The 72,089-nt window shown below is 33.8% G+C and overlaps 3 protein-coding genes across 4 annotated transcripts; 2 read left to right on the forward strand and 1 right to left on the reverse strand.

Annotated features, from left to right (window-relative positions):
* Positions 1–13,908: 13,908 nt before the first annotated feature.
* LOC130964308 (WEB family protein At5g55860-like) lies at positions 13,909–19,183 on the forward strand. The gene is made up of 4 exons (XM_057889869.1): positions 13,909–14,152; positions 14,428–14,490; positions 15,009–15,222; positions 16,913–19,183. The coding sequence occupies exons 3-4, from the start codon at positions 15,043–15,045 to the stop codon at positions 18,695–18,697; spliced, it is 1,965 nt and encodes a 654-aa protein (XP_057745852.1). The 5' UTR covers positions 13,909–14,152; positions 14,428–14,490; positions 15,009–15,042; the 3' UTR covers positions 18,698–19,183.
* A 6,556-nt stretch (positions 19,184–25,739) lies between these two features.
* LOC130937708 (altered inheritance of mitochondria protein 32-like) lies at positions 25,740–29,665 on the forward strand. The gene is made up of 5 exons (XM_057867100.1): positions 25,740–26,241; positions 27,678–27,763; positions 27,839–28,144; positions 28,247–28,330; positions 28,997–29,665. The coding sequence occupies exons 1-5, from the start codon at positions 25,873–25,875 to the stop codon at positions 29,448–29,450; spliced, it is 1,299 nt and encodes a 432-aa protein (XP_057723083.1). The 5' UTR covers positions 25,740–25,872; the 3' UTR covers positions 29,451–29,665.
* Positions 29,666–36,613: 6,948 nt separating this feature from the next.
* On the reverse strand, positions 36,614–40,639 carry LOC130944254 (SEC14 cytosolic factor). 2 transcript variants are annotated; one of them, XM_057872496.1, is made up of 11 exons: positions 40,305–40,639; positions 40,142–40,170; positions 39,543–39,614; positions 39,368–39,421; positions 38,982–39,056; positions 38,723–38,776; positions 38,315–38,374; positions 38,142–38,237; positions 37,939–38,040; positions 37,759–37,839; positions 36,614–37,301 (listed from the first exon to the last, which is right to left on the reverse strand). In XM_057872496.1, exons 1-11 carry the CDS (start codon positions 40,357–40,359, stop codon positions 36,990–36,992), a joined length of 990 nt encoding a protein of 329 aa, XP_057728479.1. In that variant the 5' UTR covers positions 40,360–40,639; the 3' UTR covers positions 36,614–36,989. The 2 variants fall into 2 exon arrangements, with proteins under 2 accessions (XP_057728479.1, XP_057728471.1); XM_057872488.1 differs by having other exon boundaries at positions 39,543–39,626; positions 40,305–40,638.
* Between the last annotated feature and the right edge of the window lie 31,450 nt (positions 40,640–72,089).

Consider the following 72,089-nt stretch of genomic DNA (forward strand, 5'->3'; position numbering starts at 1 on the left):
CTCTTATTAAAATTGAGAGAAATTATTTTTTTCAAAATTAATAAACTCCCTTCTTAAATTCTCTCATCTACTTTTCTCCATTTTTCTATTTCTCTCTACCATTTTTAATCTATATATAATTTATATTTTATATTAATAATTTGACAAATCAAAATATGTCATCCGGTATTTTTTTACAATTAAAATAAAATTTTTTCTTCTAAAATTAACAAACTCTCACTCCCACTCTCATTCTTCATCTTTATTTTTCCCTCTCTTTTCTCTCATTCTCTATTTTTTTCTATTTTTCTGTTCTACAAAAAATAAAATTAACAAAATAATATAATTTATATAAAAAATATTATTATTATTATATACATTTTTTTAGTTCTTTATTTAGTTTTAAATTTTCACCACTTATCTTTCTAATATATATTTTCATTTCTTTTCTTTCAAATATTTATTATATATAATTTAGAGAGAATATTAATTTTATAATTAAAAGTTAAAATCAAGATTCAATTATTTAAAAAAAAATTATAGATGAGTTAATTTTATAACTATCAGTATATTTTTTTATACTAATATCTAATTATATTTTTATATACATAGAAAGAAAAAATATTATTTTTAAATAGCAAGTATAAAAATTAATTATTTTTATTTGTACACCAGACTTAACACCTAATTAAATGTAAAAATATACACGTTAAATTATTTTAAATTTTAGATAACAAATGTTAAAATTAATTATTAATAAAAATTAGACTTTTTTATATAAAAATAATAACTAAAAATTTTATTATTTAATTTTTTATCTACAGATACCGTGGTCTTCTTAGTCAAAGATTGTTGTCAACTTATGACTTTTTTTTTATAAAAGTAACTTAATTTTATAAATCTTTTGTGTCATATATAATTTATATTATCAGAACAAAATAAACCATAATTTTAAAAAATTTATATTTTTATAATATTATTACGAACAAAAATATTAATTAAAAACTAAATCAATACAATTCTTTCAACCATTAAAATAGGAGTTAACTCCCGCTAATAGTAACACATCCACCACGCCCTCACATTCTCACTCCGCCGCAAAGTACACACTACATAGCCTTGTGCAATGATCATGGATTGCGCTGAATTGGTATCCGTTTGTCTTTAAAAAAATAATAATAATTATAACATGCTAAATTACATTTGTTATTTAGAATAATTTTAAATTATAAATTATTAAATTTTACAAAAATGTTATTTTTTTATTTAGAATATTTTTTATTACTAAAGTTCAATATGCGGAACATTGAATTGTAGAGTTGTAGGCATTTTCATCTTATTTTTATTATTTATTTATTTTTTTTTAGACTCAGGTTAAGCAGAAAATTTTGATTTTAAGTTAAAAAAGAAAACTTTGTTCTAGTCGAATTTCAGTTTATAAAATTTCAATGTGTGTTACGTTGGTACCACATTTTTAGGCGAGATGGGCATGCCCGTTTGCCGCCACCAGAAGATTGTAATGTCTTTAAGAACGTATAGGGTTTTTACGTTTTACCAATCTTTTTTTGGGTTTACCAAATTTATTATGGGCTAATGTATGTTGAAGCCCATTTAGAAAGGAGGTTATCCTGTTTTATTTTTTTTCATTTTTTGCTTTATGGAGCTTTTCTTTGTCTGGGAAAAGAGGTATAAATTTGGAGACCTTTCAAAAAAGGAAAAAAAAAAAAAAACAAACAAACAAAGAGTAACCCTTATATTATTAAAAGAAACCAGTTATCCGGGGAAAAAAAAGAAACCAATATATTTATATGAAATTATAAACAAAAACCTATTTTTTAATAAGAAAAATAAGTATATAACCATATATTTAATTTTTCTTCTTGTTCTGTTTGTATCTATTAGGGTATATTGTTACTGCAACAGTTACATTAATATCCCCACTTATAGTCTCATTGTATTTAATGGATTTTAATTTATCAAGTAATTAACTCGCTTATACAATTAAATAAGTAGTAAAGATTAAATTTTTTTTTTGTACATACAACAATTTATCAATCAATAATGAACTCTTACTACAATATCTAAAGGGTTAAGTATTGTTTTCGTCCCTAACGTTTTGGGTTAAAATTAAAATCGCCCCCGACCTTTTTTTGTTATTAAAATTATCCTCAATGTTCAAAAACGTTTTAAAATCATCATTCCCCGAATTTTTGGACCAAAATACCCTCATCATCATCATTCTTCTCTTCACCTTTCTTACCCTACCACCTCTACTGTCACCAACATTACCACCACAACCACCATCAACACCACCACCAACACCAACACCAACACAAACATCACCACCAACACCAACCAACACCAATACCAAGAAAATCAAATAACAGCAACAACACCATACCACCACAACCACCATCAACACCAACACCAGCACCACCACCAACACAAACACCACAACCAACACCAAGAACCCCAAACAACAGCAACAACACAAAACAACACCAAACCAAAAAGCAGAAACAGAAAGCAAAAAAGCAGGAAAGTAAGAAAGCAAATGCAGATGGCGGTGGCGGAGGCAGTGAGGCGGCGAGGAACGGTGACGAAGGTGCGGCGGTCTCCCTCCCCTGTGCGCACTCTGTTCCTGACGGCAATGTGGCGTGGTGCGGCACAATGGACGGTGGCTGTGACAAGGCGACGATCCTGAGTAACATGGCGGTGACTGGCGCGATGGAGGCGACAGGACGCGGCTCCTCCAACAGCGGCGATCCCCTCCCCCCTTTCCCCTTCCCCTTTCCCCCTTCGCCGGCGCCCTCCCCCCTCCCCCCTTCCCCTTCCCCTCTCCCTTTTTCCTTCTCCCTTGCCCCCTCGCCTTTCCCCTTTTTCCTTCTCCCCTCTCCCCTGCCCCTCCCCTGTTTTCTTCTTTTATGATGATGAGGGTATTTTGGTTCAAAAATTTGGAAAATGATGATTTTAAAGTGTTTTTGAACGTTGATGATTATTTTAATAACGAAAAAGGTCGGGGACAAATGAGTTTGGAAAACTCAAATTTATTTTGATGATAAACAAACATTATTGAAATAATTAATTACAAAATTATTGATTTGATTTTCATTTAACATATGTTAATTAATAATTTTGTGATGCAGGTTTTCTTATTGGGCCGAACAGAAAAGCAAAATTATTGCAAGCCCAATATGCTTAAAACCAATCAGCCTTGGTTAATGTTTCCAATATTATATGGCTGAAGTAATTTGTGATTATTTGGGCCAAAATAAAAAAGAAGAGATCTCAAGGCCAATAAAATCAAAATTCAGCCTTATGCATTTTTTAGTCATATGAATGTTGGCTGAAATATTTTATCAGTTGGGCCAGCTTTACTCATTATTGATACAAGCCCAAATTGTTCCTCATGCATGATCCAAAACCAATGGAAAAAGAAAGCAAAAATGCTTCCAACGGATCTCATCTTTTGCCATGTGATGGATTCTAAATTCACTCAATTTTCATTAATTACATGGGAACTATGAGAGAGAAAAAGACACTTGATTTGATTGTAGCACTTAATGCTACACGCTACGAATCATTTCATTTAATCTCATTCTCTTTTCTAATTTATTGCTGTTCAAATTTCTCTCTTCTCTCTCTACCTGCTTCTTTTCTTTTTCGGTTATATCACTTAGCAACCATGGAAGTTACTGCAAGCTACCATAGAAAAGAAGAAGCACGCCTAAAGACCATCGAGCTGATGGCAAGAAAATATAAAAAATATAGTGGTTGAGATTCTTATCACTTATGGTAAGATATGGTGATGAGATCTTAGCTTCTTCATACCAAAAATGGTTGAAGGAGATTCAGCCAGCAAGGAGAAGATCCTTGGAGGGATGGCTCGTCTCTAATTCTGCTCAACCACCACAGGAAGTAGCTAGGGTGGCTACGTGATGGAAGAGGCGGAGATTGGAGCAGATGAAGCTATCATCATCATGAAGCATCAAGGGCTAGAAATTCATCTTGGAGAGCAAGCCAAGGATGGAGCGCTCAGATTGATGAAGAGTGATGACTAAGGAATGACTAGAGGTAATTGCATGTTGGGTTTTGCATGGGTTATCTCTTCTCTCTCTGGCCGAACCGGTTTTGTTCTTGGAGAAGAAGAAGTTGGCTTGGTTTTTGGTTTCAAATGTGGAGGCTTTCCTCTTCTATAAAAAGAGAGAACAGCCACGGTTTGGAGCAAGGAGAAAGTGTGAGAGTGCAAGGCACAGAATTCTCAGAGCTACCTGAGCTAACAGATTTTCTTCTCCTTCAATGTATTTTGTTTTGTAATTTTTCTGTATAATTTTGTCATGTCTTGAGTCTCATGAAAAAAGGCAAACAGTGAGATTTGTATGAAAAAGTCATAGAGAGAAAAAAGACAGAGAGTGCAAAATTAAAAGAAAAAGCCATAGATGTCCTTAGAGTTCCTTTGTACATCTGTGTTGTGTTTTATGATTCTGTGAGAATCCCCTTGTAAGTTGGGTTAGCACTTTACAGTCTGTAATCAAGATAATTATAGTGAAATTCCATCATTGTTGTGATGGAGACTGGATGTAGGCTGCACTGCACTTAGCAGCTGAACCAGAATATATCTAGGCGTAATTTTCTCTCTCTTCTACTCCATTTCTGTTTCTACTACACATGAGCTAAAACTGAAAAATATCTCGTGGCTAGGGACAAGACAAAAATAAAAAAGTCTCCTTATAGACCAGCAAGTGTAACCAAGCAAAAAGGGGGCTAAGATTCAACCCCCCATTCTCTTAGCCACTGAAAACCATCAGGATCGATTTTGATTTTGACCCAAGACGTTAGGAACGAAAACAATACTTAACCCATATCTAAACTACTATAATCACTATTTTTGGATATTGTCTAAAGTACCCCTTATCATATTGATTTATTTTTATCCTTCTTTTTGTCACTATTCAATTTTAAATATAGAAGATTTTATGGTGTCTATTAATTATTGTTTAATTTTTGCCTAACTTATTTTTTTGTGATAAATTTTAAATTTTTAAAAATAATTTATTTTTATATTTTTTAAATTAAATATTAATTTTTAATTTTTTTAAATAAATAGATACTACTTTTTAGACACTATAGCATTTACCTTTAAATATCTTGATGCTCATGAACTCATCTATGAATCCATAACTTAAACCAATTAGTTGGACAGAAAAGTGATTGTACTCATCCCTTTGGATCACTACTTTTACCTATCATAATGACCCGAAAGAACGCCACCACTAACACTACTATATTATCATGACCTCATCACCATAATTGCTTGAATGCTTGCTACCAATTTGACTATTCATGGTGCAACCATTTCCCCTGATTTTAGGTTTCTTGACGTACGGTTTTTGAAATTCACATGTCGGTCTTAAATTAAATCCTTTTGGTGATAGTTATACCAACTCATTTAAAATTTTATGTACCGTACAAATAAGAATATTTGTTAAGAATATAGTAAATTGTATTTACTCGAGGGCTTTTTAGAAATTATATTGTGCTCACTAGCTAATTTGTAACTTTTAAGTCTTGTTAGGTATAGGTTTGCTAATAGTCCTTCAACAAGCTAGGAAAAATTACATCTTTAAACTTTTGAAATATATAATGCTTAAATTTTTTCTCTTTTTTTTTTATATAAAGTTGTATGTTGTAATTTTCAATGAATACCTTAAGGGTATCAATTAAATGAAACTATTTATATTATATTTATAGCCCTATTAAACAATTTACGGCATAGCAAATTAGCGATGCCAATTCTACTCTTACCGCGTTGCGACTTCATGAAAAAAAATTATACCGTCTAACGTCATAATATTAATTGATTATTGGCTAAAAATATATTAATTATTATTTTTTTCATTAAATTTTGAATTAGGTCGTGATCTTAAAGTTGTACTTGAGTTTTAAAGTAGTTTTTGAAATTAATAGTTATTTAATTTTAGGAAAAATATGAGAAGACAATAGTTTTATTGTACAATGCATACAATTGAAGTTTAATTGAAATTAAAATTAAATTATAGATACAAGTATTAATTATAAAGATTTGATAAATTTGAATTTTTTGAAAAATTAGGATTCAGTTATATAAAACCCAAAACCACAAACATCTCTCTGAAGGGCAAGGACAGACCAAAAACGCAGCCTCTCTTGCCGACGGTGATAACGCATCTTCTCCCTAGCTTGTGTCTTGTCACCGGAAGTCCGCACCGGTGAACTCCCAGCAGCGCATTCTAGTCGTCCGGCGCGTTTTGATGGCACCGCATCAAGTCCACCTGCGAGAAACCCCAGTGCAACCCAGCAGCGGCTAAGCTCTGTGCCGCTGCAACATCGCCTCTGCTAGTCCTCTCTTTTTATTCTTTCCCTTTCACCAACGCAGGTTTCATGCTTCCTCCTTCTCGTGTTCTTTCGTTTATTTATGTTAACTAATTTTTAATTTTGCTTTTAGTGTTTAGATTGGGCTTAGATTAATAGATTGATACTTTTTGGATTCCAAAATGTTTGATGGCTGATTTTTCTGGATTGATTGCTGCTTAAATTGAGTGGAAAATTCCTGTTTACATATTGTGCATACCATATGCTTGATGAAATGCCTGAGTGAAACTTTTTATTTAATTCCTATGTTTGGCCAGCATTTATCTTAAATTTTGTTATCTTTAGGCATTTTGTCGCAGTCGGCTTGCGTCTTTCTTGCGACGTCGGCATTCGCAAGTTAGAGGGATTACAAGTGGAGTCAGGCTTGAGACGTCTATCACGCCTCGAAAGAGCATAAATGGAGTTGAATTTCATTCAACCGCTATGGGGTGTTCTATTGGCCGTCAGTAACGAAAATTCATCAAATTCACATAATAATGATCCCAACCATTGCGTAGAAGAGGGTGAAAAATCCAACAAGGTAAGCAATTTATGTGGAGGCATGCATAGCGAATGGTTATTTGTTTATTATTTTTATTCATTCCACTTAGTGAAAGTATGGGGCTCTTTTTTATGTTAAATGCTTCAGTAGATGCAACAGAAGCACTCCACATGCAACCACTTCTATGGTTTTATTAAATTCTTTTTATGATTATATAGATGAAGAATTCGCATGTGATAATTCAATGTCATGTATATTTGATATGTGCAGAATTTGCGTGTGATAATGATTCTAAAGCTCCACTAGAACCGTATTAGTGAAGTATATAATATAAAATATAGCTAATGGAGATGTGGTTATTTAGACTCTTTGAAAATAATTATTAAATATTTAGGAGATATGAATTTATGGTTGACTAAATATTTGTCCTGCATATTTAGATTAACTATATTTATATGATGAATAAACTAGATAGAGAATAAATTAAATGTCGCTCCGGTACATGGTTAAATTAATCCGACCTTGCACGATTATTTAGTACATTATTATGCAAATAATTAATTATTGTCATCTTTTTGTGTTGTTAGCAGGTTGTTCCTCTGGAGGCCTCTCAAAATATGGAATTTGGTGCTCCGGTTTGCCGGCATGAGTGCCAATAAGCTGGTAGCTGCATGTCTTTGTTAAGCTCATTCGGCAGCAGTTAAAATCTGTTGGAAATGGTTTCGAGTACCTTTAATATTTTTCTTCATGGTTATAGGATTTCAATAGTTATTCATTTGTCAGCAATTGTAGATGAAGATGATATTTTCAAAGACGCAATGCCAAGTGTGATGTTTTGTTGTTAGCAACGGGTGGCTTTATTCTCTAAATATAGGTATTCGGTGTGTTCGTAATTGTTACAAGAAACTAGACTGATTAATTTCAATGAACCAATTTAATCTAGATAAGTTCCGATGCTTTGTTGTATAAGGAGCTTGATTAATTTCATTTGGTGTGCAGCTAGTCGCTTAGATAGTAGTTACATGTTTATCTTTACTTAGATGTGTTGGATGTTCATTTATCTATGAAATCAGATGTTTATTGTAACTGTATACGTGAATGGTTGTTTTCGGGTATTCAACCCTTGTAAACTGTAGCAGGTACTCAAAACAAATTATAGTATATTGATTCAAGAACAGTGATAATAAAGTCAACACTTATCAGATTCAAGTAATATCAGCTTGAAATACAAAAGAGATATCCCTGTACTAAGAAATAGTATACTGGATGTTCGGTTCACCATGTATCTAAATGATTACTTTCATAAAAAAATAGATGGTCATTTTCGACTCACTCGTCAGTGTCATGCTTGAATTCTTTTACACCAACAGATTCACATAAGTTCTAAAAAAAGGGATCCACCACAAAAATGTCATCCCAATGTGTCATAAATAACTTCCAAAGACTCTAACTAGTAAATAAGGTAAATATTCAATTCTTATCAAGTACGTTATCTTAAGTATGCTAAGTTTTTCTACCTTTGAATTTTCTCCTTTACGTTATTTCAACGTCCTCGTGTTCGGAGCTGTAAATGGTGATCTCACTTCCTTTTTACCCATTTGATTTATAGGTTGGACTGTATGAGAATGTATGATTGGATCGCCGTGAATAAATACTCACTCAATAGGTTCTCTGCAATCCAAGTGAATATTCTTTTCAATTTATAATCAAGTAAGAAAAATTAAAATAACATGAGACATAAAATTGTATTCATTCCATCTGCTAATAAAAAAAAATAGCAGCCCATGTAGAGAAAGGAAATATTCGACAAGAATTTAACTAGATTTAGAGACCAAATCAACCAATTATAAACACAACAATGAGCAAGATAAATAAGAATCACACAGCACAACATGTTATCACCAAACAACAATGGCTACAGCAAAAAATAACCACCACAAAATGAATTAAAGTAACCATCCATTTCAGTAAACGTCAGGACTGAATATCTAAGACTAGAACCTGCTTTTCAACACCATATATACATACGTAGAAAACAGAGACTCTTTAGCATTACCTTTTAAAAAGGTGCTGTCACTATAATCAAATCAAAATAGCGATCCCCATTATAAAAAATGACCATCCAATTGCCTGGAAAACTAACCATCCGACATGTAATTGATCTCATCATGTGTACATCGAGTTAGTAACAAATACAAAAAAAAAAGCATACATCTAATACCAATGCAACAACTATATATGAAAGTACTAATTAATTAAGGGAAAAGAAATAAAATAAAATTCCCTCGTTTCTAACACTCGACTCTCGTTCTACCCTCAATTCCAGCAACAATCCAAGATGTTCTCAAAATCAATTCCAGGAGCATTTAACAATAAAAAATGATCTCATAATATATATAGTAACATAAAAAATTCAAAGACGATCACTCATGAAGATCAAATCTCACAATTTTTCTTTGTAACATCTATAAATGAGATAAAAAACTAACTCATGAATAGCAGCAAACAAACCAACATCCAAATCCATGTCAAAGTGACCATCCAGTTCTACAAATGAAATTATTAACAACCCATGAGGAAGAGCACAACCATCAATTACAAACACACCAAACACCACATATGCATGATCTATCAAAACAAAGTATCTCAATTAATAAGTATTTAATACCTATTTGGTAGTAGTTAGTATAATAAATAATTTGTTATTTTCAATAAAAAAATAAGAGATGAAACTAGCTAGACAATAGACAGAGCAAGTAAACAGAGATAAGGCAGTGAAAAATCATAGTTTTGCAACCTAACAATTAAAACACCATAAGCAAGTATGGAAGTTGGTGGAATGAGTTAATCCGACTTCTCTTTCAAAGTCTGAAAAAAATTTACTTTATGTAAAGCTGCAGGTAAAATAAGCTACCATAAATTATGGATACATACATATATGTAATTTTTTCTTAGTTACTCAAAACTCATGCATTTAACGAGGCATATTGCAAAGAATGACTTAAATAGCATATTAATAGTAACCTCTGCTATGATATCCTGATGCCATTTGGTCCACATATATATAATAAAAATAAAGAATTTAATCACTATAAGTTGCTTTTGTTCTCTCTCAATTATGGCGTTTGAAAGAGTAAAATGATATCAATAGCAATGATAACAAGAGCTAACAAGCCAAGAAATTTGATTGACAATATATATGTCATTCCACTTGAATTCAATTAAGATCTTGAATGCCGTTACTGTTTACTATCTAATGAACACTAAACCACAGGGTTTGGATGCCTGTCTTGTTGAAGCCTTGAACATGGGATATTTAGATTGTTTTATTGCTTCCTGGGACAAAAATTATTTAAATTTAATTGCTATATAAACTCGATTCCAAACATTTTTGACCTTTTCCGCGCCAAAGTTAAAGCGCCATGAATTTCAACAATCTAAACTAACTACATATTCCATAGGCTATGCGATAATAAAATAGCAACCACGGTTTGTTCACCATGGGTAATCAAGGATTTAATCAATAAAATCTATCTACATTCAAATATGCAAGAGCGATTACCAATTGAAACATGAACAACTAAACCCACTTACATTGGATGGTTAGGATTCTTTTAGAGATGATGTTCATTGTGTTTCCGGTGAACTGTTGACCATCAGGTGGCTGTTTTCCCGGGTCGGCTGCACCACTGCTATGGAGAGGAAAGCGCCCGCGCGAGGAAAACTCTGCTGTTGCTCGGTTCGTCGGTGAAGGCTCCTTGGTTGCGTTCCTGGTCGGCGGCGTCGCGCCTGGCAGCTCGGTTGCAGAGACGGCCGGATGTTCAGTAGAGAGAGGCCGCCGTTCTTGATGCCAACGATGAGGAGTATTGCGTTTAGGGGTGACCTTCCTCGGTTGCAACTTGAGAGGTTCTCGCCATAACGGGTGTGTGCAAAGATTGGGAGGGTTTGGGTGTTGGGGGAAAAAAGGGCGAAAAATAAGGGTTGGGTGATTTGGGAAAAAAGTGAAAATATGAAAAATTGGGTGGTGTGTTAATTTAAACAGCCATAATAAGATTATGGTTAATTCTCTCTATTAATATTAATTGGGCCTAATAAACGGCCCATTGTATACATTGTATACATATTTCATTGTCTCCCTAGCGGTGCTCCTAATTTTATCATCGAACCTGCATTTCAAGACTCATACTAGTCTAAGGCGCTTTTCATTTATCGGAATACTGAAAACGACATCATTTTATATTTATTAAAAAAATAAAAGAAAAACACGCTCTCTTTCTCCTTTCCCAACCCGAAGTCTTTTCCTTTCTCCTTTTTTCTTCGCCTTTCTCCAACTTAAGGCCTTTTCACTTCCCCTTTTCCTCTCCCTTCCCTTCCTCTTCCTTATCCTGAGCCCTCCTCCTTTCCTTTCCCCTCCTTCCTTCCCAACTGAGACTTCTGCTACCACCTTTCATTGACTTCCATCACAGCTTCATGCTGCTCGCCCCCTTTCCAACCTAGTCTTTCTTCTTTGTCTTTTTTTTATGGGTTTTTTTTTAATTTTCTTACTACAGCGAAGTTTGTTCTAGATATCTGGATGCATTGATTCTGACATTTGTGTTTAATCCTATTTTTGCCGTCTCTTTCTTGTTTGATTGAAATCTTTATTTTAATAATTTACTGTATAAAATTCACATACTTTAAAAGTATATATACAGTCTCTATGCATTTGTTGTTCTGCACTAAGTGTATCAAGAAAAATAAAATAAGGTAATAGAGGAATTAATTTTGAGACCAGGGAGGTAGAGGAAGATAAAAAAGAGACAAGAGAAGAATGAGAAATAGAGAAATAGAGAAGAGACAAAAATGTAACAGACTAGATTGGAGAAGGAGGCGTGCAGCACAACGATGCCATGACGAAAGCCGACGAGAAGTGGCAATAGAGATAAATAGAAAGGAAAGTAAAGGAGAAGGAGCTCAGGTTAGAAATGGGAATGAGAGACTTAGGTTTTTTTTTAACAAGTATAAAACGACTTCGTTTTAGTATTCTGATGAATGAAAAGCGTATTAAGTACTAGTATGAATTTTGGAGTGCAAATTCGATGATAAAATTAAGTAACTATTAATATTACTATGAGACTCGAGTGTAATTTTAAAAATTACTGACATATATTTTATAAAAAAATAATATTTAAATTATTAAATAATTCTAATTAAATATATTCAATTAAATATATTAAATGATTTAACCGTTTATAATATTATTTTTCCCTAAAGATATTATTTCAAAAGTATTTATTTTATTATTATCATGCACCACTCTACAGGTCTGCGAGATGAGAAAGTCCAATAATAATAAATGGAATTTGAAATATATATAGGGGACAATTCATACAATATCCGGTAATGGAATAAATATAATATACAATCCAATTGCAGGTCAAGCTGACTATATCTATCTCTGTATCTATCTCTATATCTACATGTTAGATTAGAAAGCGATGTACAACTAAATAATATTTCTATTTTCTACATACGCGCTTTCCTATTGTGCTTTCCGCCCCCTGAAGAACTCTCAATTTAAACGATAAAATAAATAATAACAATTAGAAAGAATAGAAAGCAATCTAAAGACTCAAACCATAAAGAAACCCTTGGGAATTGTTCACCTACTAGACAATGCTTACTTTGTCTATTTTTGCAAAAGAATTGAAATATCAATATATTACATGACTAAATTTATTATTTTTAATTAATATTTGATTATTATTATTACAATTTTTTAATTTTAACTTTAGTAGTATAAAATAAAATATTAATTAAATATTGATTAATATTAATAAAAATATTATTTTTTTATATTTTTTGATATATTCCTTGTAGGATGACTCACTCCATGGTTGGATAATTCATGTTTTGTTTTGTACATTCGTTTTAGGATTTGATTGGATGACTTTTTATAAAAATATTTTAAATAAATTTTAAACAAATTTAAAATATAAAAATAATTTTATATTTAGATATTTTATATAAAAATATATTTTTTAACAATTATTTTTAAATACAATAATATAAAAATATTTATTTATTTATTATGTTAAAAATATTTTTAAGTAAAAAATATTTTAAAAAATATATCAATTATAACTTATAAAAAAATATTTTTTATTTTTTAATACTTTTATTTTTATTATTATTTTTTTTAAATATATTAAAAAAATATTAATAAAAATATTTTTTTAAGAATTTAATAATATCCAAACAAACTCTTAGTCCATTAAATTATGATATAATATAAAAAGGAATGTCAATATATTGTTGTTGTCGCACATATTTGCTTGTGGAATGCAATAGTATAAAAGATCAAAATTTTAAGCATGCAATTTTATACGGGGATGTTTAAGCCTCCACCTTTCATTGCAGTGATTGAACCTTTTATGAGCAGTTGTAAATTGGTAATATATAATTGCCATTTAAAAGAAAAGAAAAATAATAACTTCATATCAACAAGGGAAAAAGACGTTAGATTTCTTTTTGAAGAAAAAATATATTTAAATTAAGGGTTTAATTATTATATGTATTAAAAATATATGATAAAATTACTAATAATTAAAAATTTTAAATGTGTTTATTTAATAAATAAAAAATAAATGAATTAAAAACCTAAATTTTTGTATTTTTAATATTTTTTATTTATAATCTTAACCTATGAAAAAATAAATCTAAATTAAAATAAATTTTCAGAAGACTTATTTATTTATGAAAAATGTTATAATTTTCCTATAGACTCTTAAGTTCAATCTTTTCTGAATTATTGGAAGACAAAGTTAGAAAAACAAGGCTGAAATGCCTTTTTGCTGTCCTAACAATTTAACATACTTTTCTTTCTCCGTCACTCTCTTTCTCTTTGTTTTCTTTTGCTCAGTCATTTCTAACCTTCTGGGACTTGTTTATTTGGACAGTGTGAAACCCGTGACGCGGTGCTTAATGCGTGGTACTCCAAGGACAGAAAAGTCATTTCACTCAAACTCAATGCCCTCAAAGCAAGGAACTTGTACTTTCAAATAGAAACGCCCACACCTGATTCCACACACTCACACCTCGCTGAACCCGACTTGAGCTGATACAGAAATTTTTGTCTTCAACAGCTTTCGGATTTTCATTTTCAAACCCACTCCATCACTTTTCTCTCTCTTCTCTATCTTTCTCTCTCTATATAGTAGATACTCAATAATACTAGCGATTGATTCTGATTCTTCTAGTATCTCGAGATTTTCAGTTATTTTCAGTAATCATCCCTGAAAGGTGAGTGTTTCTTTTTTTTTTTTTTTTGAATGAATTTTGTTTGGGAGGGTTTAAGGTGAAAGTTGAAAACTTTTGTTTGGTTTTGGAATTCTGGGTTTTGGAAGTATTTTAAGGGTTTTATTTTGTGTGTTTTTGTTTGAACTTGTCGGAACAAGCTACTACTACTACTACTACTTAATTACTTTGTCATTGTTCTCTGCGTTCTTCTTTGTCGGTTGTCGTTTCAATTTAAAGCTCTGTTTTCCGTGTTTTGATGATTTTTATGTCGTTTTCAGGTCGTTTTGACCGCCGTGGAGGACTTCGAATTTGAAGTGTTCTTTACGCTCCCGTGTGTGTTGGTGAGTATCGAGAAAATCCATTCAAGATTTAAAATTTTAATTGTTTGGTTTTGCTATTATTTTGGAAGATTGTGCTTAGAAGTTTGAACCGGAATGTCCTTAGAATCAAATTAGAGAGTAAATTTGAGCTGTTGGTGTTTGTGATAGTGAAGGCACTATAGTTAACTCTGCAACTTTTGGATATGCGTTTGGGCTCTGAATTTTTTGAAGAATGGGTTTTTGTATAGATATAAATAACTTGCATTATTAGAGTGCAATATAATTTGTTATTTGTTGTTGGGGTTTATTATCTGATGGTGTTATTTTTCGTGGGGGAATGGTTCATTGGTTCTGTGTCTTTCATAATGTCAATGTGAATGGTTATTTGGTATCTTGGGCAATGATCTTTGTGTAGGTTTGTAAATAAATTTCTGTCACATGGCATTGTTTTGAGTTTCATATTTTATATATGCTACCCGTTCATGATGATCTATATTTCATTTTGTCTTCTTTCTTGTAACATGTGTTTTGTTCAACAGGTTTTACAGTCATAATATTTAGATATAGCGGACAATGGTAGCTAAAATCCGGCAAAGTGCTACCGACTCACCCAACGCAACAAAGCCAGAGGTTGGAGAGATTGACACCAGTCCTCCTTTTCAATCTGTTAAAGATGCTGTCTCTTTATTTGGTGAAGGTGCTTTCTCTGGTGAAAAACCTTTCATTAAGAAGGCAAAACCCTATTCTGCTGAGGTAATTGTCAATTTTTGTAACTTTTTGCCTTGTAAGGGTACAAACTTCAAACCCCTTGTGGTAGGTAGAACTAAATCTAAAAGTTGCATATCTCCTAAGTGTATCCTGTAAAGTTAATGAAGTAGTAACTGCAGTATAAACCTGTTATGGTTTTTAACATAAGTACTCGCTTTAATTCTTAAGCCAAAAAGGGAAATAAATAGTATTAGTAATTCTTTGCTAATACATATTTAGAACAGATTTGCCCAAAAAAATAGCCATATTTAGAACAGAAAAATACATTTTATCCCCAGAACTCTGGTTTATATGAACTTTAGTCCCAAAACTAGAAAATAATTGTTAACCTCGTGGGTCTGGCCTGGTGGCTCATCACTTGGTCCCTTAATCAAGATATTGGGAGTTCAAATCCCACCTTGGGTATGGAAAGCATCCTGTGGTCAGCCTTTGCCATTGGGAAGGGTCAAAGGGATTAGTCACTACGTTCAGTGTTAGATACCCTTGGGAAACCAAAAAAGAAAGAAGAAAATATTTGCCATATTTGGAACAGAAAAATGCATTTTATCACATGTTGTTCACATGTCTACCTTTTAGGAGATTCCTCCTTCCGCCCCAAATCCACCCGCTTTGAAATCTCAAATTTGAATATAAACTGCCACCATTTTCAAAGAAGTTAAGAGGCTAGGACAAGAGGTAAGATGACTGGTTGCGTGACCAAATTCACATACCAAATCCACCTAGAAGTTTGAGTGTTGAATAGATCTAAATGTGGGTAGAGGAGGTGCCAAGAAAGGAGAGAGACATGAAGACACTAGAGGAGAACAGCATGTTCTTGCAACTAACTGAGGATACAACTACTTGGCCAAGACAATCTCCTCCGCTGATCAACCCTTGGAGAACAAGGAAGTTGTATAACCGGTGATGATGGTAAATTCTCACACTTCAAGCACTTTTCAACTATGATAGCGGCCTATGTGGGTTCATCTCATGCCTATTCCTTAAAAACATTGCAAATGTTGTTGGAAGTGGTGGTGGTACCTATGTTGCACTGTGTTCAGTGCAGTGCAATGTTGGCTGTGCATCTGTGAAGAGGCTGATGAAGGAGTCAGAACAGCTTGGAGGAATCGAGTCCAATTGCAATCTCTTATGCATTTCTTGATTGTGGAGCCTAGAGGAGGAAGGCGTGGAATCAGAAGTCCCAAAATCATTCACATTTAAGAAAGTTCAGGAATTAGGTTACATTTTCTTTTAGTTCAGGAAACAGTGCACAAGCTTCTTTGACTCCACGGCAGTGCCATCTTTTTTGTGCTTATGTTGAAATCATGAACATAATCAATCATATCAAACTCACCTTTCTAAGAATGGTTTATATGCACACGACCTTGGACTTCTTTTAACATGTTGAATTCTTTCCTCCTTTTGTTTGTACATGAGCCTTTTTCTGGAGCCTTTTTCTGGTTTTATATATCTCTGGATATTAGTTAATCAAATTCAATTCAAGTTAATCAAATTCAATTCAGGAAGGAATCTTTGTTTAACTGGGCACCACAAATCTCAAGTTTTCTAATTACTTAGGCTGTTCTAACCACAAACTAGGTTATCTGGTTATGATTTATTTCCCTTCCTTTCAAGTTTAGTTGAATTTATTCTGTCCTCTACTTTTTGCTATTTACAAACCTTGTTCTTTCATCAGCGTGTTTTGGCAAAGGAGACACAACTTCATATAGCCCAGAAAGAGTTGAACAAACTAAAGGAACAAGTAAATAATGCTGAAACTACTAAGGCTCAAGCTCTTGTTGAGCTTGAAAGGGCTAAAAGGACAGTCGAGGAACTGACACAAAAGCTAAAAGTTGTCGATGAATCCAGGGAACTAGCGATCATGGCAACAGACACTGCAAAGGATCATGCGAAACAGCTTAAAGAAGTAAAGTATGGTAACTCTGATGGAACAAATGGTGCTTGGAAAGAAGAGCTTGAAGCTGCAGTTAAGAGGCATGCATCCATCATTACAGAACTCAATGCTGCAAAGCTAGAACTCAGCAAGATTCGTCAAGAATATGATTCTTCCTCGGATGCAAGAGAGTCTGCTTTCAAGCAAGTAGCAGAAGCAGAAAATATGATGAAGGAAAACTCAGAAAGAGCATCTGAGCTGTCTAAAGAAATTACTGCTGTAAAGGAATCAATTGAACAAACCAAGCATGCATCTGTTGAAGCACATCAGCAGCAAGCAATGGTGCTAGCTGAGAAAGATGTTCTAAGACGATCATATAAAGCCACCCTTGAACAATCCGAAAAAAAATTGCTTGATTTAAAGAAAGAGTTCAATCCTGAGCTTGCCAAAAATCTTGAAGCACAGCTGGCGGAGACATTGAGTGAAATTGGTGCTCTGCAAAAGGAAATGGAAAATAAAAGGATGCAGGATTTGGACTCCGTGAAAAGTGTCACTCTGGAACTTGATGATGCCAAGGAGTCACTGCATAAGGTAGCAGATGAGGAAAGCTCTCTTAGGAGCTTGGTGGAAGCTCTTAAGGTGGAACTTGAGAATGTAAAGAAGGAACATTTGGAATTGAAGGAGAAAGAGTCTGAAACTGAATCTGTTGTCGGGAATCTGCATGTCAAGCTTCGTAAAAGTAAGTCTGAGCTTGAAGCCTGCTTGGCAGAAGAATCTAAAGTTAGAGGTGCATCTGAGGAAATGATCTCAACACTGAACCAGCTGCAATCTGAAGCTGAAAATGCACGGCAGGAAGCAGAAGACATGAAGAACAAAGCCACAGAATTGATGAAGGAGGCTGAAGTTACCAAGCTTGCATTAGAAGATGCAGAGGAAAAGCTCAAAGTTGCACTGGAAGATGCAGAAGCAGCAAAAGCAGCAGAGGCTAGTGCCCTTGACCAGATTACGGTGTTAACTGAAAGGACAAGTGCTGCGCGCGCCTCAACATCCGAATCTGGTGCTAAAATTACAATCTCAAGAGAGGAATTCGAGTCGCTAAGTCGTAAAGTTGAGGAGTCTGATAAATTAGCAGACATGAAAGTAGCTGCTGCCAAGGCACAGGTTGAGGCTGTGAAGGCAAGTGAAAATGAAGCTATCAAAAGATTAGAGACAGCTCAAAAGGAGATCGAGGATATGAAGACGGCAACACAGGAGGCCTTGAAAAAGGCCGAGATGGCTGAAGCGGCAAAGAAGGCAGTGGAGAGCGAGCTTCGGAGGTGGAGTGAGCGGGAGCAGAAGAAGGCAGCAGAAGCTGCTTCTCGAATATTGGCCGAAACTCAGGTGTCATCGGAATCATCTCCTCAGCACTACAGGATTCAAAAGCAGAACCCTCCTCCTCACAAAATGGAGGCGAAGAAGCTCGAGAAAGAGAAGGTCTCAGTTTCAAAGAAAGTCCTTGTGCCTACCATTAGCGGTATCTTCCACAGGAAGAAAAACCAGGTTGAAGGTGGATCTCCTTCTTTTTTGCCTGGTGAGAATCTTGCATGAAATTTGAGATTTGTTGTGTAGTTTGTGCAGCTCTTGAATGTGAGGGAAACAAAAAATGATCTGTGTGTAGTAGTTGAAAAATGAATGGATTATGGGAAGTGTTAATAGTGTAAATTGAACCAAGTAGATTATGTAATCTATTGTATTATTATGTTGCTTATGTTGAGGTTTCATGTTTGGTGGTAGCAACCCTTCCACGGGAAGCAATATCATTTAAATATGCATGCATACTTTGGAAACTTGTAAAGCACAGTGTGACTTAACACCACATTTGGCTTAGTATATAATCTTTGTTAGATAAATCCATAAATGCTTGGAAAATATCTGTTACAGCCACATTTCCCGTTTGACAGAGATGGTAGAACCATAATGTATGTTTGTGGTTTGTAGATATCAAATGGTGAGTGTATCTGTATATCGTTAGCATTGCTTCTGTTGTAATATTGTATTATGTTGAAAAATGGAAATAGTGAATCTTTTCATTCTTCTTTTATTTTTATTTATTAAGAGTATTAATTTAACACATTGTGCAAAGTCATTTCATACAGTCATTTGCTTATGCATTGATTAAAACTGGCGCAGCATGTTAGAATACTATTCTTAATCGTGTAGAAAAGAATCTGAGTGTTTAAAATAACTAATAAACAAGTTATAATAAGAAAATGCTTATAAAAGTCTTTCTAAGATTATTAAGCAATGCTGTTTTTTAAAGTGGAAACACAATATTATAGATTCTGATAGATTAATGAAATAATTTAGAAATAAAAATCCTATCTAAATTAAAATATTAACTTAAATATCTTCGATATGTATTAACATAAATATATTAAATATGTCGCGATTCATTTCCAAATATTAACCTCAAATTAGAGGCAATTTCTTTAAGTGCATTAAAAAGTATATTTTCCAAGATTTGAGACACAATTCCTCAATTCCAATAAAAATAATTAAAAACATGAGAAAACAATTATCTAAATTCCTAATCCGTCTTGTTGAAGAAAATCTAACAATGAATCTCATTAGTTGTGCAGTGTCTATATCCATGTGAGAGATATTCTTAATCATTCTACCTGATACCTGATATATTTTTGTTTTCCATTAGTAGCAATGAATATAAATAAATAAATACAAACATTAATATCGTATTTATCAAGTAATTTTACCTGTAGCATACTGTTACAATAAAAGATCATGTTTATTACACATTATAAACAAAAACAAGAAGAGAATTACACAAGTAGCAAAATTTTCCTGCCTTCTTTAACACAAGACCTCTTCGACACAAGACCAACTTAGTTACTGTTTGAACAACGGACTTTAACACAGACAGTTGATATTAGACGCATAGTAACCGGTAATTGAATCAGTCAAATTATTGGTTTATTGATTTATTAGTTCAACCGATAAATTATTAGTTAAACTGATAGAACTAGTTTTACGTAAATAAAAAATTTAAAATAATCAAAAGTCTAAAATTATAATTTAAAATACATATTTTTATTAATATTTTAAAAACAATCAAATTTCAACAAATTGTAATCAACAAATTATACTCTAGTTATCATTAAATAAGTATATAAAATACTAGTATTTGTTCATAATAAAAATCTTTTAATTTTATTTTTATACTAAAGTAACTAATTTTTATTTCAGTAACTAACTAATTAGTTTATATTTATTATATTGTTATATACTATATATATTTATTGAAAAATAATATTTAATAAATATCATATAATCATAAAAAGAATAATGATATTATAATTAATAACTCAAATGGCATAGTCTTCCCATACTCATCTAAGAGGTTGCGAGTTCGAGTCTCTCTATCTTAATACAAATAAAATAAAATAAAAATATTTGATATTTTTATTTATACATATTTAATAATATTTATATTAATAATTATAAATAATAAAAAATATAATTAATTTAAATATAAATAAGTATAAAATTAAAATAATATTAACAAAAATACTGTATATTTTTATTATATAATTGATAATTAACATATAAAATAATAAAAAATAACATAACTTAGTAGCAAGTGTAAATCTTTTGCTCAATGAGTAAAGTAGTTGAGCGTCTCTTGGCAAAATCCCGTCTAAGTTTGTTTTTTGTAGGTTCCTTTCATTTTGTCTTTACTTTTTTTGTGTTTATGTAATATTTTTTTCTGTAAGTTAGTTTATGTAATCTTTCTTTTTGCAAGTTTAATTTCATTTTTTTTCTTGTCAATTTATGTTATTGTCAAACCTAAGTTCTTTGAATTTCTTTAAAAACTAAACAGTTGTATTAAATACTTTGGTATTTTGAGAAGTGTTAGATTTATATATTCATATTATTTACGAATTGCATTTGCAGATTATTTGTTTGATGTTTATAATTATGCCAAATATTATGCTCTTTTATTATTTTCGTCTTTGTTGTCAAATAAGATATTTTAATACACTTTAAAATTGGTACCAAAGAGGATTGATTCTGCTTCTAGATAATAGATTTTGAACTAAAAATTTATGTTGATATTGTCAAACTACCATAGTTTTTCCTTTAATCATATAAAATAATTGTTTTTGACGTCAAAATATAAATTCCTGCATAACGCATACTACATTACCACTACAATATTAGTAGCAAAACATTTGTTAAATACTTATAAAAAATTACTATTAGCCACTTAAAAAAAACACATGAATATGTAAGATATTCTACAATATGTTCTTTATTATTGGGAACCAATGGCTTAAGCGTACAATGCGTACAATGGAGGTTTAGGAAGTATTAGAGATATAATCATTAGTGTTACATTGTCGTATCAGGTTACGCTTTTGGGATGAATAGTTTCGTGATATGATATTAAAGTTCTTTATCGCACAAACTATTTTCTACACTTCTTTCTTATGAAAGAAATAAATGTTTTGTTTCCTATACGAAACCACATTACACAATACAACTACTCTTCTTCTCGTATATATTATTAAAATTATTCAACTACTTCTTTTAATATAATTTGAAAATGCACCGTATTTTGGAGGCATTAACTTTCAACAAATTCGTAAAAAAATACAAACAATTCTAAATAAAATTTTGACGTGGTAAACTACACCCCTACACCCGATGGAGCTACAACAATTCGCCCATCAAGTTAGATGGGCGAAAATACAGATGATAACGGGACAGTATAAAATAGGATAGGAACAAAGATGTCTCTTTACTTCTCACAAAACATTATTAATTTATTACAAATATTATTATAACATACAAATAGAGTATTATCCAAAATTATGAATTCAAAAATATAAAATAATATACCATATAATTATGGAGAGAAAGAATTAGAGAGTAGAATGACACATTATTAATGTTATGCAAAGAAAAAAAAGACGTTTTTTAAATTAGGGTTAGATTTTTCAATATGTTTGTAAAATGACTAAAAAATCTATATAAGAAATAAATTATTAAGGATATTTAAAAAAATTTAATAATTCAGGAATTAGTGAGGATAGGATGAAAATTTCTGCTCAAGTTCCTGCACCTGTTTCGGAGAAATTTTGCCTTTTATTCCCATTTTTACTTCATATTTACAGACTATTTGTTTTATGTTTAAAACTTTGCTAAATGAAAACTACTCAAATAAAGATGTCAAAAACATCTTTTTTATAAAGATACTTTGTATAAAAGTGTAATTTATTTATTTGGTCACATTTTAAATAAAAATAATATTTTGACAAGTATCAAAATCTAATCCTACAATTCATTATCTAATGATCAAAAAAAAAAAATTTTCACATAAAAATAATTATAAAATTTTTATTGAAATATCCATTCTGCCAAATATTATGTTCTTTCATTATTTTTTGTTTTTGTTGTCAAACAAGATATTTTAATACATTTTAAAATTGGTACTCACAAAGAGAATTAATTCTGCTCTTAGATAATAGATTTTAAACTAAAGATTATGTTGATATTGTCAAACTGCCATAATTTTTTTCCATCATGTCAAATAATTGTTTTTGCGTCAAAATATAAAATTCTGCATAACACATACTACATGACCACTACAATATTAGTAACAAAATATTTATTAATTACTTATCAAAAATTACTAGTAGCTACTTAAAAAAAACTCACATATGAATATGTAAGATATTCTACAATGTATTCTTTATTACTAATAGTATCATAAACTATTTTTTACACTTCTTTTTTATGAAAGAAATATATATTTTGTTTCCTATAAGAAACCACACTGCACACCACAACTACTTCTCTTCTTGTCGTATATATTATTAAAATGAAAAAGTATAAGAAGTCAATAAAATATTTGTAATAGAGATTTATGCAGTATTAGAGATATAATTATTAGTATTATCTTTTTTCATCAGCTAAAATTTTTGGGATAAGTGGTATTATAACATGGTATTAGAGCGTTAAATCCGAAAGGTCAAGAGTTCGATTCCTAATACTCGAATGGTTATTCTAATATAAAAAATATTTATTTTATAACTCAATAATCCATTATCTCTCTAACGAAATCTTATTAAAATTATTCAACTACTTTTAATACAAGTTAAAAATGCACCGTACTTTGGAGGCATTAACCTCCAACAAATTCGTAAAAATATTACAAACAATTCTAAATAAATTCGACGTAGTAGGCTACACCACTTATACCCGAGGGAGCTACCCAACAATTTGCCTCATCAAATTATTGATGGGTAAAAATAGAGAGAGCAACAGGGCAAGACAGGAACGGAGATGTCTCTCTATTTTTTGTTTTTGTTTCTAGATATATTCTTCATCTTTATCTTCGGCATCTGTCCTAGAAAAATATTGCCTCCCATTAATATTTTTTGCAGGGTCTTATTTCTTATGGAAAAATGATTCTCCGTCAGATCCTATTTTCTATTCCCTAGATAATTTATATGAAAATTTTAATAAAAAATAAAAAAATCACAGAATATTATTACAAATATTATTATAATATACAAATAAAATATTATTTATTTGGATCTCGTTAGAAAGATAATGGAATATTTATACAATGTGTACAATAGTCTATTGAATTATAAAATGAACATCCTCTATACTATCTAAAATAACCATCCGACTACTAGGGATAATAAACATCTTCTCAAAAAATTAAATTGATTTTGGGTTCACAAAAAATCGAACTCTTAACCTTTCGGATCTAGCGCTCTAATACTATGTCATGTTACCACTCATCCCAAAAGTTTCAGTTGATAAAAAAAGGTAACACTAATGATTATATCTCTAATATTCCATAAACCTCCATTGTACACATTGTATAAATATTCTATTAGCTTCTCATACTTTTCCTATTCAAAATTACAAGTCTAAAATAATTAAACAACACATTATAGTTATAGAGAGAAAGGATTGAAGAGTAGGATGGTAGAGTGTTAATGTTATGGAAAAAAAAAGACATTTTTTAAATTAAGAAAAAGAGTAACTATTTAAAAATATTTTTAAGTTTCTGTGCAAATGCTTCGGTCAAATCGAAGGAAAAAGTTTGAGATGACTTGACATTACGAATGCACATGTAGCATACTAGGAAGAAGGATTTTTTTTGTCGAGTTTCAAACTACCATTCCATCCAAGCTGTAATTCACCGCAATTTTCCTTGAAAAGCTTGGACAGGATTGCTCCGGTCAACTTTGGTATTGAGATCCAACCAAAAGCTCGTCCAGCTTTGGCGAAATGCTGTCGAAGAATAAGTTGTTGCTAAGTTTCAAGACCGACAAATTCAAAAGTTTTTCAATTCAGAGGAATTTTTTCTGTGACCCTGCCCCCTGCTGTTCGAAAGGAAAATTCAATTCAACTGCGTGTAGGTAAAGGGATGCTTCCTGTTAGCTCATTGAAGTTCAGGATCAAATTCTACAGCGTCTTTATATTATCTAGCTCCCGTGAATCTCACCAGTGAGCTGGTTCAGCCATATGATCAAGTTTCTAAAGTTGGAGAGTGACCCCAAAGTGGAAGGGATACTTCCATTCAGGTGGTTGAAGCTCAAATCCAATCCCACTAGGTTGAAATAGTTGCTGAGAGTAAATAGAATAGAACCTGTGAAGTGATTATTCTGTAAGAACAATTCCTTCAAAAGATTCTTAGAATCTCTTCGAAATTGTACCATAGAAGTTGTTCGAACTCAGATCCAACAATTCCAAATTCACCATCTCCGTTAATGACTACAGGAGCAACCTTTCGAACTGGTTGAACCTAACAGAAAGCCCCCTTAACCCCTCCATTTTCACGAAAATCTCAATCGATAACTCATCGGACGAGATGAAAGACTCCGGAACCCGTGAAGTTGTTGAACGAGAGATCGAAATAGATAAGTGTAAAGCATAGACCGTCCCGGAATCTGGAAGGTGAAGTGGTTGCGAGAGAGGTAAAGGAGCTAGAGAATGGGGAGTGAGAGAACGGACCGGAGAATTGGTTGTCACACAAAACCATGTAATTTTGAGAGAAGAGGATTTTTTTGTCCAATTTTCAAAATTACAATTCCAGTCATATGCCACGTGTGTCCACCCGTAACACCAACTCATCAGAACGAGAATTTGTATAAAGGGACTAATCCGTATCACTTTTAAGGAGGTGACGAATTTAAAAATATTTTCAAATGGTTAAAAACGAAAATATTTGCGAGACAAAAAATGAAAGATCTATTTATCTTTTTCTCGGCAAAAATTTTTGTGCTTAGAAAAATTTTGTCATGCTTAAATGAGAAAATGTAAAATTAAAAAAAGAAAAAGTATATTTATATAATTTCATGTTTGCACCACATATGCGTAAAATACATTATCCATAATCATATAAAAATTAAAAAGCCATGACTGGTTACTTTACTATTTTAGCATATTGTTGTAGACTTGTGGAACTAATTGAGACATGACACGTCATTTCACCCACATCGAAATGGTTGACCTTTTTGATTCCCACACAAAGAACATTCTACACCCTCTCTCTCTTTTATATATATCCTTCCTCGATTCGCCGCATCACATTCATTCTCTCTCCTTTGTCACTTCCACACTCTCCACCTCCCACACATCAAACACACACGCCGCTCTCATCGTTAACCTCAAAATCCTCGAACTTCAAACGCTCTGAAGTGGCCTGAAAAAAAAAAAGAAAAGAAAAAGAAGATTTGAAAAAAATGTTGTTAGGTAGAACAAGCAGCAGCATTGGCATCAACAGCAGCGACCGAAAGGACACAGAATATAACGCCTTTCTCGCACCCTTCACATACCCAGCATCTAACGATACCTACCTAACCGACTCTTCTTCTAGAACCTTCCAGAACAACAGCAACCACGACGACGATCTTCTTGACTTCGGGTTTACCAGGCCCGATTTCCCGCCGGGTCAACTCGCTGGCACCGTCGAGTTCTACCGTCGCCACGTGTTCCTCTGCTACAAGAGTCCCGCTGCGTGGCCGCCGCGGATTGAGGCCTGGGAATTTGACCGATTGCCGCGGTTGCTCCACGCCGCCGTCGCCTCCGGTAAAGGTCGCATGAAGAAGGAGGTACACGCTTCTAATGTGACCGTTTCAGGGATTTAATTTATTTGCTTTTTTTTTTTAGTACATAAAATAGAAAAGGGTAAAGTGAGAAACACCATTAACTGATTAAGATCTGTTTGGTTTTTTTTTTCTTCTGTTTTTAAAATCCTGTAAAATAGAAAACTGAAAAGAGTGATGACATTTCAGTTTTAATAAACAAACATTTTATTTCTAAAAGATTCTTTGACAAAATATCAAAGGAAAAAAAAATTGACACTAAATGACTTTGATTCTATAATTTGTTTTGAACGTTAAAATATTATTTAGAAGATACATTAAAAAACTAAGAAATATTCTTTTTTTTTTTTAATTTTTTTCCTGAATATTTCGCCATTCTGGTTAAAAAAGAATGGAACAATAAAAACTTTAGTTAGCTTAAAAAGTCAGCAAATTTGGATAACGCTTTCAAGTTCGAGTTATGTGTTACTAGTCACTCGATTACTCGAACTACATAAGTCAGATTTCCAGTATCATGATCTCTTATATCAATAACTTCTATAACTAAACAACCTAAGAGGAATTAATCTCTCGTTAGCAGTGTTGAAATCCAATTTATCATCTTTGATTTTTAAATTTTTATTGTAGTCCGACCCCAACCCTAATGCCTTTAACTCTTGTTTTTCACTTTTAGATTAATTTGGATGCCTATGGACACCTCAAAAAATTATATATCTGTTTCTTATATGGTTGTATACAAATTAAATTCTAATTGGTTCTTTATAAGACCACGAGTATTCTTATTTTTTGGGTTCATTATCACTGCTCAGAAGATTAGTCTCTTAAGTTCCATTGGGATTGTGCATCGAATTGGTCTCTGAAGTTCCAATTGCACTATTAACATGTGTGAGATTGATTTCTGGGCACCATAATGGCCCCTCGACTAGTCGACTCCTTTCTGGTAGTGACTTAGCAAACGGAGTGATGTGTTGGCACCACCAATACCACGCTGGACACAAGTGAAACAATGTCATTTGGTTTTCATGCTCAATAAAAGCGAATGCTATATCTTTTTGTTATATTTTGTGCAACACGTTTTGATGTCCAACATAACAAAACAATGTCTCATATGCTCTCATTGGGCATCAAAACCAAATGACATTGTTTTACGTGTGTCCAGCATGGCATTGATGGTACCAGCACATCACTCCATTTGTTGAGTTGCTATCAAAAAGGAATCAATGGACTATTATGGTGCAGGGAGATCAATCTCAGGGACGTTAATAGTGCAACTGGAATCTCAAAGATCAATTTGGTGCACGGTCCTAACCTCCTGTATACACAAATTATTCATATAGATGTGCAAATTTCTGATTGATGGTACTGACAGTTATCTTTGATAATCAAGTTTGGTTCAATCTTGTTTCAATGAAATAACACTAGGATTGTTCAATCTTTACTAGACCCTCTTAACAATTTGCGAGGGACATGATGGAACCGAAACATCCAATGGTGATATGCTAATTTTTCCAGACATGGTCAGATACAGGTTGGCATGACTTCTATTTTGTAATTTTTTTTTTAAATTTTCTCATTACCAACAGCAATTATTGGTGAATTTCAGGCGATTAACACATTTTGATGTGGAAACATTCGTCGAAGAAGTTCTTGTCAACGATGGAGAATGGCGTCCTGGCAACCCCGAAGCCTTGTTGGCTTCATATGTGTTCGTGTGTTCACATGGATCCCGGGACCGGAGATGCGGAGCTTGTGGACCTGTCTTGGTTAGTAGGTTCGGGGAAGAGATAGAGTTACTTGGTCTTCAAGGTAAAGTGTTTGTTAGCCCATGCTCTCACATTGGGAGGCATAAGTGTGGAGGAAATGTCATTATATTCGGGTCAAGCATCAATGGAGAAGCCACTGGCCATTGGTATGGTTGAACTTTCTATCTCTTCTTTGAAGCTGGAAAAGAACATTTTAACAGTTCAATATTTTGAGCTGACAAGTATTCATTTTCAACTCAATTATGTAGGTATGGATATGTTACTCCGAAAGATGTACCTTCGTTGATTCAACAACATATAATTAAAGGAGAAATTTTGGACTCGTTATGGAGGTAATTATCTTCTGTGCAGTTTCTTCTTTAGCATTTTATCCATGACATTGTTTCTGTTTTTTGTTTTGTGAAAGAAAACGCTTAACACACTGTCATCACTGGTTTAACATTTGGTCTCTCATTTTGTCCTGAAATTTGTAGTATAGCATATTGAGCTTTAGTTGTTAATACTTATCAGGTTATGTGGTTTTTACTCCATACAGCTCTAAGTAGCATGTTCCATTTATGGTTTTACCTACTCCCTTTATTCTCTTTTACTGTCATCTGGTTCAATACACCTCGAATTCTTGATATAAAATGTATCTAGATATATTGATCCAAGGATATATCAAAAAGTGATATTAGCATATACAAGGGAACAACAGAGTGAGTATTTAAACTTCTTACAAGTTAAAAGCACAAATGGTGCTCTTCTGGGCAATGATTTAGCTCTTCGAGTTTAAGCTGTTGGTATGTTACTGGAGATTTGCATCACGAAACGAGACATATTCCCTTAAGCTCTATGATGTCTATGATTTGTATTTCTTGTGGTATATTCCCTCTCTGCTCAGACCTGATTTTGGCATTCTGAAAAGTTGGTAAAATATAATGACATGTGATGAGAGTTAAAGTATGCTGATTTGATTTGCTAATTTTAATGCATCATTTTTCAATATTGCCATCAAGGGGCCAAATTGGTTTGACAGCAGAAGAACAAAAAAAGAGCCAAGAACAGAGGATTCATCAGAACAGTGTAACAAATTTTAAAGAAAACACAGAAGAGTTCATGGATACAAACAATCATACAACAGGCACTGTTGCGTTTCAATTCCAAGAGAGCATTGCAACCTGTTGCCAAGATAACAGATATTCCTCTTGCCATCAGGACGATCATGTGTCGTTAGAAAAGACGAAGATCGCTGGAGCCATTGAGACGGAGGCAAAGCTCTTAACTGATGATGATGAGTTCAGAGAGAATGTGCCGTCTCGGATAAGTAATGGCAAAGCAGCATCACGCAAATTTTGTTCCATTCCAACATGGCTTGACTACTGGGAGCTAGAAGATACTTATGCTGCTCTCTCTGTCGTATGCGCTGCCGTGTCGGTTGTTATTGCCTATCGCTGCTACAAGAACAGCTGAGCTTAGTGGAATCAATAATTTGTTGGCCACTGTATTTAGCTTTGGCTCACATATTAAATCACATTTTCATCTCTGTTAATTAGCTTCCTTTTATCTGATGTTAGTGCAGTCAGCAGAGGAGGTTATGTGGATACTATGTTGTATATGATTCTTGAATTTACAATAGTCTGAAGTAGGTAGAATTTTCATTTTTTATAATGCACATAGTTTGCTTGTGTGGAAATTGATTTGTTACATTTTACAAATCCAATGAAATGCTTACAATTTTATATTTTATTAATATATGTCCTGCATCTCCTTCAGAATTTCTATTGAGTTTCAAACTAGTTTTGACGCGTTATTATGAATTCTTGAAACCCTTTGTAGTGGTTTTATCTAAGTCTCCTTCACTGAGGGTTGTTTTCATCGTATCATGGTTGCTGTTATAATGTTCTTTTGTCAGGTATGAATCCTGCTTGGCTAGTTTTATAATGTTCTTTTTTTCTTTTACCCCACAAATTTGTGTAAGAAAATAAAGTTTTATTTTCGCTTTCAACCAATTGATTTGATTTCTGCACACAAAAAAAAATGCAGGCATGGTATAAAATAGATTGGTTTTGTGAAACATAAAGAACGATTTAAAGTTTATAATAAATTATATATTTCTTAACACTTGTTCATACGTGGGCCTAATAACATGGTCCATCCCATAGTCTCCGTAAGGAACAAATAAACCAAGTTGGAAAACTAAGTCAGATGTTCATCTCACTATTTCGATTATCACCTTTCATGTGACAACCAATTCAAACATGGGGTAGAATACAGGTTTATAAAAATTAAATATATAGTAAAGGAAATAAGAGTTGAAGTCACAATTTCTCTCATGTAATGATTTGTAATAAGTGAACAACTACTAAACTAATTAGTTAATTCAGTAATTTAGAACATTTATTAATATCTGTGAAATTTTTAATGATTGAATTTTATATTTTCTTTAAAAAATTTTGATATTTTTGCGAATAAGGTAAGGTATGGTTTAGAACTTTAAGGTATGGGTAAGATTAGGATCGAAAGATTTTCAACCCACGAATTAAGTAGAGTAGAGTTTTAATAAAATTTTTAACCCGCAGATAAAATTAGGATAAGGTCTAAATCCTATCCTACCCTATTTATTGACAGTTCTAAATACATGTATTATTCAATTTATTTTCAATGTGTATTTTGTATTCCAATATATACTTTATACTGAATCCATGACTTAATCATGAAATATCATCTTAAGCCGAGAAGGATTTGGATCCTCTAAAGTTTGAATTTTACCTTAGAGAATAAAGTGCGATCTTCTATTCTTGAATAATTTTTCTTTCATATTTATTTTTGGCTCCACTTATAAAATCAATGGTGAAAAATCACATTTTACTCTCTAAAGTGAAATTCAAACTTTAGAAGATCGAAATTCAACCGAAAAAATAGCACCATTAGCTCAATCGTTTTTATTTATTCTCTTCTTCTTCGACCTCAACGCTCAGCAATGTTTGTGTCGAAACAATTAATTTTAGTGTTATCATGGATTGCCTTAATGGGTCTATGAATTTAGTCTTATTTTCACTTTCTTTCCACCCATCGTAATGTTGGTCGAACTAAATTCGCACCAATAAATAGTATAATAATTTATGAGGAGTGTTCAGTAAATTTTATAATTTATAATCATTAATTACTCATTGTTAATATTTTTAATGGTATGATATTAAATTTAATGATATAATATTATTTTTTTTTTGTTAAATGCTGTTCAAATTTTAATAAAATAATTGACCCATAAACTTTTTCATAATTTATTTATGAAATGTCAAATATATATTTAGACTGATTGATTGGTGACTAATTTTTTTTATGTTTACCTTATTTTTCCTTTAATTCATGGTTGAGTACTTTTTCTTTCTTCTGTTTATTGAATTTCGTCCTGTTAAATTCTTTTTAATAAAAATTTGAACGATGTCTTAGTTTGTATGTGTCGAACATTATTGAGTTTTAGTGATCTTCTTCTTACGCTTTTTCTATTGAATTTAAATAATCTATACTTTTATAGCAAAAAACAAAAACGAAGAAAAAACTATATTTGATCGTTTTTATGTATAATATTTTTGGAAACATAATAATCAGATTACTCTAAATCAATTCTTGCAAATTTGTCTTATATTTATATAAATCACTACACGTATTAAATTTGTACTTAATACCTTGTAAGTTTCAGCAATTTAGTAGTATAAATTGGCAAAACGAACTAGATTCACCATGCCGAAATAAAACCCGTCAAAAGGACGGGTCGGGTTTTTATATGGTCAAATTCGTGGGTTTTGAAGGATGGGTAAGTTTTCAACTCGAATTTTTTTTTAAAATAAAAGAATAATTAGTATTATAAAAATTAATAATTATATAATTTTAAATTTTTTTAATTTTATTTATTTTATTTTATATTTTTATATATGTGTTTAAATGCTGTGACTTGTTTTTAAAACAAAAATAATTTTATTGACAAAAATTATTATAAACAATTTTATTAAAATTGAAATTTAGAAGATAATAAAAAATGTATTGTAATTTGTTTATTTTTTATTTTTACTTATTTTTAATTATAATTTTTTGGATTAATTTAATTAATTAAAAAATAGGTGGATTAACTCGTTAATTAGCCAAAAAGTGTGAGGAACTAGCATTTTTGGCTAGGGGTGAGTACGGGTAGCTTGTACCTAATTACTTATCCGAACTTGAACCGAACTAATTAAATTGGTTCTAGAGCCAACGGATAATCGGGTTCGACCCGAACTAAATCAATGGCTCTCTCTAGTAATTGGTTTGAATATCGGTTTTGGAGGTGCAAAATCTGAATCAATCCGTGAACTGACCATATATTAATTAAATAAAAAAATTTAAAAATATATATTCCTTTTAATGATTTTGAGTGTCTCTTTACTGCACTTTTGTATTTAGTTTTTAATGTATTTGGTGTTTAACATGTTTGGATTTTAATGTGTTTAGCTTTTAATATATTTTATATTTAATATGTTTAGATTTTAATGTCTTTGGTATTTAATATGTTTGGATTTTAACGTGTTTAGTTTTTAATATATCGGGCCTGCTACACATACAAGCAAAAACGAGTTACAAGTTTTACAAGTTGGCCCAGCCCATAAACAATACACGCGCATGAAGAGGGATTGAATGGAGCGTAACATTCACGCGCTCCCATTCAAACGGTTACGTACGCTTCGAGTAATGGTAGACTCTTCCACTTCTTCCACTTCCTCTTCTCCTTCAAAGATAACACAAATCCTCAAGTTTCGAGCAACATTCCAAACTGAAGAGACATTTGAACTCGTCGCAAATAATAGCAGAAACCATCAACAAAATATTATTCAAGGTACGTTATTGTTTTACTCATCTTGTACATTTTTCACATTTCTGATTCTGATTTCGAAATTGAAGAACTATGTTTTACTGTTCTTCTATGTTATTCTAGGTTTTATTGATCTTCTTGTTCTAAATCTCATATCACTGTTTTTACTATTCTTCTATTTCTAGGTTTTACTCTTCTTGTAAGTTCCTCTAGGTTTACTGTTCTTCAAAGTGGTTCTAGGTTTTACTGTTCTTCTTGTTCTAGTTCTTCTCGTAACTGATTTTTCGCTGTATATTGCTTAATTTATGGGTGTATATGGAGTAATTTGTATGGGTGTATATGGTTGATTGTTGGGTGTATATGGGTAATGTGTTGGGTGTATATGATTGTTGGGTGTATACGGCGTATTTGTTGGGTGTATATTCCTGAACCCATATCATGTAATATAATCAACTGTTGCAACTGTTCTAATATTGCTTGTCCTTAGGTGTATATTGCTTGACATTGTAATATTGCTAGAGCTTGTATATTTATCGTTGTTTGAGTCAATTGAACATCATTTGAACTGATCTCATTAAACTTATAAAATCGGTTTGCGTGTATGTGGTTGATCTATGGGTGTATCTGACTGATATCTATGGGTGTATTTTCATTGCAGTAAAAATGGAAGGCAAAAACCAGCTGAAAAAAATGTAAGAACAAATATATTCTTCGATCAAATCAGTTTTTCATAATAGAAATATATCTAACTCTAATTTTGCTTTGTTTACAGCAAATCAAGGACCTAAAGTGTGCAACCCTCTGTTGAGTGAGAAATTCAGAAATATGAGCGAGGAGAGTGATGCAATAAGACTGTCCGGCCATCCTCATTGTTATTGAGTCCATTTTGTCAATAGATTCTAATGAATTGTCACTGATTAATGTAACTGTTAATACTCTTGTAAGAAATTGAACACATAGTGTAAATATATTTGATCCAATTATAAGTAATTTTTTTTCCATAATTAAACTCTCTCTGGTGTATTCAAATGTCTGATTTACAGGTACTATAATATGAAGTGGTGATCCAGATAGATTGGAACCCATATATGACGGTCTGCATAGAGATCTGCATAATACACCCAAACACAGACTATAAATACACCGATAAAAAATTAAATTTACACCTCTGCTGCAGATTTTAACAAGTCATTTTTGTTTACAAGTCTTACAAGTTGGGCCTAACACGCGCGTTACAGAAGAAGAAGCAGAAGAAGATGGGCCTAATACGCGCGTTACAGAAGAAGAAGAATTATTTTCATGGTTTCTGAAATCAAGCTTGAAATTGTTTGAAGATGATGGAACTTCAGAATACACCCGAACGATTACAAAATACACCCAACAATTATAGAAATACATCCAAAGAATTACAGAAATACACCCAAACAGTTACAGAAATAAACCAACGATTACAGAAATACAGAAATACACCCAAAGGATTAAGAAATACACCTAAAGGATTACAAATACACCCAAAGATTTAGAAACACCCAAAATTCTTGAAGTACACCTTATGCATAAGAACTCTCTCTCTTTTTCCTCCTCATCTTCTGCTGCTGCTTCTTCTTCTTCAAAAACGATATCAGAGCTTGATGTCAAAAAATAATGGAAACCGAGAATAACGAAGAAAGAAAACAAAGAGAAAAGCACGTAAATGAAGAAAAAGAACAGGAAGAGGAAGAAGAACGTGTAGCAAGAAGAAGAAGAAGAAGGAGAAAGAGAAGGCAAGAAACGTACCTTGAATAATGTTTCTTCGTTTTTTCTGGTGATTTTGATGAAGGAGAAAGAGAAAACGAAAAGAGGAGAAGAAATTTCAATAAAAAAAAGAGGGAGGAAGAGAAGAAAAAGAGACATAAAAAAAGAAGAAGAGGAAGCACGGAGAAAGAAGAAGAAGAAAAAGAGGAAAAAAACGTGAAACGGCGTGAATATAGCGCGTGTAAGTGACATAGGAGTTGCAGTACGTTTTGGTGGATTAGGCGTTAATGAACTTGTAATAGTTATAAGCCCTAATCGCTTGTATACTGAGCTTTTCTCTTAATATATTTGGTGTTTATCATGTTTAAATTACTTCTATTAATTTTACATGTTTATTGTACTTACAGAATTTTTAAGATAAAAATTTTGGATTTTTTTATGAATTTTTGTTTCTTCGATACCCAATTACTCGAATCGAACCAATCCGTTCTTAATCGATTTGGTTTAATTCGAATATATACACAAAAAAATATAAATTCAAACCAAACCAAACCAATTACAATTCAATTAGTTCAGTTCTAATTTCACTCTAAATCGGAATCAATCTGTGCTCACTCCTATTTTTGGCTAACTTGGCATGATGGGCTGACCTGCTCTGTTTTAAGCCTGGGCACCCTAAAAAATCATTTAGTTTTTATCCAAAGTTCCAAACATCAACCAAATTTTCAAAATTGCAAAATACCATACTACAAAAAAATTGGGGCATATGGAAGAAAGTGTGTGCTCAATCATTGTTTACGATCTCACTTAGATTTGAACAAGAATTTGTGAAGTTTGATTCTTTTGTGATACAGAAAGATAATGAAATAGGACTATTGTTTCATTGTTATGGGAGTTTTTTAATGATTCGAGTGAAGGATTTGTTTTCGAAGCTCGAAAAATATGCAACCAGCTTTGGAGGATATGCTCTTAATCCTCATTCTATTGGCATGGCGAAACTTGTAGTTTAATTCTTGTGGTTTTAGCTCCTATATTGGTGGCACCTCCTTTTTTTTACCACAACATTGATGTTGTAAGTGACATAGGAACATTCCAGTTAAACCCATCCGTCGAATTCGGGACAATCCAATGCTCTCGTCAATTCTCAACTTTGAATCTTGGTGCCATGACTCAACAAGGTTTTCAGATTTAAATCATTTAATTAGACTCTATATTTGGCATGATGATTTGTTTTGAGATTCGTACACCAAATAAATTCCAAATTGGATAATGTTTTCAAAAGGAAGGCATGCTCTCTGTAAAATTATAGCATCTGATGTGGTTTAAGTATAAAGCGTTAGAGTGAGATCACATCTTGTACTATGTACTATGGAAAGTACAAGAAATTTGGAGATTACTAGGTAAGCTTAGTCATTGTCATGTGTGATGTGTCTCCATTTTTCTAATTATCTTATTACTTGAAATATAGAACATTTTTACATCATTATTATTATTATTATTATTATTATTATTATTATTATTATTATGTAGCAATTAAAAAAAGAGAAAATGACAAATAGGTCATTGACCTTTTGATTCGCAAACATTTAAAAGTACATTTACATTTAAGTTTATGACCTTTTCAAAACCTAGGCATATCAATTCCTCATGTTCATTTAGATCTATCAGACTCAATAGAAAAATCAAATGTGACGCTCGTTGTACTGTCCTGCTTGATACAAATGCACACGTGCGAGTGTTTTTAAAATTGGACAAATTAAGTTTAGAGATCGATGTGTCTAAATTTTGAAAAAATTAGGAAGTTAAATGTATTTTTAAATTCTCATAGACTTAAATGTCCGCAAACCAAAAAGTTAGGAATCGATTTGTAAATTTCTCTTAAAAAAATGATAACAATTGGCAATTTTTCTTCTTTGAGCAAGTACAGCTAAACTATAATTTTAGTATATACTTCATTGTTGGTTTATTATCTAAAGTTGTGTTTGTTGAACCAAATACAACTTAGTTTCTCATTTGCTTGATAAATCTAAAGAGAACAAGAGGAGATTGAGAATATTAAAATATAAACTAAGTGGTTAATTACAATTAAAACAAATATATAAGAATAAGGCAAAAAATAATAAAATCTGGTGTATGTTTTCAAATAATAGTGTACACTGAGGATCATAAGAACTGATCTCGGGAGGAAAAAAAAAGTGTCATTTTCTTTTTCTACATGATCCCATATCATATACTCATCATCCCAAATTGGGTTACAGAAATTAGATAAAAAAATTTATCTCAAGAACTTTGCATCAAGCTAACTTGATGCAAATATTCAAGTATTACATCTAGTATAACCCTTAAAAGGGATCATAAAGTAATAATAATAGCATATGAAACTGACTCACAAGGCTGAAGGAGAGACCAGAACAGGGTTAACCATGTCTTTAGTGTCCATTAACCGCAACACCATTCATTGAACCATTCTGAATTTCCAACTTGTGGAGCTCGGATTCGATGGTCTTGGCAATCTTGGCGTCGTCGGGGTCTGGCTCCGGTAAGTCAACATAGAAGGATCCCTGTCTGATTGGTGATATGGTTTGCATGACGACGGCTTGCTGCTTGATGAAGTTGTAGAGCTGTTGGTGGAAGCTGCTGTCGAAGGAGAAGCAATTTTCGGTGTCTCCTGCTACGCGGTGTTTCGAGGATCCGGAACCTTCTTTTCTGCAGAAGTGTGGGAGAGACTGATAGTCCATTACCTGCTCACACAAGTTTCGAAAGAACTTTTAAGGTGATCAAATGTTCTCCGGTTATTTCGTTAGAAAAAAAAAAGTATTTTTCTATTGAAAAAGATCAGTTTTCACACAGTTGAATCGAGTTTTTAATAATCACGATTTCATTAATATCAGATTAATGACAGGAATTTAGGACGGAAAAACATGCAAGATTTATGATATATCACATCATAATGATCATATATAATCCAGAGGTAGGTCAAAATGTTGATCTAATCAATTCCATTTTCATTTAATGCATGTCTAGCAAGAGTAAATTCACAATTTAACATTAAATGTTAGCATCTTCATTAGATTGGGGATTTGGAGATTTCATAACAGTGAATAGGAAACTTGACAAACTATGTTTCTTATTTTTCAAGATCTTTCATATGCATAGGTTTACAAATTATATGTTTGAAGAAGTAAATGTGATTTTTACCTTGAGTAATTCCTCCTTTCCACAACCTTGCAGCACCTGAACTTTCTTCCTCGTTCTTTCTTGCAAAAGGGGCTTTACAACCTGCCAATTGTAATTGAAAGGGAAAAAAAATCACTTGCTAGTCTTTGGATTTTGAATTATGTATTGAACTAAAGCAAAGAAGTGTAGTAGTACACAAACCTTCCAACACGCTGAGAATACATACGGCACGTTAACAATATAATATGTGTCTGTCTTTTCCGGGTAGTTCAAGTCATCAATTGTAGATATAGCAGTCAAAAGCTGCAGGTGATATGAACCAAAAAATTCCATAAAAGGGGCCTTCATATAATTAAAAGAATGAAGAGAAACAAAGAAATTGTTTCTCTAAATTATGTGCATACCCTCAGTTGGTTCAGCGCTGAAATTTTCAAACCAGTCATATCCAAGACTTTCACACAAGTGCCAATGTAACGTCCTTGCTTCTTCGAAGCTGTTGGCTAAAATAATGATTTCAAATAAGCAAAACCGGGCATAGAAAATTTATGAGAAAATGAAACTGATAGAAGGCACTCACCAAGACCACCCGATCCCTATATTCGTTCATTTGTATGTGCGATTGCACATAGTATTTGTCCTGAACAACAAGAATCAGCTATTTAATATTAAAGAGAATTTGAACATTGAAGTATTTCATGCAAACGACATTTAATTTTAACTTGTTAGTGTCAATGCAGAAACTTTTTAATGAAATGAGGTTCCTAAGAAATTAAATATCCCAGGAAAAGAAATAGACTAGTTTCGAGATAGGGATGGTACGCAGAAATGAGACAAAAATTGAAGAAAAAATAGCTGCTATGATATTGTTTGGAAAGTCCGTCTTTACGGTATTCTAGAGCCATTTACATTGTTGCTATGATATCATTTAGTAAGTAATCTTCAACAAATTAGTTTAGTTCATATCATAATGTTATGAGATCCTTACGGAAGCTTTGTCAAATGTGCTGAGCCCAACACCAACAGCGATGACAGGAAGGCCCTGGCATAGATAAGACAAAAGAGAAATAAAATTAGCAATCGCAGATGGTACTAAAAGCTTATTGTATTATTTAAGATGCCATTTATGAACTATAATTACACCAAAAATACAGGGTGAGGACAAAGAAGGGAAGATGAATATAAAGCTTAAATTTATAAACTGACATCTAAATTTCTTTGAAGATCTGTCTAAATTACAATAGTACCTCCTTTGAGTAACCAGACATTCCAATGAGTTGAGAATCTCGCACGGCTTTGTACACATCTACGGGGATTGGCTTCTGCGAATAAATAAAACAAGCGAGATAAAGAGAGAGAGAGAAATCAACAATGCATCACAATTATAGACCTGATGATCAATAATCAATGAACATATAATTTGAACTCACACCCTCTTCCATTGATAATCGAGGTTAATAACCATCCCAACCAACATTTAAATGACCATTTGAAAATTTAAATATATTTTCAGCTCTAGATTTATCAGAAACATGAGAAGGTATACTACAAGATTTCAGCATAGAAGTTTCAGGAATTAGTATTCTACCAACAGAAAAGAGAAAACATGTGAATACATAGGGAAGGAACTTACTGATAAAACATTGTCAATCTCATTTTCAACTCTCCATTGTAAACAATCGATTATCTGTAAAACTTTAAGTCGTCAGCAAAGTATACACATCGAAAGAACACAACTCCGAGTAATTCTAAGAACAATCAAACAACCGAACCACTAAAGACCTTAAGCATAAAAAGATCTAACTAACCATTTTATGGGCTTTGGCAACATTCCAGTCCCTTGCTTTGAGAAATCTGGCTAGTGTTTCAGTTGGATATCCCTGATGCATGTTCTGAAATATGAATTAAAATATTTTAGGGGGAAAAAAAAGAGGGATTTATTAAAATAAGAGTAAAAAACAAGAAAAGGCACTTATTGGTTTAATATCACTAAAATTCAGGATGATTCTTCTTGAAGAGTGTTGAACAAACATTGAAAAGAACAATTATTCATTAAAAAGTACATTACTTGACTTCAAATCTTGAATTCTTAATCCCTTCAAATTATATTATAACCACCAATAAAAACACTCCTTAGCAAATGCGAGGCAACAAAAGTGATCCAGGTCAATTTAACCAAAAAAAAAAAAAAGAAAACTGATGCTTATCAAATCATTTGATTCTCTTAATTTGGAATTTCAAACAAACAAACAAAAAGAAAAGTTTTTTCTTTCTTCTCCTTTACCAAATCAAGTTGCAGATCATGAATCATAAGTTATATTGTTTCTTTTTCCCTTAAATCTTTTCTCAATATCCAAGATCAAACATATAAGAATCTAAGCATACTAATTAAAAAAAAAAAACAAACCTGGAATGTGATCTTCTGCTGCTCATTCACTGGAACAAGAGACAAAAAAAAAAAGAAAAGAAGGAATCTTTATCAATTAGAGATCATGGAAGTAAAACAAGAATGTAAGATGAGACTGATTTATTTATTTATTTATTTATTTTGAAGGTTGTGAAGAACACACCATTTTCCATCAGGGATTGCAACTGCTTGATTGCATCCTGGTTGCAAATACCCATCTTCAACTGAAACAAGGACAAATCGGCAACTGGGTTCTTGAAAAAGTGTGACCTTTAACACTAGCACAGGAAGATTCTACCCATTAAAGAAAGAGAAACTAAAATTGATTGATTCAGGTTCCCCAATGGGTTAGAGAAGAAGGTGAGGGTTGCTAATGCTTCTCCACCATGAAAAGATTCAAACTTTGTTTTGTTCAAGTCATGTGAAAGCATGGAAGGGAAAGGGTGGTGGTGTTGTTTTTGGCCTATGTTTGCTGCTTCCTATGTACTTGTAGGAAGGAACTTAGTGGTCAACAACACAAAGAAAAAGGTAGCAAAACTGTTTAAAAAAAAAAAAAACAAATCAATAAATAAATAAATAAAACAATTTTTTTAATACAAATGTAAAAATGAGAAATACTTAAAAATTATCAAAATTTATTATTTTTATTTATTATTTTTTGTTATTAATTAAATTTTTTTAGTTTAGTAATTTAATAATATATTTTTAATTTATATTTTTAAACGTTGATAAACATTCTTTTTTAAGAATATCCTAATATTTAATTTACATCAATTTTAACCTCATCACAATTATCTAATACTTTAAATTCTGAAAAATTTTAAGCTTGAGCTTTTATATGTTTCCTTAAAGGGGTATATGTTAGGTTTAATCGTTAATCGTGCAAAGAGGGCTATGTTAAATGCCCTTTGTTTTAGAATTTCGATAATAATTCTTTAAATGTTAATAAATTAAAAAATAATTTTTAATAAATTTTTATTTTAAATTTATAAAAATATAATTTTTATCGAATTTGAACCCAAAATTTAAATTTTTAGTTTTTATTGTTATCAATTTTAAATTTTTTATTTAAATTCAAATGAGTTATTTTTTTAATAATGTTTTAATATAAAATAAAATAAGCTATTGGTGGATGGTAACTGTTCATACCCTGACCCAATGCTAAGGGCCCAGGTCCAATCGAAAGGCCTAATCCAATAGATTAAACCTAGCAAAGCACCCACCTCCACTCAAGAGGTCGGTGTCAACCCCGACTTGGTACGAAGAAGTCGGTTGTGAGATTAGCTGGCAGATAAATACTCATTCAAATGAGTAACCGCCCCTAAAATCTCTCTAACCACTTCATAAAGCCGTATCTTAACCTCCCTAAGATAATGGGACGGTTACCATCCTAAAGATGCGGCACTACTCCAACGGTGGTTATTGGCTCACCACTATAAATACACTGACACCCCTCAGGTATCAGAAAAGTCCAATACTCTCTAAGACCTGCTTACATCTTTGCTAACTTAGGCATCGGAGTGTCTTTGCAGGTACCACCCCCCATTCACACGCGAGCACAAGTCGGACGGAGCCTCCCGAGTTGCGAACCTACCTGGAGTCCTCCTCTATTACACACTTGGGCCGCCGAACGCCATCCATTGGACTAATCTCCGGTTACCTACCGTAACATTGGCGCCGTTGCCGGGGACCCGCGAGATCATCCCTCGATGGCAGAAAGATCCCATGAAGAAGGCCATGTTGAGACGGATTCTGAGCAAGAGAATCTAGACATGGGCAATGACAATGAAGACACAGCCCTACATCAAGACAATGATCAACACAGAGAGGGTACCTCCGGAGTAAAGAATCCGAAGGTAAATTCCTCAGATGGGCGTGAATCAGAAAAAGGCGGACCAGCTCACGTAGCTGAACTAATGGGATTGGTCCATAGCCGCCTGGAGCAATTGGAACAGGAACGGGAGAGGCAAAAGGAAACCGAAAGGTACCTTAAAGAAGAGATGGAACGGCGAAAAGAGTTAGAAAGAAAACTCTTGCAGCTAGAATCCTCTCTCAAGAACTCCCGCGATGAAGGAGAAGATCAACTCCCAGGCGGAGAAGATCCTTTCAGCGAGGACATAATGAGGGCAAAGGTTCCAAGGAACTTCAAAAGCCCTGATATGGACCTCTATGATGGAACTACGGATCCAAAGCATCATCTTAGCAATTTTAAAAGTCGGATGTATCTGGCTGACGCCTCCGACGCTACGAGATGCAAGGCTTTCCCGACCACTTTATCGAAAGCAGCGATGAAGTGGTTCGATAGCCTTCCCCCAAGATCCATCACTAGTTTTGAAGACCTCTCGAGGAAATTCTTGATGAGGTTCTCAATCCAAAAAGATAAGGTAAAACATGCACCGAGCCTCCTGGGAATAAAACAGGAGGTCGGAGAGTCTTTACGAGCCTATATGGAAAGGTTCAATAAGGCATGTTTAGAGATCCAAGACCTGCCCACAGAGGCAGTGATAATGGGGTTAGTCAACGGACTCAGAGAAGGCCCTTTCTCACAGTCCATATCTAAAAGACACCCCGTTTCTCTAAGTGATGTACAAGAAAGGGCCGAGAAGTACATCAACATGGAAGAGAACGCAAAACTTAGAGACCTGAGTTCACGACCGGGACCTACTTCCTCCTCTAAGGAGAGGGAAAGGGAAGTCAAGAAGAAGGAAGAACCCAGTCTCGAGAGGCCCAGGAAATATCACTCTTATACTCCTCTAAAGACCTCTATAGTGGACGTATACAGAAAGATTTGCAACACTGAAAGGCTGCCACCCCCAAGACCCATTAAAAATAAAAAAGGGGGAAGTCGCAGCGAGTATTGCGAGTACCATAAGATATATGGTCACTCCACCAACGACTGTTACGACCTCAAAAATGTGATAGAAAAGCTGGCTAGAGAAGGTCGGCTTGATAGATATCTCATGGAGAGGTCGGACACCCATGGAAAGAGAAAGCGAGATGATATGGACAGGAGAGATCCTCCACCCCAGACCCCTGAGAGGCACGTCCACATGATCTCAGGAGGATTTGCGGGAGGAGGAATAACCAAATCTTCTCGCAAAAGACATCTCAAAAGAGTCTACCAAGTCGAGGAAGAAACCCCCGACTTCCCCACTATCTCATTTACAAAAGAAGATGGGCAAGGGATAATCCCCGGGCATGATGATCCCGTGGTGATAACTATGATCCTAGCTAATGCCCATCTCCACAGAATCCTAGTAGATCAAGGAAGCTCGGCGGACATCCTTTTCAAGCCCGCCTTCGACAAGCTAGGGTTAGATGAAAAAGAGTTGAGAGCTTACCCCGACACTCTATACGGGTTGGGGGATACGCCAATAAAACCACTGGGATTTTTGCCCCTTCACACAACTTTCGGAAAAGGGAAAAAATCGAGGACTTTGAACATAGATTTCATAGTCATCGATGAAGGGTCAGCCTACAATGCCTTAATTGGCAGGACTACCCTTAATCGACTCGGAGCAGTGGTATCAACTCCTCACCTCTGCATGAAATTCCCGACTCCAGGGGGAATAGCAACGGTGAGAGGAGATCAAAAATTGGCAAGGAAGTGCTATAACGAAAGCCTAAATCTGAGAGGAAAGGGCAAAGAAGTCCACACCATAGAGCTGGGCGGCACAAGGACAAGAGAAGAGCTACGACCCCAGCCGGGTGGAAAAACCGAGGAGATACAAGTCGGTAAAGAGGAAGGAAAAACGACTTACATAGGAGCCAACCTAGGGGAAACCCTGAAACAAAGGTTGGGTGAACTCCTAAAAGCTAATTCCGACCTCTTCGCCTGGAAGGCTTCCGACATGCCCGGGATTGATCCCGAGCTCATGTCTCACAGGCTCTCGGTTTACCCAGGGTCCCGACCTGTACAGCAAAGAAGACGCAAGCTCGGCCCAGAGAGGGCCTCCATAGTAGAAGAGCAAGTACAGGCGCTCCTGGAAGCCGGCTTTATCAGAGAGGTCAAATACCCAACATGGCTAGCCAATGTAGTGCTAGTCAAAAAACAAAACGGTAAATGGAGGATGTGCGTCGACTATACCGACCTGAATAAGGCCTGTCCTAAAGACCCTTATCCCTTACCAAGTATTGATACCCTGGTAGACTCTAGCTCAGGGTACCAATACCTATCATTCATGGACGCCTACTCAGGATATAACCAAATCCCGATGCATGAACCCGACCAAGAGAAAACATCGTTCATCACACCAAAAGCCAACTACTGCTACGTGGTCATGCCATTCGGATTGAAGAATGCAGGAGCTACGTACCAAAGGCTGATGAACAAAGTGTTTTCCCCCCACCTAGGGAGCCTAATGGAGGTATACGTCGACGACATGTTAGTAAAAACCAAGCAAGAAGTCGACCTCTTAATCGACCTCTCACAAGTTTTCGACACTATAAGGTTGCAGGGGATGAGATTAAATCCCGCAAAATGCGCCTTTGCAGTAGAAGCAGGGAAATTTCTAGGCTTCATGCTAACACAAAGAGGGATTGAGGCCAATCCCGACAAGTGCAGAGCCATCCTAGAAATGAAGAGCCCGACTTGTTTAAGAGAGGTTCAACAGCTCAATGGCCGACTTGCAGCCCTCTCCAGATTTATGGCAGGATCAGCACTAAAATCCCTTCCATTATTCTCCCTGTTAAGGAAGGGATGCCAGTTTGAATGGACTCCGGAATGTGAGGAGGCGTTCCAAGAGTTCAAAAATTTCTTAAGCCAACCTCCTATCTTGACCCGACCAATACCGGGAAAAGACCTCGTCCTATACCTATCCGTCGCAAACAGGGCTGTTTTATCAGCCCTGATCACAGAAGACGAGGTCGGTCAACACCCGGTCTACTTTACCAGTAAGGTTCTACAAGGCCCTGAGCTAAGGTACCACAAACTAGAGAAGTTTGCTTATTCCTTAGTGATAGCCTCGCGAAGGCTACGACCTTACTTTCAGGCTCATACAATAAGAGTCCGTACAAACCAACCCATGAAGCAAATCCTCCAAAAGACGGATGTTGCAGGGAGAATGGTTCAATGGGCGATAGAACTCTCTGAGTTCGATTTGAGATACGAAACTCGGACTGCAATTAAAGCCCAATGCCTCGCCGACTTCATCGCGGAATACGCAGGTGAACAAGAGGAAAAACCGACCACATGGGAACTCTATGTAGACGGATCCTCCAACAAGACAGGGAGCGGCGCAGGCATAATATTGGTAGATGAAAAAGGGACCCAGATAGAGGTCTCCTTAAAATTTGAATTTCCGGCTTCAAACAATCAGGCAGAATATGAAGCCTTGATTGCCGGATTAAAGTTAGCAGAAGAAGTTGGCGCTACAAAGGTGATGATCTACAGCGACTCACAAGTGGTGACTTCCCAAATAAGTGGAGAGTATCAGGCAAAAGACCCCAATATGAAGAAATACTTGGAAAAAACCTTGGAACACCTCGGGCGCTTTGCGGAAACCGAGGTCAAGCACATAACTCGGGATCTAAATAGCAGAGCTAACGCCCTATCCAAGTGAGCAAGTACCAAACCCGGAGGGAACAATAGAAGCCTGATCCAGGAAACCCTCCAAGAGCCCTCGGTATCAAAAACAGAGGATCAACAAAAGGTACTTGAGGTAGTCGGCCTAAATCTCGGATGGATGAATCCCCTAGTCGAATACCTAAAATTCGACATCCTCCCCAAAGAGGAGAAAGAGGCTAAAAAGATCCGAAGGGAAGCACAACATTATACATTGGTGAGAAATGTCCTTTACAGAAGAGGGATATCAACACCATTGCTGAAGTGTGTACCGACCTCTAGAACCACCGAGGTGTTGGAGGAAGTACATAGTGGAATCTGCGGAAATCACCTCGGAGCAAGGTCACTGGCCAGAAAAGTGATCCGAGCAGGATTCTATTGGCCGACCTTGCAGAAAGATGCAACCGACTTTGTGAAAAAATGCCAACCATGTCAGATGCATGCAAATTTCCACGTGGCTCCCCCAGAAGAGCTTATCAGTATAACTTCCCCCAGGTCCAATCGAAAGGCCTAATCCAATAGATTAAACCTAGCAAAGCACCCACCTCCACTCAAGAGGTCGGTGTCAACCCCGACTTGGTACGAAGAAGTCGGTTGTGAGATTAGCTGGCAGATAAATACTCATTCAAATGAGTAACCGCCCCTAAAATCTCTCTAACCACTTCATAAAGCCGTATCTTAACCTCCCTAAGATAATGGGACGGTTACCATCCTAAAGATGCGGCACTACTCCAACGGTGGTTATTGGTTCACCACTATAAATACACTGACACCCCTCAGGTATCACTAAGTCCAATACTCTATAAGACCTGCTTACACCCTTGCTAACTTAGGCATCGGAGTGTCTTTGCAGGTACCATCCCCCATTCACACGCGAGCACAAGTCGGACGGAGCCTCCCGAGTTGCGAACCTACCTGGAATCCTCCTCTATTATACACTTGGGCCGCCGAACGCCATCCATTGGACTAATCTCCGGTTACCTACCGTAACAGTAACATTGTGTAGTGTAGTTGATTTTCATAGTTTGGTAATTTAGGCATATTTTGTTGGTTAGCCAGCAAAATATCGCCCCTCATACATAATTGGCTTGCAAATTAAATACAGGAATAATGTACAAATGATAAATCTTTTAAATTTGACATAAGTTGAAAAAAATACTTAAATAAAAAAAGTCAATTTTATTGAAGTTCCTAATTAATTATTCTTATCATATTTTATTAACTTAAACGAAAACATTGTTAGTCAAATTAAATTTTATTAAGAGCCTAATTAGTAATAACACATTCATGATCATATTAATGAGAGTAGTTGATTCATTTCTATTATTTATACTATACATACAAGTCTAACAAAAACTATATTTACTCACTAAAGCGTAATAATACACGCATCACTCAACTATTTTTAAAGCGCACTCTCATTCACTATTATGGAAGACGCTTCTTCACGTGCCTCCTTCTTTTCCTCCTCTTCCTTCTTCTTCTCCTTTTTTTTTTGCGTTTCTCCTCCTTTTTTTCGAGTATTTCATCTTCATTATTTTTTTTATTATTGTTGTTAATGCTGCATTTTTTCTTCCTCCTCTTTTTATTGATTTTGCAACATTATGTATTTTTTTCTTTTTTACTTGATTTTTTTCCCAAAAAGAATGATAAGAAAACAAAATAAGAAGATGAAGAAAAAGAAGCAGGAAAATATGAAGAAGAGGAAGAGGAAGAGTTTTGAATTATGCATCAGAATAAAAATACACCAAAAAATTCTTATAATACACCTAAATATTTTCGTGTTACACCTAAATTTGCTGCAAATACAGGAGAGGAGGAGAAAAGAAAAGAGGAGAAGAAGTTCCAATAAAAAACGAAGGAGGAAGAGGAGGAGGAGGAAGAAGTGGTGTTGATGATGATGATAACGAGAAAGAAAAATTACAAAGAAGAAGAAGAAGAAGAAGAGGCACGGAGAAATGAGAAGAAGAAGAGGCACGGAGAAAAACGTGAAAGCACGTAAATATAAATGACTTGTATGAATTGTACGGGAAAACGCTTATATGTAGAGAATAACTCTTAAATATTTATAGAGAGACTACTGCTATCATTAGAGGTGAACATGAATCGAATCGGATCGGATATGACAAAAATCCTAATTCAGTCTGCACTAAATTTATCGGATCAGATTCAATATTTGCAATTTATAAGCTTAGATCCGATCTGTACATTTGCGGATCGGATCGAATATCGGATATATCCGTAAAACATAAAAAAATATTTTTTAAAGTTTATTTTTATTAAAAAATTAATAATTTTTTTATATTTTTTTAAACATGTTTACTCTGAAATAATATTAAACATATTTTTTAAATAATATTAATAAAATAATACAACATACTATTAATTAAAATCAAACATAAAAAAATATTTATTTATTTATTTATTTTTGTAGATCTTCGGATATGCGGATACATACATAAAATTCGCAATCTGATCCTATTAGCCTTGCGGATTGAATCTATATTCACAGTTTTTAAATTAGATTCGAATAAACACCACGATATGCGAATCAAATCCGATCCATGAACATCCTTTACTACTCTTTTATGGTTGAATGGTTGATATCGCATTCATTTTTTAATATTCATGGATTTCTAAAATTATTATTTAAGTTACCATTCTATGTAATTTGTTTTGCAAAAATGTTATTCGTACATTAAAATTTGTCATTAAAATCAATTATCAATATATTTATGTATAAATATATATAGTTTAATTTATTTTTAATGTATATTTATATTTTAATATGTATTTTATACATACTAATAATTAATTTTAGTGACTAATTTTAATACACACATAATATAACCTTTTATTTTATTTATCCTATTTTAGTAATTACTTATCTCTTCTAATTCTCTTCTTGCTCATTGCTAACAGCACTATTTTGTCAAGTGTTATTCTCGCAAGTCGCAACTTTTGAACAGAAGATTCAGTGTCTAATTTATGAAGTGTTACTTAACAATTTTTTTTTATTTAACAGTATTCAATATCAATTATTTGATCATACTTAAAAACAGGTATGTGAATTTTATTAAAAATATATTTTTTATGAGATAATTCTTAACCAATCACAGATCTAAAAAATTTTAGAAGTAGAAGCAAAACAATATAATAAAATAATAAAAAATATATATTAATATTAATATATTTAGATATTTAAATTTTAGAATATATTAGCTAATCAAAATTTTAATAAATAAATATAATTAATACATCTAAAAGTATAGTAATTTATTTTTTTTTTCATTTTAATATTTCGATAATATTGCATGAGTAATATATTTATTATTAATACTTGCGCTTAGTCAAGCATCTAATATCCGTCAAATTATATTTATATTGATTTTTTTTATATGATACAAAAAAAATTATAACTCAATAATTAAAAAATCTATAAAGAATATAACTCGAATGAACTAATTTAGAATTTTGACTATTTTTTATTTTAGTGTCTGAATTTTTTTTTAAATTACGCGAGAGAGACAAAAAAATTATGAAAAAAATAAAAATTTAAATTAAACAATCACAATTATCTTTATACGTAGGTATAGACAAAATAATATATTTTTTCTATTAAACAAATATCAAATAATTTTTTGATATTTAATTGCAAATTTAATATTTTATAATATTATAATAATTTTTTTAACAAAAACAATATTATATGTATGTATAAATAAAATTAAATTAAACAAAACAATAAAAAGTAAATAAATGATATATATTATAAAAAAGTATTAAATACTAATAATCTCATTTATATTTAAAAAGTTAAGCTTAACTTTAGGTAATTAAATAATTAAATTATTATTAATAATTATTAATATTTATTTTAAATTTATATAATACAATAATTTTATTATTATATTAATATCTAATAATATAAATGTTTCTTACACATAATTTTTTTTTAAGTGTGGGGTAAATAAATTATTGTAATAGAGACAATTCTTTACATATATATATTTATTATTAGTTTTTAAAAATTTAATGGGGCAATTGTCTCCACACTTTTACACATAAATTCGTTCCTATTCTTAACATATATTTTTTATTTAATAGTATTTAAAAAAAATTATTAGTATAACTTTTCAAATATAGGTAGGGCAATAAAAAAGTTTTTATTCCGTATATTAACTAAAAGTATTTTAACAACTTTAACATAAGATTAACGGTACAAAGTATGACATTAAGTATAAAATGTGTTGCAATATCTTTTCCATTACCTAAATTATAAACTAATTTATTTGAGTAAGTTTCTAATAAAATATTTTTTAAATTATTTTTTTAAATATTTAAAAAATAAAAATAATTTTATATTTAAATATTTTATACAAATTTTTTTATTTATTAATTATATTTGAGTGTAATAATATAAAAATATTATTTATTTATTTATTATATAAAAAATATTTTAAAAAAAATATAAATTATAATTTTCTAAAAAAATATTTTTTTTTAAATATTTTTATTTTTATTACTAAAAATTTATTAAACATATTAAAAAATAAAAAATATTTTTTTATTAATTTAATAACACTCAAATAAACAGTATATAATTATAGTTATATACCATGGTATGGATAAGTGTTGTTTTCTTCCTCCTCATGCATATGTCAAATCCACCGTTCATCTTTATGAGGACTTTTTTATTTTTGTGGGTAGTATGCATCTTTAATAATTTAGGTACCTTTATCATTTTCTAATATTAAAATCAAAATATTTAATGATACAACACATATGGGGGGAATGAAAATTCTAGTGGACTTGGAACCGCTCCACATGGTTGGATGTTAATATTTAAAATCTCTCTGAATAAATGACGCATTGAATGAAATTGCAAATATATATAAATCATTGTTTTTCTTTTTCTTTTCAAAAGAAATAAAATAATAAGGTTCATGACATATGATAAGCATGTACACAAATGTTGACACATTGAAGGGAAAGATAAGTGATAGAGATTAGTACTATTATTAGTATAAAAAAAAAATATATTTTAAGCAGATAACTAATTAAATATCGCCACATGAAAATTATAATTACATTTTTCCCATTTGACTATAAATTTTTTAATAAAAAATATATTACATAAAAAATAAGATGTAACAAAATAAGTAAATCAATTAGCAATAGTATAATGCTAAGAAACTTAGATAATATACTAAAGTTTTAAGTATAATTCCAATTACAAGCGAAAAAAAAGCAACTAAATTATACTACATGTGAAATAATTATTGATTTTTTTTTTCTTTAGCGATAAAATTGGATGAAGTTTACACCTCAAATCTATTTTGGAATCCAAATTTGAATTGAGTAAAGTGAGAACAATCTATAAAAAAGTTATGAATAGGAAGAAAAGATACTAGAAATGTATAAAAAAAATATGCAAATGAAATAATAATAATAATAATAATAATAATAATAATAAAGTATTACATAAACATCAGTATAAAATATGTAGTTCCATAATAAAACAAAATAAAAAGTTAAAAGAAATAAAAATACATAAGTACGTAATAGTTAATTTAATATTACAAATAATTTTGCAAAACAAAATCCAAAAAAGGATGTATAGTAGATAAAAAATAAGGTGTATCTAAATATAAGACACTTATTCTTTTCTTAGTATATACTCAAATTGATCTTAAACGGATTTTTAATTAGACACTTTTATTTTTAATAAATTTTTATTATTTTAAAAGTTTTTTAAAATTATTTTTTAAAATATTTTGGTCCTTTTATTATTTACATTAAAGTGTTTAATATGCATCTTAAATAAATAAGTTTTTTAAAAAATTTATTAGAAGATAATTTAATCCTTAATAAATATTATTATAAGACAAATTAATACTTCGAAACTAATTTATCTTAAAAATTTTTAAAATAATAAAAATTTGTTGAGCATCATCTAATTTAATTTTTTTTAAATTAGATTAAGTATTTATTTTTATTTAATTATTGAGAGTCTAAATATCTAATATTCGTTTTTAATATGAAAACTCTAATACTGGACTAACTCTTTCATTTTTTTTGACCCAAAAAAAAAAAACATGAAAGAAAAAGTTAAGCATATAATATAGGAAAATTATCCCGTGTTCCTTTGTACGGGTTTGAAACTTTGATGTTCTGTGTACTTTCAAGTTTTCCAGTTGAATTTTGTTTTTTTCAGAGATTGGAATAGACAAAAATAACCCCATGATGAGAATGTCTTTGTCGAAAATAACCAACTTAGATAGTTAGTGTATGAAGCTTGCCATAAGATTTGTGGATGCAGTCAGCCGGCTTCCATATCGGCTGGTGGTATTTAAAATTGGAACTCAGGAATAGATGTGAAAGTAGCGAGACAGAGCGAAAGAGGAGCGTTGTTGATTGGGTGGTGTCAGAGAATGTGAAGATGACAGAGGAGAAGCAATGAGTGATAGTGGCCCATTCGGAGTAACGAGGGCGTGTGTGAAGCTCGCGGTTGTGGGAATCGGTGGTCGTTAGAAAAGGATCATAGTGGATTTTGAGATTGTTTGTGCGATTGATGCCGGCGGTGAGGAAAGATGATGAAGACCTAAGTCCGTCCCGTTCATTTCGGTAAGTTTTGTTCTTTTTCATTAAGCAGAGTAGGTTGGGGCTTTCATTTGGTGTTGGTAGAATGAAAGATTATGGAATGGGTGTTGTGGTTTTTGCAGTTCTTACTTTAAGTGTATGCCTTCGATGTGTGTGAGTGGTGCTTGCTTTCATTGTAGGTACAGTGTTAAGGTTGTGCAGCTTCGTTTAACCAATGGTGATGTATCTAAAAAAAAAGGTTTCCTGTATTTAGGTGTAGGAATGAAGGTGATGAAGTAGGTGTAGGATGAATGGTGATGTCCTTTATGGTAGCTGCCATTGTAAAGTTAGGGAAGTGCAAGGTAGTTTTCAAGAAGAGCAAAAACCAGGGTGTTGGATACTATTATAGTGAATAAGGATACATAAGCATTGATAGCCTAATTACGGTGAATGCTAATAGTGAAGTGAGTTAAGTTTGAGTATTAACAATTGAGATAATTTGAAGCTTGAACCGTGAACACTGCAGTCTTTGTTTCTTGATATTGAGTTTTGGCATATAGTAATAATAAAGGTTCATAGGGTGTGTGTTTGATCAAGTTAGGGTGTTGGAGCTGATGTCATATACTTGTAACCAATGACTAAAAGATAGCTGATGTGTAGCAATAATTGAATTTCTTTTGTAAAGACAAGAGATTTTTTGGAGAAGATGGGATTCCATATTCATTGAATTGTTTTTTATCTTTCATGCATTCCTGCATTGTGTAGTGTGTAATGTGTAATTCTTTATGCATTGGTGTTACAGAAAATGTGGACATAGGTGACCTGTATAGTAAAATCTAATTTATGGTCCATACAGGTGGTTGATACTCATGCTTATAAGGCAGGACTAAGAGAGTATGGTTTGAAGGTAATAAACCTTTGTATTTCATGACCATGAATGGAAGTGAGGTATGGGTGACACCTATGCCTGCTTACTACATTGTATAGTAGTTTTCGTGATAGTAGATGTTCTACTCTGCTAATCACCGATGGTTAATTTGCCAGGCAATAGATGCAAGTGCAAAATGAAACTTGGGCAATTGATTAATCCTAGTTGTGATCGTAATTGTTAAACAGAAAAGGTGAATATACATGTATTGTTATTGGTATTTTCTTTTATTTTAAATATTATTGCATCTTTCAGCTGCTTATTTTATTGGTGGTTTTGACTTGGAGCTAATTTATATATGTTAGCGTATGTATTCGCTGGAAATATGCATGTTTCATGCATATGAGTATGTAGATGTATGTTAATTAGTACAGTTATCATTTGAGATTGAATGTTGATGTATGGTTTTTGATTTGTATTTGCACGACAAACTAATGTGGTTTGTTATGTTCTTGCTTAGTTCAAGTTAACAGTAGAACGGGCGCATATCCCACGTGAGGGAAGAAGTAGCGTTTGGGAGATGGCATCGTGTAGTAGAGTGGTTCATGAAAAGGGATGCGGGAATGGTGATGATTCGGATCCGGATGGTGAAATGGCTACAAGGGCGGGCGATGACGAGGTACGAATTATGTAAAATTGAAGAGCAAAGTATTGGGTATGGGTGTGTGGTGATAAATTTATTTAAGGGTTTCTTTTGAGTTATCGAGAATTTATGAGCTGACGTGAAAGGTATTTAACATGTCAACTTGTGAATTCGTGCAGGAAAAAATGCTTGACATAGGAGTGGAAGAGGATAAGTGTGAGGGTTTAATTTATAAGCAGAGTGAAGGCACTACCAACACGATATCTAATGCAGGAGGGGTTACTGCGGCAGATGTACTTAAGATGGAGTTCAATAGTCCAGCGGAAGCAACTATTTTCTATGAAGAGTATAGTAGGGCAAAGGGATTTGCGATGCGACAAGGGAAGAAGTTGAAAAATAAGAATGGTGATTTTGTTCGTTACACGTATCTGTGTAATAGACAAGGGTTCAGAGACAAGAAGTGGCTAGAGAAGGTGGATCGGAAGAGGGAGCACAAGGTAGTGACTCGTTGCGGGTGTCCTGTGGAGATGCGTATTAAGCCTAAAGGGGATAGTGGGAGATGGATTGTGTCTCTTTTTGTGGAGGAACATAACCATGAGCTGCTGCCTATGAAGTATGTGGACTATCTACCTGCACACCGTAAGATATCCGATGTTGATATTGCACACATGGAGAGCATGAGGCAAGTTGGGATATCAATTCCAAAGATCTATGAGTCCATTGTTGCACAGGCGGGAGGTTTTAATTTGGTTCCGTTTACAAAGCGAGATATGTACAATGAGATTAGGCGACAAAGGGCGATGCAGAATGGTGACGTGAATGCTGCGTTGAGGGTTTTGGAGGGTGCGGCCCGGACGGACGAGAAATTGTATTGGAGGTACGAGGTTGGTGAGGGGCAGCACATGTGCGATCTATTTTGGAGTGATGGGCAAAGCCAGGATGATTATAAAGTATTTGGAGATGTACTAGCATTCGATGCAACATACGGGCGGAACAAGTACAATCTGCCAGTAATTGTTTTTTCTGGGGTTAATCATCACAACCAGACCTGCGTGTTTGCAACTGCGATGGTTTCATGCGAATCAATTGCATCATATGTATGGGTTTTAAGAAATTTACTGGAATGCATGGGGGGTAAAGCACCAACAGCGGTGATAACTGATGGCGATCGATCAATGCGCGTAGCTATTCAGGAAGTGTTTCCAAATGCTCACCATCGCTTATGCGCTTGGCACCTTTTGAAGAATGCAACGGTTAACGTGTGTAAACCCCGATTCACATCATTGTTTAGACATTGCATGCTTGCTGATGTTGAGGTTGCGGAGTTTGAGATGCTTTGGGATGCCATGGTAGAGGAGTGTGGGGTTAGGGAGTTAGAGTGGGTCAATGACGTATACGAGAAGAAGTCTTCATGGGCAACTGCTTACATACGGGGCAGGTTTTATGCTGGGCTGCGCACAACATCTCGGTGCGAGTCGTTGCACGCCAAGTTAGGGAGATTTGTGGAAAGCCGATATGGCATACTTGAGTTTGTAACCAATTTTCAACGATGTGTGGACTTCCTGAGGGACAATGAGGAAGAGCTTGACTTCCGATCATCGTACGGGACACCGGTCCTTCAAACGCAGTTCCCGGAGTTAGAAAAGTCAGGGGCAATAAACTTCACACGGGAAATATTCTCAAGATATCGTGAGTCACTTAAAAGGTGTGTTCGGGTGACCATATTGGAGTGCATCGAACGTGAGGATAGGTGTGTGTATGTAACACAGAAGTATAGAAGACCGAATTCACGGTGGGATGTGGTTCATATGAAAAGGAAAGAGGAGTTTCTTTGCAGTTGCCTGAGGATGGAGTCATTTGGTTTGCCATGTGTTCACATTCTGGCAGTTTTGGTTAGGTTAGATATTGATTCCCTTCCTAAGAGTCTTGTGTTGGCGCGGTGGTCCAAAGCAGCGAAGGAAGATCTTTGCTACGAACCGTTAAGCAGCCGATATAGTGATGCGGGTGTTTTGTATCGGAGTAGAGTGGGTGCATTCCTCCAGCACTGCAAGCGGTTAGCAAAAGTAGCATGTATTAGGGAGGAGGACTTTAGGCAATATTTAGCTAAGGTTGTAGAGGATACATGTTGGCTTGAAAAAAAAAATGGACTAGGAGGTGCAGTTGCTGGGAATGGAGCTGGCAACAGTGGGGGAGGGGTTAGGGATCCTATTAGTGTCAGGACGAAAGGCACAGGACGTGGTAATGAACCTCTTGGGTCTAGGGGTATCAAGCGGCGTAAGTGCAGCACATGCGGTTGTGTTGGTCATCGAAGGACCCGCTGTCCCAATGCTCCACCGACATCAGCACCCTCAACCCAGGGCGAGGGTGCAAACATGTTATCACAAACTGTTAACGTGGTAAGCACGAAAACCATGATTCACTTCAGACATACCTTCCCCCAGATTCGATGTATCATGTTATCTATGTTGTTTTAAAATTTTTGAAACACGTGTACAATAATTGGTGGTACTGAACAGTGTGTGAAATTAACAATATGATGACAATGATGTGTGTTCATGATGCTTTGCAGGGTCCGTAAAGGTAGGAAGAAGGGAGAATTGTTGGTGATGATCCTTGAAGCGGTTTCGATGCATTAATTGGTGGGTATTCGGAAGTGCTCATTCAGCATGGGTTGCTAATGGTGCAAGTATGTGTTATTGGTCATGCTGATGTGTTGGGATGTATGTGGATTGAAGTATGTTGAGTATGTAATGATCTTGAATTGTTAACTAGATTTGTTAGCCTTTTAATGACAGCGGATTCTGTGGTTGGGTTGATCGTATGATATGGTCATTTTAATACCACTATGACAAGTATTGTATGTTAATTTTAAAGATAATTTTTATAGCAAGTATATTTTATGCTTCGGAGGTTTTGTGCTCCCTAACAATGTGTTTTAGATAATGTTGATTTTTTTTCAAATGAAAGAGAAATTGAGTTCACTTCTGAGATTTTCATTACACTTGAAAGGCATATCAAATGTGCTAGACATTTTGGAGTCATCTTTTAAGGGTACTGTTTCAGCACAAGTTCATGATTTGCATAATCTCCAAGAGAGCGTGTTAAAGAGAAAGCAGGTTTAGTCTTGGAAGATTTTGTTTTGATAGACTGATTGTATAACTGTTTTTACTTTTTTTTTGTTGATATTTTTGTTTGTCCTTGTTGCTTGCTTGGCTCATGCTGATTGGCTGAGAATCTTCATTATATATATGCAGATATTATCTTCTTTTTTGTTATTTTGAGACAGAGATATTATATATGCTATTTTTTCCATTTAATAAGAGGGTCTTGGTGTAGTATTTATCAAAGTAAATATACAGGTGTTTGTTAAGCCGTAACTGTACTAAGAATCCCTCGTTCCGAAGATAACAATGAGGAGCTATGGTCTTATAGTCCTTATGCAATGACCATGTTACATTTTGTAATATTTGCTGTTAAGGTTGATCTGTTCGTTTTTATTTGAGATGAACATATTTTATTATTCTGTTAGGAAGCTTGTAGCGTTCTTCCTGAAATTTCTGGTGCAGCATCACACCCTAAAATTACTGAAGTACTGTTAGAGAGGAATAGCACTGATACAGCTCTGATGATTTTAAGGTGGGCTGGTGGTGTTGGTGTGCCTCATAATATTTCACTTAGAGATGCTGTGACTGCAGTGCGGGCAAGGATCGAGTGTGGACTTCTGACTGAAGCATTTATGCATCACAGGAATCTCTGCACAAGAGTGAAAGAAAAGAGCTTCAATAAAGGATCACCTCTACAGACTGCTGATGTACCAAAAGGGCAACTTAGTTATTGGGTGGAGGTCTTGGTAACCGAGATTTGTTGCTTGTGTATAAGGAGGAACTTAGCGAATGGAATGCTAGAATTGCCATAGAATTCTGAAGAAGAGAAATATATAGACAAGAGTCATTTGGATTGTGCTACTAAAGAACCCATGATTTTATGTCGTTATCATGATGAATATATGTTCTGGATCTTCTTTCTAATTTCCTTTTTTTTTCCAAGTAGTAGAATATCATAATTTTAAGGAACACGTACATTCATTAATTTTTGGTGATAGGAAATGTAAGATGTGGTGCCAAAAGTCATGTAAATGTTGTTTAATTCTCTTATGAAGAAAGGTATGGAAACCTGTGGCACACTGTACGGTAAGCAGGTGTGGTTGAATAGTGCACGATAAACTGGAAACACTTAACTAGATAAAGAGTAGTACGTTACATTAAGCCACATTCAAATACGATTCACCGCAGCACATGCGACAACTGCGGCTTTGTGGCCAAGGTGAATATGCGCTTACATAGACCGCAGGGTTGTTACAATCCTAAAACCAAAATACCGGAAATCTAGTTACTCACATCAAAGCGACTGAGTACTGAAGCCTAACATCCCTAACAACCCCACGGTAACCCTGAGTGATAGAAGGTATTTGACATTTCTATTCACAATACATCCAAAAGCAAAAATTACAAGTCACATGGTTATCAAAATATATCAAAGTAGAGAGCGATAAAAGTAGACAGCATTATTCAGGGCGATCCATGAGATCACGCCAAAGCAGCTCGGCTTTAACATCTATGAAGCATCCATGTTCATTTGCATCACAGCTAGCAATGCTAGTAGCAGTCCGCATTCTTACAGCTTCCGGGTGGATCTGCATAATGATAGTTACAGTGTCATGAGCACTTCAAGTAAAATAAGCACAAACAGCGTTATCAGGGGAAAAAATTAGCAATTGTTGTGTCTTGAAGCTATTGTTTAATCTAGAACGTTGCATAAAATTCACCATGGGAGCAAAAATTCGAGTTGAAAATCCCCCATCCTGCTGCAGCCAGTACAATAGCCACGTAGATGTCTCGTTGCTGCATCATAAAATCGAACATCATTGGGTCAGCGCATTAGTGTCCCGAACCGTGTGAAAAATTATTGGTGGAGAGCAAAAAAATCAGGCAAGGAAAACAGAGATCTATCCCACACATAGTCGTGCATGACTTATTGGTTCACACTAGTTTTTGTTGATTATTTATGCTGTAAATAACAAATATGGGGTTTCCCTTTCTTCTGTTTCATACAGTCGAAGGAGCTTTGTCTACATCTTTCTTTAGAAATAAGTGTATGGATAATACTAAACAGAAATACCTAACATGTAAAGAAAATTGTAGAATTTAAAGGTGCATAAGAATTAAGACAATGAAACAAGAAAACATAGTTTGAAGAGGAATTAAAAAAGGCATCATTTAATCATATATCATATTCTAACACAACTAAATACTCGTCAGCCGGTGTAACAAGTGTAGAAAAAACAAAAGCACAACAAACTAATGTATCGTGACTAATACGTGTACGTTCGGTTCGGTGATAAATGATAATTTCTCCTTCAAACTTTGATCACACCGCTTTTTTATAATTATATTTCTTTTATCTTCTACCCTCAACAACAACTGAAGAATATTTATGCTATAGAATAACATCATTGCAAATTAAAGATAATAATAAACGAGAAAGAAGAAACACCTCACAGAATGGAACAAGAGAAAAAAATGTTATGGTATTCATCATTCTACATATTCTGCAAATATCTTAAAGTAACTTGACTTACCTATCCACTGCATTTGGAATGGCTCCAGGATACTGCAAGGATCCCCAATTAGAAGGGTCTGGATTTGTGTGTCTGAAGTTGACAATGTTCCTGTCCGCCGAGAAGATTTTCCCCAGGACACGGCACTGCGAGGAAAGAAACAGTAGTTACAAGTGTATAAGGTAGGAAAACGTGTGCGTGATCAAGGTACAGTTACATAGTTGCAAGGTACACGTGAAGAGATTACTTACTATGCGCCGCATGTTAGCCTCTCGACGGACAATACTCTCCGGACTTCTGCTTACATCTAGTACGTACAAGCTTGCACCCTTCACATCCAACAACAGCATATAGCACGTATCGATGGCCTCCCAAACAGGCACATAGACCTACATGATCGAGGGTGAAAATGCTTTTCTAATTAACGGTAACAGTTCATTGGAGGAAACAATAATTACACAGGCGGTGATAACGAAATGACATCCATAATAGGGTTTCATGGATACATATCATACGTGTTCCAGTTGGTTTGTCTCGTGCATCCACTTTGGCTGGTAATGTTTGGCCAGTTCACTAACTGGGGTGTCAAGCAGGACATCCGTTGCGAAGTTAGTTGGCAGAAACCAGGCACGGGGAGTCATGCTTTTGCGTGCCTGAACCGACCTCATCAGGCATGTTGCATTAACTATCTGCAACCACGCCAAAAGTTGAGTATGTATACACATCAGGGTTGAAGGTTCAAAGTTTACATTCAAAAAAACATTTTCGATGACTTACATCAAGACATGGGGTATGTGGGGGGGCCAGTGACATGAAAACAGCCCGAGGCAGGTCGAAGAATGAATACTTAAACAAGATCTCCCTGAAATAACATCGGAACTAGTTAGTAAAAAATAATATTCACGTACTAGCACATTAGCACATAACAGAATACTCGTGTTAGATGTCTCACTCAAGTGGAAGTTCTTTGCCGAAAATGTAAGCCGCTAACTTGCACTCCTGCAATGAGAGTCCCATATTGTTAAATGGCCTGAACACCATTTCATACGTCTGCAAGACTTAGAGGGTTAGAATTATATAGGCTATAGATTGATGGCAGTTTAGGTAAGGTAATTTGATAACAGTGTCATTGTTACACAAAGCATGGCTACTACCTTTGGGATTCGGGGTTCAGTGGGATCAACATGGTTGTTGCGACGGCCACGCCCACGGCCTCGTGCGGCCTGCCTGATGACGGTCCTCTTTGGACGACTTTGGGTTACGGAATCCTGCATCAGCACCTGCATGTCTCGGGTCATTGAAGATGCTGGCCTGCCTAAACATGTCATCTCAATGCGCTCCAGTTTCGGCAGCTTAGCAGGTTTGCTCATAGTTGGAGTCGACGTGAATAGGCCACACAGTTCAGTTGTGCTGTCAAAGTCAGACCAAGCTGGGAGGCTTGAAATGTCCTGTTATTATGAAATATGTTTAGACTCGTTTGAACACATGCAAACACCTTCCAAGAACAATCCGTGCTGCAGGATGACCACAAAATTAATCAGAATGAACAACTACATCGTACCTTCTCATAAGTGGATGAAGGGATTTGAGATATCTTGCCGTGCCACTGACCAGTTCCCTTTGATAGCCCAACAGCCCAATGTTGCTGGGTAGTCATGTGCTGACTGAGGTGAGAGGCCCCCGTGATATTTCTTGGTGTTGATTTGGTTTCATCTATGACAAGGTCATCCTCCTCACACGGCGAGTCAGGTGCAAAGAGGTCAAACAGGGACCCCTCTGCATTTGGGCCTTGTTGTATGCCTTTGCCCTTCTCGGAGGGTGGCCTCAGATGGGTGAAGGAACCTCGTTGTTGTGTGATGCTTTTGACCTCAGTTTGGGCAGAAACAGTGGTGACGTTACCTGATTGGGGAACGACCTCTGAGGAGGTGTTCCTCTTTGTGTTGTCCTCTTGCTGCGGTGGCATACACGGCCTAGGAACCATGACGATGCTACCGCTTCGGTCATGTTGCCGTTGAGCCAATTCAAGAATTTGGAGCAAATACCCGTCGAAGGTGGCTGTCCTCTTCTCAATGATGGCCAACCGAGACTCAATGTCCGCAAGCTTTTCATTGGAACCCTTCATTGACATAGCACATCACAAGAATTAAAACAAAATTGATTTTCATCAACAAGTAATTAACATCAGAAGAATAAACACAATCTAAATAATGTGTATCGCAGAGCTAATCTCTACTGAACAACAGATTCACAGTGACTCAGTAATATAGGCAATGCATATTGTCGTCAAGGTACTGCAATCAAATTTTTTACAAGGGGAAATAAGGGCCAAAAACTGAGTAGCGATTCTCCATCATGGGCTGTGCAATTTTACGTCAAGCAGTAAGCCGGTAACAGAGTTATGAAATTAGACATAATAAACACTGCAATTCGTTCAGAGTAGCAGCAAATAATCCTATTCGATTAGATATGCTAGGCATGAAAGGTTCAGTAAAACATTAGAACAAGGAAAGAATAAAAACGGATTTACTAGTAATGCAATTGGGAATAGGTTGCATGTCTCAGCTGGACAATTCAATATGTAATGAAATGTTAAAGCTACAGAGTATCCTACACAAGTGATGGATGGAAGTGGAATGAATAACATTGGTCGCTGGTATTGCGCACCACCATGACATTATTGCAAATTATATCAGGCAAACAAACGTAACAGAGAACACAGCTTAACCCAAATTCACCTTCCCCTCAAACTGACGAAGAAATAAAGACGGCAAAAGGACTTTGGCGGCAACAGAGTTTCAAGTAGAGGGATGACATGGAGGATTAGGACTTTGTGGGTCTGTGATTGATTCTCTCAGCAGCCAAGGATGTCAAGGTGGAGATGACGGAATCATCGTTCGCAGATGAAAGCCAAAGAAGGAGGGTTTAAAGGTTCCCGTTTGGTTAAAAAATTGTTTAATGAAAATTGTTTTAGGCCTTCTGGTTGAATGAAACAATAACGTTTTCACTCGTATGGACTGGCCCGAACATAGGCCCGTTTTAAATATCCCTTTAGATTCATTATTAACCATTTACATGGAATAGTAAGACCCATTTTAAGAGGCCATTTTCAGTGCAGTCACATTGGGCAACTTCTTATGTCTCTCAAACAAAAAACAGTTATACAGTAGCGTTATTATTGTCTTTACTTTCGCGAGTTAAAAAAATATTGAATAAGTGCCAAGTAATGCTGTGTAACGGCCAAATAAATTCTTCAAAATATTATAAACATGTATCTTGTTCTTCATGTTTAAAAGTTTTTTTCTGTATAAGTTATAAACTATGATTAAGTTATAGATTAATTGACAACTAATACTTAATTCTGTATATTTTAAAAGAAACGTACTTGCTGGTTAAAAATTCATTTTTTAAATACAAAACTAATTTTTTTTGTAATTAAATTTATAATCGGTGATAACATAACTTAAATTTTTAAAATTAGTTTACTTTATTAAGGTAAAGTAAATTTATTGGTAATCTAAATGCACTATACGTTTTAAGTTATATTTAATTATATGCAACGTTACATGTTAATAACAAATATTGAATAAAATTATACTAACAGTTTTTATTTTAATTTAATTATAACTGCATAATTTTTTCAATGAAATCCCCCCCCAAGACAAGTTTCTGTATCATTTTAAAAGAAACGTACTTTCTGGTGAAAAACTGATTTTCTAAATACAAATATAAGTTCTTCTTTCTAATTAAAGTTATAATCGGTTATGCCAATTTAAATTTTTAAAATTAGTTTAGTTTATTAACGTAAAGTAAATTTATTGATAATCTAAATCGACTATACTTTTTTGATTTAAATTTAAATCTATGCAATGTCACATGTTAATAACAAATTTTGAATAAAATCATACCTACAGGTTTTTTTTTATTTAGTTATTACGGGATAATATTTTCAATGATTCACCCCCCCCCCGAATACAAGTTTCATTGAAGCTCGGCGAATGTTTGAATGTGCTGAAAATTGGTGCAAATAAAGTGCAAACACGCCAAAGTCAAACATTCCACGGTTATACACGACTGAAGTTTTACTAACTGTAACACCCGCAACAATGTCAGATACGACACACACTCACACACGGTAAGGCAACGAAATGGGTCACGAGATACCTTCTCGTGAAGAAAAATGCGCGCCAGCATGTCTTTTTCCACCGCATCATGTTCAGCCGTTGCATTAGGCTGTGAAAGCTGCTCTCGAAGGGGCTGTCAAACAAAACAGATACCAGTTCAGAAGAAGCACAAAACTTCACTACTAACAACGACATGAGAGACACATGGTAAAGCAAAAAAGGGTTGTCGAATTTTATAAATGTATATAGTCGTCCTCTATCACAAGCCATGGAAAATGTAGGTCAACAGCAATATTTTGCTCACCCCTTCTATAGTTAGGTCAAGGTTCATGACAGCGTCCACGTGGTTTGTGGATCGATCACGCTCTTGTACAATGTTTTCGCCGGGGTCCAACCTACACAGTCAATACACCAGCACAGTCAACGCCAGCAAATGTGAAGGAGAACATTTTTGTTACAACGCTAATATTGATACATGCTGCATGTATAGCAAACTTACTCTTCTAAAGGAATGTCCTGAGAATCTTGTAGAAAGGACTCCGAGGCTTCCATGTTGATCGTCTGTACGGCTTCCAGTTCAAAACTAGTGAAGATGTTGTTCCAGTTCTAACTTCTAAAAGAGGAGCAATAATCCACTCACAGCATCTACGCTTACATATCACCCAAGCCTAGGTCGTGGTAGGTGGTACATACTTTCCCTTGAGAGGACTATGTAATCATTACAAGTATGCACACATAGATACACTTAATCAGTTGACATTAACTTAAGCACATTTCCAGCTATGACCCTCTGAAAATTCTAATAAAATGGAATTTAGCACAATTCGCGCGCTAAGCACCACAAGGGTATAACCGTCATTCCGCCTATGGATCGCTAGATGGACAAAGATGTCACCATGAGGCATGGACACATAAAGAAGGAAGTAGAACGGGCTAATCCTTCTCACCAAATGCATGCATGTTCCGTTATGGATGCTTCTCATGGTGATCTCCTTCATGCACATATACTCAAGAACGTCTCTCCTGTTTATTTTCTCTCTCTCATTAAATGATCGCTGTATTCGAGGTTACTTTTCTGTTCATTGCTTCTAGCTCCTTCTCCATTAAGGAATTTTTTTTTATAGTCTTTGGGTATATGGCCAAATGCCAAAGTTTCCCTGATGTTTTTGGGGTGAACTAGTTTTTTAAACTGGGGGTAATGTTGGTTTGGGTGCTCATGATGCGATGATGTGCAATTTGTGGTATTGCTATTTTCATTTCTTTCTATTTGATGGTTAAATTTTTTCGTTCATAATTTTGTTTAAACGTGGGTTGTGAGAAGTTTAATAATTTTAGCAGTAAATTATTTTCGAAAAAACATAATTCAGTAAAAGGAAATGTTTTTTTTTAACAATAACTGATCTAAATGTGATTAAAAATTAATTGAATAATTGGATACGACAAATTAATATTATTTAAAAATTTGCTTGAATTTCCATTTTAAACCTAAAATTAAAGTTTATTTAAAAATATAATTAAAAAAGATATTTCGTTCCTAAAATTTAATTTCGAATAATTCCATAAATTTGTTATGATGAATATAAATAATAAAGTCGTACCATAATTTATTTTTTGAACAATTATCTTAATTCTGTTAAATGTTAAGTACATTATATTTTCTCCATCATAGCAAAATGATAAACTTTTGTATTTGTATTATATATGGAAAAAATTTGGCCCTTATATTTTTCAAGTCATGATTAGACGTCATAGTTTTTTCACTTTATCTATGACTATTTGATTGTGCAAAGTAATAATAATAATAATAATAATAATAATAATAATAATAATAATAATAATAAAATATGTCCCAGTTAAAAAAAAATCACATCACCGAATAATTAATAATTTAAAAATTAGAAACATTATTTCATTTCATGCAAAGGAATGTAAAACAAATGGCTTCAAAAAGATATCAAGAGTACTGTAAAAATTTGTAATGTCCTAGTTATTTACGTAAGTAAATTTTTTTTTTAATTTTTAAATTTTTATAGACTATGCAGAATATTTTATATAAAATTTGGGTACATGCATGTATTTACCTAAATCAGTATGACATTACAAATTTTTATAGTCCTACTAACAAATTTTAATCTAGCTGTTAAAATTGCTTTTCATGAAATAAAATACTTTTTTTATCTAATTTAAATTACTTTATTAAAAGATTAACAATTTATAAATTAAACAAATATATATATTTTTTTCCATGCCTTAAAAAAAACTGACAAAATGTTCACTTGCGAGACTTTTTTAAAATATTGATAATCTAGCTATCAATTTGAATTCTATACAGTACTCTTCGGCTCATTCTTGATAGGTGATAAATATTTTCAAAGAATCTCGTAATTAAATAATTTGTTAGCTCATTTCTTCTTCCTAAATAATTTAATATGGAATAAAATATTTCTTTTAAAATATTTCTTTAAATATTTCTTTTAAGGTGATTGCTACGGTACAATGATAAATTCATACGTACCGATACATTTACGATATGGACAAATAACAATAAGACATGTGGAATTTATTTTCCACGTCAGTATTTAATTTTTTCTTTTTTAAATATATAGTATATCATCACTTTTACTAAAACACCCTTTTAATTAAATAAAAAAAATATTTATTTATTTAATTTTAGAAAAAGACTTAAACATCCTTTCTTTATTTGATTAGACAAAAATATCCTTTTAAATTAATCAAATTTTAGAATTCAATTAATCCTAATTTTATAGTTTCAAATAATTGAAACAACAAAACAAAAACATATTAAAAAAACAAAAAATCAAAATTATTCTTCGTCAGACGATAGACTCCGGAGGATTCTTTGATAAAAGATTTCTTTCTGGTAGTGGTTTCATTTTTAAGATTTATTGATCTTTGACCACTATAATTGGCACGGAAATTTTTAACATTTGTGCATATTGAGAGCATTCACCTTAATTTCAATCTCAAATGTGTTGAATTCTTTTTGGGTGTTTTGAACAGATGCTAATTACGTGCGTATAACATTCTTTCTATACACAGCTAACTGTTGTACGTGTTTATTTTTCTAACTTTCGTTAGAATTGCTACGCAACATTTTGAATAAGCAACAAATCATTCAACGGTGCCGTCCTGATACACTGCGCGAGTGCTTGAAACTCACCATTGCTATGTCAAACTCACCACTTCAGCTAAGGTTACTTCTTTAGAGGCAGAGGCAGAGTCTACCCCTGACAAGTTGCGACTTGCCATTGTGCAATTCCATGTCATGTGTCGTCTGTCAGCTGACATGGACCCAGGTAGCTCCAATAACTGGCTACACAACTAAAGCCACCACAACGGTCAATGGTAGGTAACCATGAACTAATTAACAACAACCAAGTGAAGGCTAATTCTACTATTGTATCAATTCAAACTCGATCATTAACACCTCAATAAGTTGATCTTTAAAAGCTTAAACTGAAATGAAATTTGACACATTTGACTCGTTGGTTGGTAAGCTGATTTGGTTACAAAAGAATAAACAAAAATCTATAATCTATTGTGTAATGACATGCTATTAGATTACTTATAGTCATACCGTAATGTTACTAGATGAAAATTAAATTAGACTATCGATTCTCTATGCAGTGTAAACAGTGAGATTTTGGGTACTAGAAGATGCCAACACGGCAGCTAAAAATTCTGAAATTTTAGTCTCCTACTATAATTCTGAGTAATGTTCTCAGTGCTAACAACAACAGCATAAGTGTTCCTATGAACTTGAAGCATGTCCTTAGCAAGATCAATGGCTATAACTCCTGCACTACAACCCATAGCACCCAAATTGAAGCTTCTAATGTTACCCCTAAGCTTGTACTTGTTCACAATCATTGCAGAAAGTGAAGGAGTTGGGTTAAACAAACTGCAATTCACAACAAGAACACCAATATCCTTAGGCTTAATCTTTGTATTAGCAGAGAGATTATCCAAAGCACCAAACATAACATTCTCAGCTTCTTCTCTTGCAGCAGCCATGGAAGGAGTTGGAGGGATATGATGCATGGCTTCGGGTACATACTGACCGTGGAAGTCTAAGGTTTTTTTCTTGGTTGAGCTTCTCCTCTCTGAACTCGAAGGAAGGAAACTGGAATGGAGATGGGTTTTTCTACTGAGCAGTCTGAGAAGAGGGGGGCAGAATCGTGACGGAGACAGAGGCCAGGCGACGAACACAACTCAGAAGACGGTGGTAGGTTGGAAGAATATGCGACGACCAGACGAAGACGATGGTGACTGAGCGCCCGACGGACGGCGGCAGGAGCGCGATGGAGCAGATGAATACCAAGAACTGACGCGCCGAGGTCGAGGAAGAAGAAGCTGCGATTCTTGAAGGAGGATGAAGCACGGACGACCAGACGACGATGGTATGCCTGAGAGCGACGGACGGCGGCAGTTCTTGCGGCGGTGGTGGAGAAGCTAGGGTTTAGGGGAGAAGCTGTTAAGATAGGGATATTCAAAAGGTATTTTTGTCTAATCAAATAAAGGAAGGATGTTTAAGTCTTTTCATTAAAATTAAATAAAATTTATTTTTTATTTTTATTTAATTAAAAGGGTGTTTTAGTAAAAGTGGTGATATATTATATATTTAAAAAAGAAAAAATTAAATGCTGACGTGGAAAATAAATTCCACTTGTTTAATTGTTATTTGTCCACATTTTAAACGTATCGGTACGTATTAATTTATCATCGTACCGTAGCAAACACCTTCTTTTAAATGTCTTAGAGGCATGTGGCGTGTTACGTGTCGCTAATCTGGCACATCAACCAATCATCTGGTGACACGTGGCTCTTAGCGTGACATGTCATCATCTAACTGACGGCAGAATCAATTTGACTAACGTTTTATCATTCAATGACTAACACAACAAGAAAATATTTTTCAGGACCAATTTGAAAAATGCCTTAAATTTCAGGGACAAATTTGGCTATTAACTCTTCTTCATTGTGGTAATTGAAACATTTAGTTATAATTGCAGTCAATTAAAAAATAAAACGTATAATACTTCTCGGATCTCTTTTTTAATTCTTTCACGGATTTATTATCGTATCAGAGTCACATATTCGTGACCACGTCGTTGTCTGCAGTTTCATCTGCGGATCCTTCCCGCAACTCAGTCAGGACTCTGTCTTTCGTTATCTATTGTTGCATCACACGCGCCTCCACACGCTCGCTGAAGATCATTGCTTTCCCTCTCACTGAAGCGTCATATCCCATTTAGAGGAAGCGGTGTGCATGGCCCGGCCCGGCCCGGCCCTGCCTAGCCGTGCCCCGAACAATGTAGAGTCTAATTTCGTGTGATTTCACCGGGTCTAGGACCGGGTAAGGGTCTCAGAAATAGACCCCGTCATTAATTCGGGTCGGATCAGTGCATCACTCCGGTCACCCAAAATCGGGCCGGTGGCCCGGTCATTGTACACAACTAATATTTTCTGTTATTACTGATGGATGATGGTTATTCTTATGTGGAATTTAAGTATCGTAAACCTTAATATTTCGTGTTATTAGTTATTATAAGACTATAAGTTAATGTTTTATGTTTAAAATGCATAAGATTTTAGACTAATGCATAATATTGTATTATTTGTATTGTTTAAATATTTGGTGTAATTAGACAATATTAGTATTGATTACGGTTATGTTTTAATGGTTGGAGTCTTAAAATTTGGATATTTTCATATGCTAGCTTATAAGATGGTATCAATGTAATTTAATGTTAACGCCCCGCTTTTTACCCGGTATAATTGTGACCCGAAAGTGTATAGGCTTCATTGGATCTAGGGTCGGGTTCTGGTCTCATCAATAGGCCAGGTGTATATTTTTGGGCCGGGTGTGGGTCACGTCAAATCCGGTTTCACTCGACACATTCACACCCCTAAAAGTAGAGATAGTTGACGAATAAAATAAAACATTTTATTAAAAATGACGATATTAAAACGAAAAAAATGTAACGGATGATTTTATATTAAAAATTACGTTTATGATGGCTTCGACTCTGACCTTCAATGCTAGGGATCAAAACAATACTTATCTCTTAAAAATATTTTGAATGGGATTAGATTTTCAAAATCAAATTATGTAATTCAAATTGCACCGCAAATAAATTCGGTTTTTAATTTGCATATAGATGCATGAGTGCTGTTGGATTCTGATATGGGAGAGAGAGGTGCTTCACAATTTTGTGGTGTCAGTGAAACCACAACTCAGACCCTGCGAGTTCCCATTCACCACACAGACCGTCCGAGTTGCGTTTCACTAAACGCATGGTGCGATTTGATGCAGTCTGGACACGCATCGCGCAACAGCTTCTCCCCAAACGGTGCCGTGAAACCAAACAAAGACCCATGCAACCCACTCTCATTATCCGGTTACAATCACTTTCAGATTTCACTTTCGACTTCACTTCCACCTTCTTCTTCTTCTTCTTCCTTTCTCCGTTTAAATTTTTTTATATTTCGTAATTATTATTATTATTGTTAGGTGGCCAATTATTATTGTTGTGGATAGAAAGGAATTATTATCATTTTTATCAGATATAGTTTTCTTTTATTTTTTTATATTTTATAATTAAAATTATTATTGTTAGGAAGTTTTTTATTCTTGTTGTTATTGTTAGAAGTTGAATAGAAATGTGTATTATTTTTTTACTTCATCATTCAAAATAATACATTTTCAAAACTACTCTATTATCCATTTTTCTTACTCTACTAAATAATAACAGAAATCATACTAACAAATTTTTGGGTAACATACCATGAAGGAGAAAAACACAAATGCAGAGAACCAGAGGAAGAAGACGAGTAAGGTTGAAGAAGAACACGGAATCTGATATTTTCAATAAACCTAAATCGGACCTACCGTTTTCAAATTAATTTTTAAAAAAGGGAACTCGGACCCTACGATTTCATTTTCAGCTTGATAAAATATATATATATACAAAACGCACGGTCCGTTTTGCATTGTTAAAATTCAAATTGCAGCCATCAACAAGTCGTACCCTCCGACTTGTTTGTTTATTTTTGCTTAACAAATAACTCGAACCCTCCGAGTTCTTTCACCTAAAAATCACATAAAACTGTCCCACCTTCTCGTCTATTTCTCCCCATTTCCATATCCGGGAAAAGCACACTAACTAACGGATTCCATAACTAAAAAATTGAGCCAAATAAATTTTGTATTTCAAATAGATTAATTTTTGACACAAAATCGATCGGAATGCCTTTGCGGATACCTCTATCATCACAGACATCCCGAACCACCAACGTAGATCCAATCCAAGCCATGTAAGTTTAATCATGTCGTATACATCTCATCCCACACTAATTTGCTGCAAAAAGAACATCACACCATGTCAAGTCTCACCATTGCGCACACAATCACGTGCATTATAATATTCGAGGTACAAGATCGTCCATGACTAAAGAACAATCACAGCTTAATGGAGGGAAACTTAGATCGCTCTCCCGCCAAATAATAAAATGACACAACGGTGCATTCAGGGCACTTTATTATGGGCGATATAAAAAGATTGTTGAGTATTAATCAAATGGTTGATTACTGTGTTTCTTAAATACACGAATTTTATTTTCTGAAATTTATATTTCTAAAGACCTTCCAATTTCTAATAATTATAAAATACAAATGTAAAGGTTTAACTTTTATAGTTAAATAAATAAAATGCTTACCTTCCAATGGGCATGTTTTAAGAAAAGAAATAGAAACTAACAAATTTAATTTTAAATTTACAATCGTCCCATATAAAATAATATATTTAATCTTGATATTATTTAAAGAATACCACTAAAGGGATAACACCAACATAAAAAAAAATGGTCTTCCAGTGCTAAATTATGTGGCAGAAATTTATTTGCAGTCAATTTCACATAAAATTATTATTAGATGGATGATACGTGTTATTATTTGGTTTTAAAAAAATTAATTTTTTTAATATAAATTATTTAATTAAAAAATTAATTAATATAGTTATGATGTTAGAATTTTTACCGTATTTTATTTTAAAAATAAATTGACTAATTTACATTGATAAATTATAATTAATTATTTATTATATATTTTTTAACCTTTTTTTAATATTTATAAATTATTCAAAAATAATTTTTGAATACGTTGGACCAGCTCAATGTTAATCACACTTTTCTTGTTATCAAATATAAAAAAAATTAATTCCAAACAAAATTATGCTATTTTATAGAATTTAATTTTTTTATTGTCTCTTCATAAAGTTTTTACAAAACTCACCTATCACATTGACTAAACGTATTTATTTACGTAAAGTTTGTTTATGGACTAACCGAACTTCTTTACGTTTTAATATGATTTAAACTGTATTACTATTTTCTCATTTTTTTATCAATTTCATTTCAGTTATATAATTAGAATTTTAAATTATAAAATTTGAATTACTTTGTAATTTAAAATTTAAATAGACATAATTTAAATTAATAATTTATAAAAAAATATATGAAAATACAATAAAAA

The sequence above is a fragment of the Arachis stenosperma genome, chromosome 1 (assembly GCF_014773155.1).
Source record: "Arachis stenosperma cultivar V10309 chromosome 1, arast.V10309.gnm1.PFL2, whole genome shotgun sequence".
Lineage (NCBI taxonomy): Eukaryota > Viridiplantae > Streptophyta > Magnoliopsida > Fabales > Fabaceae > Arachis > Arachis stenosperma.

Bases quoted from the DNA above. Each gene is read 5' to 3' on its own strand.
- LOC130964308 (XM_057889869.1), top strand. From the start codon at position 15,043: ATGGTAGCTAAAATCCGGCAAAGTGCTACCGACTCACCCAACGCAACA. The intron at 15,223-16,912 runs GTAATTGTCAAT...TTCTTTCATCAG, and splicing joins CAAAACCCTATTCTGCTGAG to CGTGTTTTGGCAAAGGAGAC.
- LOC130937708 (XM_057867100.1), top strand. From the start codon at position 25,873: ATGTTGTTAGGTAGAACAAGCAGCAGCATTGGCATCAACAGCAGCGAC. The intron at 26,242-27,677 runs GTACACGCTTCT...AATCTTTACTAG, and splicing joins AAGGTCGCATGAAGAAGGAG to ACCCTCTTAACAATTTGCGA. The intron at 28,145-28,246 runs GTATGGTTGAAC...TCAATTATGTAG, and splicing joins GGAGAAGCCACTGGCCATTG to GTATGGATATGTTACTCCGA.
- LOC130944254 (XM_057872488.1), bottom strand. From the start codon at position 40,359: ATGGGTATTTGCAACCAGGATGCAATCAAGCAGTTGCAATCCCTGATG. The intron at 39,057-39,367 runs GTAAGTTCCTTC...ATTTATTCGCAG, and splicing joins AGATTGACAATGTTTTATCA to AAGCCAATCCCCGTAGATGT. The intron at 38,375-38,722 runs GTAAGGATCTCA...CTTGTTGTTCAG, and splicing joins GCACATTTGACAAAGCTTCC to GACAAATACTATGTGCAATC.